The sequence below is a fragment of the Lathyrus oleraceus genome, chromosome 3 (genome assembly GCF_024323335.1).
Source record: "Lathyrus oleraceus cultivar Zhongwan6 chromosome 3, CAAS_Psat_ZW6_1.0, whole genome shotgun sequence".
Classification (NCBI taxonomy): Eukaryota; Viridiplantae; Streptophyta; class Magnoliopsida; order Fabales; family Fabaceae; genus Lathyrus; species Lathyrus oleraceus.
Window position 1 is genome coordinate 34,255,595 of NC_066581.1, and position 72,089 is coordinate 34,327,683.

General features: G+C 37.8%; 3 protein-coding genes across 3 annotated transcripts; 2 read left to right on the plus strand and 1 right to left on the minus strand.

Annotated features, from left to right (window-relative positions):
• The first annotated feature begins 23,982 nt into the window (after positions 1-23,982).
• Positions 23,983-24,605, plus strand: LOC127129506 (uncharacterized). Its single transcript, XM_051058674.1, has 3 exons — positions 23,983-24,110; positions 24,198-24,434; positions 24,557-24,605. Exons 1-3 carry the CDS (start codon positions 23,983-23,985, stop codon positions 24,603-24,605), a joined length of 414 nt encoding a protein of 137 aa, XP_050914631.1.
• Positions 24,606-25,963: 1,358 nt separating this feature from the next.
• Positions 25,964-42,036, minus strand: LOC127132313 (coiled-coil domain-containing protein SCD2). Its single transcript, XM_051061236.1, has 21 exons — positions 41,918-42,036; positions 41,505-41,819; positions 41,323-41,373; positions 41,196-41,249; positions 40,889-40,954; positions 40,404-40,801; positions 40,238-40,319; positions 37,466-37,507; positions 37,184-37,246; positions 36,660-36,713; positions 36,152-36,175; positions 35,784-35,852; positions 35,586-35,666; positions 35,444-35,504; positions 34,989-35,096; positions 34,695-34,810; positions 27,838-27,907; positions 27,448-27,489; positions 27,108-27,148; positions 26,907-27,033; positions 25,964-26,254 (listed from the first exon to the last, which is right to left on the minus strand). Exons 2-21 carry the CDS (start codon positions 41,817-41,819, stop codon positions 26,133-26,135), a joined length of 1,986 nt encoding a protein of 661 aa, XP_050917193.1. The 5' UTR covers positions 41,918-42,036; the 3' UTR covers positions 25,964-26,132.
• Positions 42,037-45,795: 3,759 nt separating this feature from the next.
• LOC127132314 (uncharacterized) lies at positions 45,796-48,606 on the plus strand. Its single transcript, XM_051061237.1, has 4 exons — positions 45,796-46,043; positions 46,404-46,521; positions 46,620-46,851; positions 48,219-48,606. The coding sequence occupies exons 1-4, from the start codon at positions 45,892-45,894 to the stop codon at positions 48,245-48,247; spliced, it is 531 nt and encodes a 176-aa protein (XP_050917194.1). The 5' UTR covers positions 45,796-45,891; the 3' UTR covers positions 48,248-48,606.
• The last annotated feature ends 23,483 nt before the right edge of the window (positions 48,607-72,089 follow it).

The following is a 72,089-nucleotide window of genomic DNA, read 5'->3' on the forward strand; positions in this document are numbered from 1 at the left end:
TGAATCATCTACATATGATCTCAAGAGGTGAACATCTAAGAAGTTTTGCATCCCTTAACCATCCCACCTTTTTTGTTCTAAACCTCCATTTGCATATTGACCCAAACTTGAAAACTATTGTGCAAACATTTTCATCTCTCTTCAAATTAGAAACCTAGGCCTTAAGCCTCTGATTTTTCAAAACTTCATTTTCACAATACTTCTTTTGAATTGAATTCTAATCATACTTTGACCCTCTTTTTGTGAATAAATCCTAATTGGTTAATTTCACTCATTCAATTGTTTTGTGGCTTTGTCCATTCTTGATAAGTTTTCATACATTAGCCATAGGTTTGATTTATCCTAGTTGGTTGATGTTAATCTCACCTTTTGTCCTTAGTGATTGAATTGTAAGTCTTCCTTGCTTATTATAGGGTTAACCCCTCACTAGCAAGTTGAAGCTTTTCTCACATGGTGGACTTGTTGTTTGCATAAGGTTGAGTTTTCTCCCGTGGATAACGAAAGACCTTAGGGCTTTTGTTTTAAAATCAATTCACTTATTTTTGGAAATCTTTTAGCCGAACTACGGCGTTTTGATCCTTACCTTCCATGGAAAGGTACGTAGGCAACGGGTTCATCCGTTCAAACACAAAAATAATAATTTGTATATTCTTTTCTCATCCCTTCAATCATGTTTGCACAATAAATATTTCATAAACAAATAACATTTCATACAACAAGTTGTAAAAAGGGCTCCCTAGGAGTACCTAGGACGTTTTGGGTGCCTAACACCTTCCCATTGCGTAATTAACCCCTTACCCAGATCTCTGATCTTTTCATTAGTTTTCTATGTGTAAAACTTCTTAGGCTTTTGTTCGCTTTTTAGCCATTCCTTTGGATAAATAAAAGTGCGGTGGCGACTTGATTCTTTGTATGCTTTGCTTTTGATTTAATCAATAAATCATAAAGTGACGAATACAACGCTACAGAAAAGTGGCGACTCTGCTGGGGAACTTCTCCCTGGTGGTTTTGCCTACTTTTCACCCTTGTTGTGTGATATTGTTTATTTGTTATATGACATATTTTTGTACAATTTGGGATTACTGTATTGATTGTAATGCTTGAATTGCTTGATATACAATTGTTGTTTGCTTGGTGATCTCTGTGAGATGAGTTCTATACCCGAACTCGAGTGCACCTTAGCATAGGAGAATGGCATAGTCTCGTCGACTTGTGTGGAGTATTCCTTAGCAAGTTGACTTGCGAGTCCATTCACTTGGTGGAGGTCATGTTGAATTAATAATGTCACACAAGTTAATTGTGGTTAGGCATTATTTTTTCAATCATGTGCCTTAGAAGCCAAGGACCTTAGTTTACCAAGCCCATCTTGGCCTATTTTTAGGACGTAGTGCGGAGGTCGTTCAGATGTAAGATCTGATGCGATTGTTACGCGATACTACACTCATAAGAGTCTCTCTTGAGAATATTTTTGGAATACGAGTATTCGTTCCTCCGATAATATTCGAAAGATGGGATGATGACTATGGGAACCTCTGGTAGAACATGTTCGGCAAGTTTAAACCCTAGTACACTCCCTTTGGGTGGTTCTTAACCGAGACTCCATGCTCGTGACTCTCAACAAACCCGTGATTCATGGTTGAGTCGTTCAGACATCCTTAATATCAATGGAACTTCGGTGTCGATAAGGTGAAAACCATAATCCACCAAAATGGATGATTGATATTAAGGATGATTGAGCCGGTTCATGTATTGTTAATACCAATGGAACTTGGGTGTTGATAAGGTGAAAACCATAATCCACCAAAATGGATGATTGATATTAAGGATACTATGAGCTTTCCCATGACCTTTGTCTGGTGTGCTTTGCTTGATCCTTGGGTGTGATTGTTACATTCATATATTCATGCATTCATCTGCATTCATCTGCATTCATGTCATCAGAAAAATCAGAAAAATTTCAAGGAACTTAAAGGGTTTATTTGCAAAATTTTCAGACATGGAAAGACCAAAAAGGCATACAAAGAAGTACATCTTTAGACAGCCCGATGTGAAAGAGTTAAGGAATCTGACATCCTATGTATTAGATCCCTTGGGTTTCAAAGCTCGCTATGGGAAGCTTCTGCCTCTGTTGACTACTCAGGTTGATGAAGGGTTGATGAGTACTTTGGCGCAGTTCTATGATCCTCTGTACCACTGCTTCTCTTTTTCGGACTTTCAGCTGTTGCCTACGCTTGAGGACTATGCTCATCTTGTGGGTATTCCTATTCTGGATCAGGTGTCGTTCAATGGCTTAGAGAGTATTCCGACTTCTCGAGAGATCGCAGACTTGTTGCACATAGATGAATCCCTGATTAAAGCTCATATGACCACCAAAGGTGGAATTCAGGGTCTTCCTTCTGATTTCCTCATTGCTCAAGCTACCGTATATGGGAAGGCCATGAGTGAGGATGCCTTTGAGGCTTTATTTGTGCTGCTCATCTATGGATTGGTATTGTTCCCCAACATCGACAAATTTGTGGATGTGAACGCCATTAGGATCTTCTCTGTTCTTAATCCCGTTCCTACTCTGTTGGGTGATGCCTATTTCTCTTTGCATCTGAGGAATGCAAAGGGTGGAGGAGCTATTGTGTGCTGTTTGCCTCTGTTGTATAAGTGGTTTATTTCTCACTTACCGCAGACGGTTGCTTTCAAGGAGAACAAGGGATGTCTACGGTGGTCTACGAGACTTATGTCTCTCACTAATGATGATATCTCTTGGTATGATCGCGTGTATGATACAGTTCAGATCATTGATTATTGTGGTGAATTCCCTAATGTGCCTCTTCTTGGTACATGTGGTGGGATCAGCTACAACCCTATCTTAGCACGTCGTCAGCTTGGGTTCCCCTTAAAGGATAAACCTCATAACATTCTGTTAGAAGGTGTGTTCTTTCAGGAGGGTAAAGATCCCCAAGGCCTGAAAGCCAGGATGGTCCGCGCTTGGCGCAAGATTCACAAGAAGGGTAGAAGTGAGTTGGGTCCGAAGAATTGCATTGCTTTGGAGTCGTATACTTCTTGGGTTAGACAGAGAGCTTCTGAGTATCTTATGCCATATGATTATCCGAGACCTACACCTTTGGATGTGGCTGGGCCTTCAATCCTCCCCTAACCAAGGCGTAGAGGAGTTGAGAGAAGAAGACCTTTCACGTGCCTGGATCCGTGAAAGAGAGGAGTTGCTCCAACAACTTAAGGAGAAGGACGCTCTGATCGAGTTTCTCGAGCATCAGGTGATAGATGATCCGAATGATACCTGGACTTCTCTGCTTCCTCAGTCTTCCAAGTTCTGGAAGAGGAAGTATGACCGACTTGCTAAGGAGAAAGCGGATATGGAAGCAGCATATGAGAGAGAGATCAAGAAGTTGTGTGTATCTCGTCTTCCAGCATCTCGAGCTTCTAGGGATCCATAGGATGTTTATTTTCCTTTTCCCTTTGTAATAATCAACAATGTTGTACTTCTTTGTCTCGAATATATTTGATGAGATATTTTTCCATATGCGATTAAATGCTTTAAATTTCAAAAATTGCAAATAATACCCTAAAAGTTCCTTGAAATAAAAACAAAGCATATGCACGAGTATTGCATGCATCATTTTGCATAAGCAGGTGTTGTTCTGGTCTTCTTGCCTGTGGCCTAATTCTGTGCTCTTCATTTATTTTGAAGACAAGCTGACTCATCGATACTACACCCGAGCTAATTCTGCAAGAGTGATGGATCAACTTGAACAAGAGAACCGAGAGCTGAAGGAAGAGGTCGCCAAATTGAGCGCTCTGATGGAGCAATTCTTGGCTGCCCAGAATCAACCATCTCCACCGCCTGCAACTCCTCCCCAGAGGACTATTATATCTGAAGTGGTTTCTTCAACTGTGCCAGCTGCCAGTGCCCACTTCATGCCAGCCATGCCAGACGGGTTTCCGTGGGGTATGCCTCCAGGTTTCATGCCTGATATTCCAGCTCCAACATTTGCTTCCATGCTGGCATCTAGCCCGGTCCTTGATATGCCTCCTCCTGTCGTACATACCACTCCTAGGGTAGACGACACCATCTATCATTCTGAGTCGTCTGAGGACCCAGATGTTAATGAGAAGATGGAAGCTATGAATGACCAATTCCTTGAGCTCCGCAAGGAATTGAAGACCCTCCGAGGGAAAGATTTGTTCGGAAAATCTGCTGCTGAATTATGCTTGGTTCCCGGTGTTAAAATACCCGTCAAATTCAAAGTCCCTGACTTTGAGAAGTATAAGGGGAACACCTGCCCTCTCAGCCACCTGGTTATGTATGCCAGGAAAATGTCTACTCAGACTGATAATGATCAACTGCTGATTCATTATTTTCAGGATAGTTTGTCTGGTGCAGCTCTTCGTTGGTATATGAGCCTTGATAGTGCAAACATTCGTTCCTTCAACGATCTTGGCGAAGCCTTCGTCAAGCAATATAAGTACAATGTGGATATGGCTCCTGACCGTAATCAACTCAGAGCTATGTCCCAGAAGGACAAAGAGACATTTAAGGAGTACGCCCAGAGGTGGCGAGAGCTGGCAGCTCAGATTACTCCTCCGCTGGAAGAGAAGGAGATGACTAAGATCTTTCTGAAGACTCTTAGTTCATTTTATTATGAGCGGATGGTTGCGAGTGCTCTCTCTGATTTCACCGAGATGGTGAACATGGGGATGCGTTTGGAGGAAGGAGTCAGGGAAGGACGTTTGACTAAGGATGAAGGCTCTTCTAAACGATATGGGGCGTTTAAGTAGAAAGATGGGGAGGCACATGCTGTGTAATCCCATGCTAAACCCAGAAGACCCTCTGCCAAGAGGAAGCCTGTGCGTCATGCCAGCAGTCAGCATCAGGTGGCTCATATAACACCTGTCTTCAGAGACAACAATCAGCACAATCAGCAACAACCTCAGTATCAACAGCAACATCGTCCACAACAACAGGCTTACCAGCCCCGTGGCAACAGTAATCAGGCTAATTTGAATTATGATAGGAAGAAGATCACTTTTGATCCTATTCCTATGTCATATGCTGAGCTATATCCCTCTTTAATAGAGCGGAAACTGATTACCCCGAGGGATCCTCCGGTTGTGCCTGCTAATCCGCAGTGGTGGTACAAGCCTGACCAACATTGTGTTTATCATTCCGGTGCTCCGGGTCACAATATAGAGAACTGCTATCCATTGAAGATTAAGGTCCAAAACCTTATGCGATGCGGCATTCTGAGCTTTGAGGACTCAGGCCCCAATGTTACGAAGAACCCATTGCCCGAGCATGGGAAGTCGGTTAACATGGTCCAGGGTTGCCCTGGCAAAGTCAAATATGTAAGCCATATTCGACAGTCATTGGTCGAGTTGCATCGTCTGCTGTGTGATTACAGTCATATGGAGCACGACCATGACAAATGCCGCATCTACTCCGTCAACAGACTGGGTTGTCGCCAAGTGCGCAGAGAGCTTCAAGAGCTGTTGGATGAGGGGACCATTGAGATTCTTCAAAACAGAAATGTTGATGAAGACGAACCAGAAGTAAATGTGATTTCTCCCGTGTTCAAGCTATCTGAGCCTGTTGTCATCCGTTATGATGGTAGCAAGCCGAAGGTCTCTCCTTCTTTGGTGATTAAACCTGCAGGCCCTGTGCCTTATTCTTCGGATAGAGCGATTCCCTTCTGGTATAATCCAGTTGCTGTTGAAGATGGGAAAGAAGTGTCATTGCCTTCAACCTCTGTGGTAAATATTGCCGATGTGAGCGGGTTGACCCGTAGTGGTCGTGTGTTTTCTGCACCCCCGAAGCCTCACGTTGTTTCTGATTGTGCTGAGCGTCCGGTTGGGACTGCGGTGAATGTTCCGAATCCGGCACCTGTTGCCAAACCCTCCTCTGTACAAAAGACTCCTACTTCTTCTGTTGGCCCAAGTGGCGCTATGAATGAAGACTGTGATGAGATGCTGAGGCTCATCAAGAAGAGTAAGTACAACGTTGTAGACCAGCTTCTACAAACGCCGTCCAAGATCTCCGTACTATCCTTGCTGCTGAATTCAAAACCCCATAGGGAGGCTCTGCAGAAAGTGTTGGATCTGGCTTATGTTGATCACGACGTCACTATTGAACAGTTTGATAGTATTGTTGCAAACATTACTGCTTGCAACATTTTGAGTTTTTGTGACGCTGATCTCCCTGAGGAGGGAAGAGACCATAACATGGCTTTACATATTTCCATGAATTGCAAGACAGACGCCATGTCCAACGTGCTAGTGGACATTGGGTCATCCTTTAATGTATTGCCAAAAACCACTCTTTCGAAATTGTCATATTAGGGGCCTCCCATGAGGCAGAGTGGTGTTGTTGTGAAAGCTTTTGATGGGTCGCGTAAGACCGTGATTGGGGAAGTTGATCTCCCAATCAAGATTGGACCAAGTGATTTCCAAGTTACCTTTCAGGTTATGGATATCCACCCATCTTATAGCTGTCTCCTTGGTAGACCATGGATTCACGAGGCTGGCGTCGTGACGTCCACCCTACACCAGAAACTGAAATTCGTTAAGAATAAGAAACTGGTCGTGGTAGGGGGAGAAAAGGCTCTCCTGGTTAGCCACCTGTCTTCTTTCTCATATATTGATGTTGAGGATGAAGTTGGAACGCCTTTCCAAGCTTTGTCTATTGCTGAGCCAATTGAGAAGAAGTCTCCTTCATTTGCTTCCTATCGTGATGCGAAACTGGCCATTGAATGTGGTGCAGTTGCTGGTTTAGGGAAGATGATTGAGCTTGAAGATAATAAATCCCGGGCTGGCATTGGCTATTCTTTTGGGGCATTCAACGAGCAAGGGTTGTTCAAGAGCGGAGGTTTCATCCATGTTGATCAAGCTGAGGAAGCTGCTGCTATTCTGGAAAAGGATGCAGAGGATTTGAGCAACTTTGTCATCCCTGGTGGTGTCTGCCACAATTGGGTCGATGTGGATGTTCCTACGGTCATTCATAAGTCAGCATAATTTGTTCACTTTGTTCAAAACCCTTCTCCCATGCCAAAAGGAGAAGTGATGACATTGTTGACAGCATTTATACAATGATATTTCATTCAATTAATGCATTGTTAAACATTTATTTTTCCATTTGTTTTCACTTTTTGCTTTTACATGAAATCAGTGATCACAAAAAACCCTATAAACAAGAATAAAAGCAATCTTTTCATCTGTATAATGATTTGTTTGTTTAAATTCTAAAGCTTTTCATTAACCAAAATCATTATGCAGGTTGATTCTAAAACCCATTGAACATAATGATCCGGCGCCATCTCCCAATTTTGAATTCCCTGTATTTGAAGCAGAGGAAGATGATGTTGAAGGGATTCCTGATGAGATTACCCGTCTCCTAGAGCACGAGAAGAAGATCATTCAGCCGCACCTTGAAGATCTAGAAACAGTCAACTTGGGGTCTGAAGATTGTGTTCGTATGGTGAAGATTGGGGCACTCCTTGAAGAGTCTGTCAAGAAGGGGTTGATCAGTTTGCTACGAGAATATTCAGATATCTTTGCTTGGTCATATGAAGACATGCCGGGTCTAGATATAGATATTGTGCAACATTTCCTGCCTCTGAAGCCTGAGTGTGTGCCAGTGAAGCAGAAGCTCAGAAGAACTCAGCCAGATATGGCAGTGAAGATCAAAGAGGAAGTTCAGAAGCAAATTGATGCGGGGTTTCTGGTGACTTCTACATATCCTCTATGGGTGGCCAATATTGTGCCTGTGCCTAAGAAAGACGGAAAAGTCCGTATGTGTGTTGATTACAGAGATTTGAATAAGGCTAGTCCTAAAGATGATTTCCCTCTACCACACATTGATATGTTGGTAGACAATACAACTAAATTCAAAGTCTTTTCCTTTATGGACGAATTTTACGGATATAATCAAATCAAGATGGCACCCGAGGATATGGAGAAGACAACATTCATCACACCTTGGGGAACATTCTGTTATCGAGTGATGCCCTTCGGTTTGAAGAACGCCGGAGCCACGTATCAAAGAGCTATGACTACTTTGTTTCATGATATGATGCACAAGGAGATTGAGGTCTATGTCGATGATATGATTGCTAAGTCCCGAACGGAAGTTGAACATGTTGAGCATTTGTTGAAGCTTTTTCAGCGTCTGAGGAAGTTTAGACTCCGTCTGAATCCGAACAAATGTACATTTGGAGTCCGTTCCGGCAAGTTGTTGGGTTTTGTTGTCAGCGAGAGAGGTATTGAGGTTGATCCTGCAAAGGTCAAAGCAATACAAGAGATGCCTGCGCCCAAAACTGAAAAGCAAGTCCGAGGTTTTCTTGGCCGCTTGAATTACATTTCCAGATTTATATCCCACATGACTGCCATATGTGCGCCGATATTCAAGCTCCTCCGGAAAGATCAATCTCATGATTGGACCGAGGATTGCCAGAAAGCTTTCGACAGTATCAAGGAATATCTGTCTGAACCTCCGATCTTGTCTCCGCCTGTAGAAGGAAGACCTCTGATCATGTATTTAACCGTTCTTGAAGACTCGATGGGTTGTGTACTCGGTCAACAAGATGAATCAGGGAAGAAAGAATCTGCTATCTACTACCTCAGTAAGAAGTTTACTGACTGTGAGTCTCGATACTCTATGCTTGAGAAGACGTGTCGTGCTTTGGCTTGGGTTGCTAAGCGTTTGCGCCAGTACATGATAAATCATACAACTTGGTTGATATCCAGAATGGATCCAATCAAGTATATTTTCGAGAAGCCTGCTTTAACTGGGAGGATTGCCCGTTGGCAGATGTTGTTATCTGAGTATGATATCGAGTATCGAGCTCAGAAAGCTATCAAAGGTAGTATCTTGGCAGACCATTTAGCGCACCAGCCGATTGAAGATCATCAGTCTGTTCCATACGACTTCCCAGATGAGGAGATTCTGTATTTGAAAATGAAAGATTGTGATGAGCCTACACTTGATGAAGGTCCGGAACCTGGTTCCAGATGGACGATGGTGTTTGATGGCGCTGTAAATTAGTATGGAAATGGAATTGGGGCAGTGATTATTACTCCTCATGGCACACATATTCCGTTTACAGCAAGGCTAACTTTCAAATGCACGAATAATATGGCTAAGTATGAGGCCTGTATTATGGGATTGGAAGAATGTATTGATTTGAGGATCAAGCACCTCGATGTGTATGGTGATTCGGCCTTAGTTGTCAATCAGATCAAGGGTGAGTGGGAGACGAATCAGCCAGGTCTCATCCCGTACAGAGATTATGCGAGGAGGATTTCAACGTTCTTTACTGAAGTTGATTTTCATCATATTCCTCAAGAGGATAATCGGATGGCAGATGCGCTTGCTACGCTTGCTTCAATGATTGTAGTCAAGTATTGGAATGAAGTTCCCAACATCACCGTGATGCGCTTGGATAGACCAGCTCACGTGTTTGCAGTTGAAGAAGTGAATGATGACAAGCCTTGGTATTTTGATATCAAGAATTTCCTCCAGAACCAGGTCTACCCGCCTGGGGCATCTGTGAAAGATAGGAAAACTTTGAGAAGGTTGTCAGGTAGTTTCTACCTCAGTGGTGAAGTACTATACAAGAGAAATTTTGACATGGTGTTGCTCAGATGCGTGGATAGACACGAAGCAAACCTATTGATGACTGAGGTCCATGAGGGTTCATTTGGTACTCATTCCAATGGACACGCCATGGCTAGAAAGATGCTGAGAGCAGGCTACTACTGGCTGACAATGGAGTTTGACTGCTGCAAATATGTGAAGAAATGCCACAAGTGTCAGATTTACGCGGGATAAGATTTATATTCCTCCGACACTTCTGAATGTGATTTCATCACCATGGCCTTTCTCTATGTGGGGAATCGACATGATCGGCATGATTGAACCGAAAGCGTCCAACGGACACAGGTTTATTCTCGTAGCAATTGATTACTTCACCAAATGGGTTGAAGCCGCTTCATATGCGAATGTGACCAGGCAGGTGGTCGTGAAGTTTATCAAGAATCAGCTTATTTGCCGTTATGGTGTGCCAGATAAGATCATTATTGATAATGGATCTAATCTGAATAATAAGATGATGGAAGAGTTGTGCGCTGAGTTCAAGATTGCACACCATAACTCCTCTCCTTACAGACCTAAGATGAATGGGGTTGTTGAAGCTGCTAACAAGAATATCAAGAAGATTATCCAGAAGATGACAGTCATGTACAAAGATTGGCATGAGATGCTGTCATTTGCTTTGCATGGATATCGTACATCTGTCTGCACTTCAACAGGGGCAACCCCTTTCTCTCTTGTTTACGGCATGGAGGCTGTGCTCCCAGTAGAGGTAGAGATCTCATCAATGAGAGTCTTGATGGAAGCCAAGTTGAATGATGCTGAATGGATTCAGAGTCGTTACGACCAGCTGAATTTGATTGAAGAGAAGCGATTGACTGCCATGTGCCATGGTCAGTTATATCAGCAGAGAATGAAGAAAGCATTCGATAAGAAGGTCAAGCCTCGTGTGTTCCGAGAAGGTGACCTCGTGCTCAAGAAAGTCTTGTCTTTCGCGCCCGATTCCAGGGGCAAGTGGACTCCAAACTATGAGGGTCCATATGTTGTTAAGAGAGCCTTTTCAGGCGGTGCTTTGATGCTTACAACAATGGATGGGGAGGATTTCACTCGTCCTGTGAATTCAGATGCAGTCAAGAAATACTTTGCCTAAAAAAAAGAGTATATAAAAGAAAAACAGAATAGCTCGCTAAGTTGAAACCCCAAAAGGGCGGCTTAGGCAAAAATGAGCGTCTCGGTGGAGAACCCGCAAGGGCGATCCAGGAAAAAGTTAGAGACATTAAAAGAATATTTGCATCCCGCTAGATTGAGTACCTCACCCTGGGGCAATCTAGGCAAAAATTAGGGATTTGGCAAGTAACTGCATCCCGACAAGACTCTTTGTTCTACAGCTGTCTTTTCGTCAGAGATTCTTGATTCGTCGTTAACTGAAGCTTCGAATACATCGAGATTCAAATTGGTAGAGAAAGGATCATTATGTTCAATGTAGCCCTCTTCCAATATATATCACTGATTTCAAATTTGTACAGATCTATGGAGTCTCGCCATTTGCAGGCTACCATTCCATCAAATAAATTTGAGCTTTTATCCAATTGTTTGCACTCTTATTTGTTTCAATTCAACAAAGGTTTTGCATGTTTTAAACAAACAAATTTTTTCAAATTGTTGTTTTAAACAGAGTGAACATTCACAATGATGAAAGGATACTCAAGAATTTCTCAGTGCTCTCCCAAGGGTGGCATGATTTCCAACAGGGTAAGACATTTGTTCATATTCCTGGCATGGTTGTATCCTCTTTATCCAGATTGTTGTTAGGGTTGTTCCCCAAGCAGAGCTTCTGTTGAGATTTTGTTCCCTGAGCAGAGTGTTTGTTGAGAACTTCACAATCCTCTCCAACAATATTCTCTCCCCAGCATGGGTGTTTTCCTTCTGGAAGATTTGGTAGTTGGTGGGTTGACATCCCGGTACTTCGGCTATTTCCTCAGTATAGTCGCCAGCGGAGTGGTTGATATGATATACTTGATCTATGCTATTTCTCCCCATCAGAGCATTTGGTGAGGTTTTCACCTCTTATCCCTTCAGCAGAGCAGTGATTGTTTCCTCCTCATCAGTTATTGTTTTCGTCTTGGAAGGTTCAACATTTGGTGTTTGATCACCAGTTCTCCTTCTTATCCTCAGATAATTAGCCAGTGGATTCGTGTTACGGTGGATTGCGTCTATGATGTTTCCTGCAGAAGTTTCGTGATTTCCCTGCAGTATATTCAACAGAGTTGGTATCCTCAACAGAGTTACTTTTGTGGCAGTTTCTGCCTGTTGTGGACTTCTGTTCCCTAGATGGGTTGGTTGGTGATCTATCATCCTTAGACTTGGTGATTTCCTGATGCTTTTGATCCCCAGTAGAGTGGCTTGTGTGCAGAATCTACTTGTGTGATCTATTTTTCCCTCAGCGGGTTTATCCCCAATGGAGTGGCTGACAGTATCCCCAGTAGAGTTGCTTGTGCGACTAGATTCTACTTGTGTGTTTTGTTTTCTTCAGCAGTTCTTGCTTGTGCAGTGAACTCTTGTTTCCCAGTTGATACTGAGGATCCCCTGCAAAAATCTCGAGATTTCTCCATTTCCCCAACAGATTTGTTTTTGTGGCAGTTTCTGCTTGTTGAGAACTTCGGTTCCCCAGTTGGGTTGATTGATGATCCATCACTCAGAGATTTTGTGATTTCTTTGATATCTCTGATCTTCTGTTTTTTTTCAACAGATCTTCGCTTTTTAGCAGGAAGATCTCCAGCAGATTGGCTTTCCAGTTGGATTTCTTTGGATTTTCCTCTGGAAGTGTAGTACCGGGCGTTTGATTCTTGGGCCTGTTTGTGTTAGATATGTCTGTTTTGTCAGCATTCATCAAACATAAATTACGCATATTCATGCATACTTTCAACATTCAGATATTCATGATTGCATTTTTGCCATATATCTTTTGCTTGTTGTCTCCTGCTATTGGTGATCTAGACCTCTCCAGTAGATCTTCCCAAGCAGATGTCGGGTGTCTAATCTCTCAATATAGAGTCAGCCCCATAAGCAGAAAGTGTTTGTTTGTCCTTCCGCAGTTCCCCACTGAGATATATCCTCGTGGATGACGGTTTTTTCCGTTTCCTCCCAACACATATATTGGGATGGGTCTTCCTATTGAGTTATATCCTCATTAGGACGAGTCTTGATTCAGTTTGCCTTTTGGTTTGATCCTGAATTGGCATTTTTTTTCAACTGTCTCTTGTGCTTCCCTGTGGAATAAATGAATGAATTGCCCAGTAATCGGCAATAATTCTTTTTATCCCCAGCGGAGTTTGGGCCTCTACCCAGTAACCGGTAGTTGTAAGTCCTACGTTCCTTTCCCTCTTGGCGGAATTTGTGGTTATATACCTTTTATTCCTCGGCAAGAGTCGTTGGTTTTCTACCCAGTATTCGGTAGTCGTAAATCCTATTATTTTTTCCTGCTCCTCAGCAGTTGGTGGTTTGTTATAAACCCTATTTTGTTTCCCGTGCGGAGTTGTGATTCTTTCATTCCCCACGCAGAGAATTGTTGGTTTTCTACCACGTATTCGGTAGTTATAAATCCTACTTTTATCCCCTAGCAGAGGTAACCTTTGTGGTTCATTCTGGTTGATGGTGGATTTTGTGGTCTTCTACCCAGTATTCGGTAGTCGTAAATCCTATGTTGTTGTTGTCTCCTTAGCGGAGTCTGTGCTTTCTTGTGGATAATTGTCGTATGCTAGCAATCTTATCCTTCGCCAGGGTTTGTGGTCTTCTACCCCGTGTTCGGTAGTTGTAAATCCTAATTTCTCCCCTTTGCAGAGTTAACCTTGTTGTTTATCCTAACCGATGATGGTTACTCTTTGTGGTTATTCTCATCCAGTTTTCGATGTTGATATTTCCGCTTTCTCCTGGGTAATTGCCGTATGCTAGCAATTTTATCCCCAGCAGATCTTTCCTTGTGGATAATTGTCGGATGCTAGCAATTTTATCCTCAGTGGGTCCTTTCACCGTATGCCAGTGATTTGTTCCCCGAATCATTGATGTTTATCAATGCATCCCTAGTGAGTCATCTTTCATTTACCCTTTTGTCGGTAATGTTTGTTGCTCCCTTTGATTGGTCATCTTTATATACCTAGTTTTGGTATCCCGATGCCTTTCTTTTCGGTCGATTTATCCTTTATTAACCCAGTAACCGATTGTGGATAATCTTCCATGCGAGTATGTTTTCCATGTTCTGACGGTAATGGATAATATATCTCATGCACTCTTCAGTCGAAGCCTGTTGTGTTTCCCCAGTTGAGTAAGATTCGTGTTCCTTTGTGGAATCGAATGTTCTTTGTTCTCTCTTTTTGAGCGTATCTTCCAGTAACTGGTGATATGTCTCTTGGATAATTGCCGGATGCTTGCAATTTATCCCCTGTGAGTTATCTTTCGTTTACCCTGTTGTTGTTGGTATCGATTGTCTCTCTTTTCGGTCGGTCACCTATTATATACCCAGTAGCCGGTATCCCTGGTGTTCCTTCCATGCGAGTATATTATCTACGTTCTGACGGTAATAGATAATATATCTCATGCGAGTGTACTATCCACGTTCTGACGGTAATGGATATTATATCTCATGCGCTCTTGGGTTTTTTTCCAGCTGAGTAAGATTCGTTTTCCCGTTGCGGACTCGAATGTCCATCCTGTAAGTCGATTTGCTTTTTTCAAGCCCTCCTTTTGGATGATGAGTGTTTTGGCATATATACCAATTCACGCTTTGGTCGGCCACCTATTATATACCCAGTAACCGGTATCCCTGGTGTTCCTTCCTTTCTGCTCCCTATTATGACCTTGGTCCCCTGTGGAGTCAGATTTTCCTGAGTTGATGTACCTTTTTCAGGTCTTTCTCAGATGTTTGGTTGATTGATATCTCTCACCCTTATACCGGTCTTAGATATTCATTCTTCCTGAGCTTGTTATTCTCTCACCCTTATACCGGTGTTTAGATCACATGTCTCTTTGAGTTTGTTACCTAGTAACCGGTAACACCTCATCTTGCAGTTTTTCTCCAGGAGAGTCTCTTTGTTAGACATTCCCCATTGGAGTTTCCGTTGTGATTTTGCCCTTTTGCTGTATTGGCGTTTTCCCCAATATATGCAGTTTTCCCCGGCAGGGAGGTTCTGTGTGAATCCTTTTCCCCAGTCCGAGTTCGGATTTTCATCCGAGGTATCCTTCATGGATAGTTTGAGTCAGCTTGAGTCTTTCCAATGGATGTGTTTTCCTTTGGAATTCTTCTTTTCCCCAGTTTGAGTCCTTTACTCCCCATTGAGGTCTATAATCCAGTCGTGTTCTGTTCGCGCCGCGTCAGTTTCCTCTAATTCAGAGTCGTGTCCTACTCACGCATTCTTTTTCTTATCCCCATGAGAGTCCTGTTAGAGTCTCTGTTCCTGGTGAGTGTATTACTCCGATGGATCGTCTTTTCTTTGTGGACCCATATTCACCACAGAGTTTGTTTCTTTTACATGCATACATTTGCATCATGAGGTCTCTTAGGGACCAAAATTTGTCTCATTACTGTTATTTAAGCCCATTCTACCGCGTCGAGATGAAGACTTTAACCTTCACTTCTCCGGCTAAAATGACCTTAAATAGGGGCATCTGTAAGACCCCAATTTTGTTCCTAAGATCCCTCATGGCATCATATCATATCATTTCATTGCCTCAAGGATCATTGGACACCTTGCTTCCTTCCCTATGGGTGGGTTATCTTTTTGAGAGTGATTCTTGATCACCAAGCATGTTTGCATTGGTATATCATTGCTTTTCTTTTCTAATCACTAACCAAAAGTACAAAAATATGTCACCTAACCTTTGTCTTGCAGATGAAGCAATAACAGGTCAAGGCAATCAAAGTCATTCATTGAGCAATAGATGGTGGTCATCTTTGAGATTTGGACCCCACAATCATTCACAAGAGTTCATATGAGCTATGGTGTTATTTTGAAGCAAAATCCCAAGTGGTAGAGGCTTGAATTTCATCAGAACATTGTCAAGTCATCTGAAGGCCTAAAAAGTCAACTGCAAAGTCAATTGTGGATTTGGAGGTGGGAAGTGATTAGAAATACTTCATTCATGTTCAAACAAGTCTCATTTAACATTTCAAACACTCACATTGAAGAATTTGAGGTCAGGTCAAGAATTTCCAAAAATAGAAAGTGACCTATAATTTGAACTTTCCAAAAATGGAAATATTTTGGACCAACTTCAACTCAATATTACATCATTAAGAAAGATTCAAATGAAATTTTGTTGAACATGAAAGTTGTAGATCTTTCTCTCCCATTTCCAAAATGTCCAAGATCATGAGCATATGATGTGTGGTTAAGGAGATATGATCCAATCATGGCAAAGTGTGCATGGGACTTCAAATGAGCATAACTTTTCAACCAAAGCTCCAAAATGAGTGGTTCTTTTTGAATTATTCTCCTCTTGACCTCTAATTTCCAAATCATGCATCACATTACATGAATTGTCATCACATGATCATTTGTTAATCCATGGTTTTTTTGGAGGGAAATTACAAAATTCAAAATTGGTGCATTGTTTGAACTTTTTGCCATTACCATTGGTTTTAAAATTTGATTTTAAGTGAAAATGAATGAAATTCGTGCACTGTTCACACATGCATTCCATGCATGAGGTGAAAAACCATTTTTGCACTTACACCTTCAAACTTGCTAATCACCTTTGGCTTTGGCTTAAACATGATTTGAGCATGATTAGTAGGACCTATATAAGGTTAATCCCAACTGTTTTCACCATTAACATTCATTTTTCAGATATAGATCCAAAATTCTCAAAACTTTTCTCTCAATTTTTTTTGCAATTTCTTCAAACAAAAGCACTTTCTCTTGGTTGATTCATGCTCCTAAGGCATTGTTGAGCAAGATTGGAACAGAGAGAAACCGTGTCATATTGAAGCATACTCGAAGCTTGAAGCATCCATGGTGATTTCAAAATTTGCTGGATTCATGTGTAGTTAAGCTTCAATTTCATCATCAATCAACTCCATAAGCATTGTAAAGAAGATTTGGAGCATTGGCTGAGCTTGTAGCGCGAGATTCCAACTTTTGTACTTCAAGAGGTCACAAATCGAATCTCTTAATTTTAAAATCCATTGCTATGTTGTTGTAGATCTCTTTGTGCTGGTAATTCTGAGCTTTGAATCGTGAATTTTGGTGTAATAATGACTGAGTTAGGTTGAATTAAAGTTTCATGCATGAAATTTCCTTTGCTCGATTCTCTCTTAACATGTGGAATTAGGTTTAGTTCTTATGTGATCTTTAATCTATGTTGAAAGACCTACGTGATGATGTGCTTGTTTTGATTTTCTGAGAAATTTTTCTGGAATGCATGAAGAACACGTACACTGTTCATCTTCTTCATGAGGAAGAAGATGAAGTTCACCATAGGCCACGGTTTTGATCTTTTGGAAACAGATTCACTGGTTTGCATATGTTAGCTTAGGGCTCGTTTCTGATTGGTTCATGCATTGCCTTGTTCGCACATTGATTGGTCCATATTGCTTTGACCGCACACACTCAGCATTGACCTGGCCACGTACTTAAGTGAAACGGTGCATTTTGCACCTTGGCGCGTTTCACATTTGAATTCGTACTGAATTCGATTCCCAGCGCCAGCAACAATTTAAATGCTTCACACTTTTTCCTTTTCCCTCCATAATCATGCTATGTGCTTCATGTTTTTTTTAATTTTTCTTCCAACTTTAAAAATTCATAACAATTTGAAAATTTATCCAAAAATACCTGTTTTTTGCATAGTGATCCTTGAGATGTCTATTTTCTAATGATCATAATTTCCAAAGTTGTGCTTGGCTGGATTTTATTTGGTGCTAGGTTATGTGAGCATGTATCCATATTTGACCTTGCCTTGCTTATCATGTTGTGAAATGCTTGTTTCTTATCCAATGAATGTGAAATTTTGCATGATGAAACTAGACACATTGCTTGACATTTTGGTTTTGGTTTGACATTTTTCTCAATTACCAATTCTGTTTCATGCATGTACTCAGTTGGTGTGACAATTTGTGTCACACCTTTGCTTGTTCAACTTGTACCATGTGATTGCCATGCCAAATGATCTTTGATGCTTCTGATTTTTTGTATGTTGATCATGTTAGATGTCTTGATTGTGCATGAATTTTTCCAGATTTATTTGAATCATTTCTGTTTTGATTTGAATTTTTCATTCATGTTGATCACATATGAGCTTTGAAATTGCCTTGAACTTCTTTTGATCATGAAATGCTTTTGGTGATTGATTTTGATATGAGACCTTTTGGAATGTGTCAATATGAGATTGAAGTTACTTTGTGTTAAATTTCAGCTCCTGTTTTGAATTTTTTCTCTATCTTTGACCCTAGGCTTTGACCTAGTGGTTTGTGGCTTACATTTGAGTTTTGATTTCAGGTTTAAGCATCCAACTGCCATGGTTAATGATGCTTCATCACTTTAATATTGATGTTTGCTTTTGATTAATAACCTTTGTGTGTTTTGTAGGTTGATGTTGACTCATTTGAGTTTGACTTTTGGCTTACACATTTTGTACATTGGGATTGTTTGTTGCTTATTGACTGTTGTTTGATTGTCTGAGTATTGTACTGATTTGTTTAGTGTTTCCACAGGTACTTAAGTTGCTTTAAGTTCATTTTGAACTTTGCTTTGCTTGGTTGCTTAACCACTTAGGTATAACTCCTCTTCTTCATGTAGTCTGGAAGACCTACTGTTATTGGTAGGCACCTGTCTGAAGTCCTCCTTAAGAGGCAATGCTTGTGTTTGTTTAAGTTTGTGCCAAGAAGGAAAAGTCCTCTTAGGAGGCAATTGGCAGATAAAAGAGATGTGTAATCCATCTCCTGCTACTCAGTGTGTCATTCACCTTGCTCACACAATATGTTGATGCATTGTGAATAATAACCCAAGATCTTATAGAGTCAATCATTTGTGGAGAAGAGTTCCAACTTTCTGAACTCCCACACTTTCCATTATTTAAAGCTCTCCCTGACCAGGGATAAGAGCTATGAGGCACACCCCTCATCTCCATTTCATCTGCTTCACCCTAACCCTCAATGTTAGGGTTAAGAGCACAAAATACCCCATTCCAGTTGGTTGTAAAGCCTAACCTTGATTGAGCCTAATTGATTGTATATAGTGTGTGCTAATTGACTTGTTTGTCTGCTTACTTGATTCATCTGTGCATATTTGCTTGAGTCTGCCTTTGTGCATTTATCATCATTAATTGTATATCATTTCATGAGCATTGTTCATATCTTTGTGACACTTTGTTTGTCCATTGAGGAGTCAATTGTAAGTCCATTTATTGGCAGTTGTTTCCTATGATCTGGAAGGAGTTGGGACTAAGACCATTGATTGGCATCCTATTTCCTTGGAGTCAAGTGTAAGACCATTTATTGGCAACTTGTTTCCTCTTGCTTATTGCATTTGTTGTTTGTTTCTTGTGAGGAGTCAATTGTAAGTCCATCTATTGACATTTGTTTCCTATGATCATTCCTTGGAGACTAGTATAAGTCCATTGATTGGCATCTGGTATCCATATTTTGTTTTAGGAGATTGGAATAAGTCCATTGATTGGCATCTGGTATCCTTGTTTCTTTGCCTTTGTGAGATTGGTATAAGTCCATTGATTGACATCCGGTATCCATTTTGTTTTGTGAGATTGGAATAAGTCCATTGATTGGCATCCAGTATCCATGTGCTTTGTGCATATGTTATTTGCATTATTGCCTATTCCAAAGGAATCACTTGAATCATCCACATATGATCTCAAGAGGTGAACATCTAAGAAGTTTTGCATCCCTTAACCATCCCACCTTTTTTTGTTCTAAACCTCCATTTGCATATTGACCCAAACTTGAAAACTATTGTGCAAACATTTTCATCTCTCTTCAAATTAGAAACCTAGGCCTTAAGCCTCTGATTTTTCAAAACTTCATTTTCACAATACTTCTTTTGAATTGAATTCTAATCATACTTTGACCCTCTTTTTGTGAATAAATCCTAATTGGTTAATTTCACTCATTCAATTGTTTTGTGGCTTTGTCCATTCTTGATAAGTTTTCATACATTAGCCATAGGTTTGATTTATCCTAGTTGGTTGATGTTAATCTCACCTTTTGTCCTTAGTGATTGAATTGTAAGTCTTCCTTGCTTATTATAGGGTTAACCCCTCACTAGCAAGTTGAAGCTTTTCTCACATGGTGGACTTGTTGTTTGCATAAGGTTGAGTTTTCTCCCGTGGATAACGAAAGACCTTAGGGCTTTTGTTTTAAAATCAATTCACTTATTTTTGGAAATCTTTTAGCCGAACTACGGCGTTTTGATCCTTACCTTCCATGGAAAGGTACGTAGGCAACGGGTTCATCCGTTCAAACACAAAAATAATAATTTGTATATTCTTTTCTCATCCCTTCAATCATGTTTGCACAATAAATATTTCATAAACAAATAACATTTCATACAACAAGTTGTGAAAAGGGCTCCCTAGGAGTACCTAGGACGTTTTGGGTGCCTAACACCTTCCCATTGCGTAATTAACCCCTTACCCAGATCTCTGATCTTTTCATTAGTTTTCTATGTGTAAAACTTCTTAGGCTTTTGTTCGCTTTTTAGCCATTCCTTTGGATAAATAAAAGTGCGGTGGCGACTCGATTCTTTGTATGCTTTGCTTTTGATTTAATCAATAAATCATAAAGTGACGAATACACCGCTACACACTTCATGCCAAAGTGCCACCAAATTTTGACACATCAATAGTAAATTTTTCGCCGCGTTTGGATTTCGCGAATAACATTAATCTTTGTTATCTCGCACAAACCGGTTTGAGCACACTGTTTCAATTCAATTATTTTATATTCAATATTATCACTTGTATCCATTTAAAATTAATTAATTAAAGTTTTGATTTAATTAAGATAATTTTGTTAGCTAATTTTAATTAACTTAATTATTCGATTGCGATTAAGTCTTAATTGAATAATTTTGATAATTGATTTTAATTACTTTAATTAGATGACTTAATTGAATTTTAAACAATTAATCCTCGGACCGACACATTCCACTATCATCCTCCATTACATAAAACAAATTCAATTTCATTCAATTTCATCACCAATACAAAACTATTCTAAACCACTAAAATCACACAATTCTTAATTTAACATCAAGCCCATTTTCAAACACCTTTGTAAGTCGATTGCTTTAGGCATCGCCATCAACCTCACATAGCTTACTCTTGGGCTTTCTTACAATGATACCTATTCGGTTATTAATTAATCGATTAGATAATTGATTCACTAAAATACAATTTATTCACAAACATCAATTTAAAACTTCGATCCAACATCGAGTATTTTTATTAAAATTAAATTAAAACACCTAATTGCAATTGAGTACCTTTTCATTTGGAAATGAAAAGGGGGATGGTTTTGAGTTTTCAATTCCTCTCCTCGATTATTTGAATACGAGTTCTCTTACTCGGTTAGTCAAATGGTCGTCACTTCTATCCGTTTAAGCACAATCAAACCGAATCATTTTTGTAATAAGAAATGAAAAGGGAGATGACTTTGAGTTTTCAACTTCTCTCCTCAACTGTTTGAATACGAGTTCTCTTACTCGGTTAGTCAAATAATTTTCATCTCTCTTAAAGACTTTCCTAACTCGTTTAAATCAAACTATTTCATAATAACGAAATGAAAAAGGAGATGACTTTGAGTTTTCAACTTCTCTCCCCAATCGTTTGAATACGAATTCTCTTACTCGATCAGTCAAACAATTGTCATTTTTCACAAACATACAACTTAATCAAATCATTTTCACAAAAATTATACGAAAAGGGAGATGGTTTTGAGTTTTCAATTCCTCTTCTCAAATGCTTGGATATGAGTTGTCTTACTCATCCATTCAAGTACTTGTCGGTTATCTAAAATACATCGACCATACATCAACCTTATTTTCATAAATATTCAGATGAAACAGAAAGCGGTCTAGAGTCTTCTATTCCTTTTTCCGATTATTAGGATACGAGTTGTCTTACTCGATTATCCGAGTATTCGTCATCCATTCAAAACACATTAATTATCATTAAAATCCTTTTACAATTAAGGATGAAAAAGAAGGTGGTCTAGAGTCTTCTATTCCCTTTCCCGATTATTAGGATACGAGTTGTCTTACTCGATTATCCGAGTATTCATCATCCATTTAAAACACCTTAACTATTATCAAACCTTTCCTATAATTAAAGATGAAAAAGAAAGTGGTCTAGAGTCTTCTATTCCCTTTCCCGACTGTTAGGATACGAGTTGTCTTACTCGACTATCCGTGTAATCGTCATCCAATCAAAAACATCATAACCAATCAAACAAAATATCCAACATATTAATCCAACTTGTCACCCCCGTGTGACTGAAACTCTTTTCAGAAAGAACACTGTTAATCCTTTCCAATGCGCACAACAAACTAATGCTTAAGCCTCCGCCGAGAGTAGACAAGCCAACGTTTAGCCTTTAGGATGCGATCTAAACAGTCGTTCATTAAAAGACACCAACCAACCGTAGTTCCCCGAACTACGAATGCTCTGATTTCCTTATTACACCATAAGGATACGTAGGCAGGAGATTGTTGTATCTTCGCGAGCACACTAATAAAAACCCTCCCCTTTCCCTTTCTGAGGTTCTCATCCATTTCTATTTTCAATATTTTGTAACCCAAAAATAACAAACAAACATAAATTAACACTCGAAACACAAATTAGAACTAAAAGGTTCCCGTTGAGTACAACGGACGTAAGGGGTGCTAATACCTTCCCCTTACGTAATCCACTCCCGAACCCGAATATGGTTGCGACGACCATCATTCCATTTCCTAAAGGTTTTATCGATATTTTCCTATCCCTTCATTGGGATAAATAAAGTTCGGTGGCGACTCTGTTCGAACACTAAATATTTTCCGCGACCATCGCGAGGAATCGTATTTTTCGAGATGCGACACCAGCTAATCAGATCTTCAATCATACAAAGATTGCCATTAATTGTGCAATCATAAAACACCAGACATTCACACTGAATGTTCTGTGTACAGGATGTCATGACATCGGGTCTGACATCCTGGAAAAATCTTGCATAATCCAATAATTCCTTTTATAACTTCCAGCAGGTACAACCATATCAGATGCCATGACCTTGTGTATGTCATCTGAAACAATCATGCATGAACATGTCTTTCATTTAAGCTCCAGCAGGTACAACCAATATCAGAAGCCATGGCATTGTATGTGGCATTCTGAAATAATCCTGCATGAACATGTTCTTGAACTCCAGCAGGTACATAGGATATCTCATGTTAAGACATCACACATAACATCTTGTGAACACTCTTTGTTTTACCAAAATTTGTGCCAACACTTAGAATCAACAATAATTGATCAGTCAAGTGGAAATTCTGGAGATGCATTTTCAAAAGTTTGGGGCGGGGTTTTAAAAATTACTGTCATCTTTGCATGTCAGATATTCCCGGAGATGCATCTCCAGAATAATTTGATAAAGATAGAGTTGCATGATCACATAATCATACTTATTTTCATTACAAACCCTCACTAAAAACCCTTCCATTCTCAATCCCCATTTTCACTCCAAATCTCAAATCTTGTGGTTCATCATATCAAAGGGATAAAAAGAAGTTGGAATTCCATGTAAAGATCATTTATTTCAAGCCTTATTGCACACATTAATCTTGTTTCAGAAATGTATCTCCAGAACGAGTATGGACTTTTCAGGAAATGCATTTCCGGTATTAGTATGTGTTCATTTATTCATCTATGTTTACAATAGTATCGCTTATTTACTGTTTTGTGGTCATTGTTTTCATTAGATATGGTGCACCCCAATGTGTTTCTCAAATAAGTTGTGTCTCCGAATGTCAAATGTGTTGTTGTGAAGGCGATAAATATTGACAACCAATTTAATAATGAGCAAGAGTTTGAATCTCGTGATCAGATGCTTCAATGGATTCATATGGAGGCCTCCAAACTGGGATTTATTGTGGTTATCAGAAGATCCAATAATGGTTCAGATAGAAGATGCGTTTTTGTGCAATGGCGTGCGAAAGAAGCAAGAAATATAGACATTCTCTCTAGATTTTAAACGAGACGACATCGGTTCAAGAAAATGTGAGTGTCCCTTTAAAGTGTGTGTTTATATGTTGGCAAATAATAACTGAAGATTTATTGTGATGTGTGGTTTGTATAACCGTGATTTGTGTGAAAAGCTAGTCGGTCATGCAATTGTGTGTCGACTCATGTCGGAAGAGAAGGAATGTGTTGCTGACATGACTTTGAATTCGGTTCAACCGAAAAATATACTTGTAACTTTGAAACGTAAAAGACCCGAAAATATCTCAAATATCAAGCAAGTGAACAATATTCGGTACCGAATTAACAAGACACTTAAGGGGGATAGAAATGAAATGTAACAACTTTTGAAACTGTTGGATGATAACAATTATGTGTCTAGGTACCGGATGTACGAGGATGGAGTTACCGTTAGAGATATACTTTGGACTCATCCTGATTCCATAAAGTTGTTTAACACATTTCCTATTATGCTCATACTTGACTCAACGTACAAGACCAACAAGTATAGACTTCCATTATTGGAGATGGTTGGTGTTACCCAAACTAAGAAGATCTATTCTGTCGGATTTGCATTTCTAGATAGCGAAAAAAGGAGAATGTTAGTTGGGCCTCAGAGGTGTGTCGGACAATGTTGTAGAACCAAGATGGAATACTTAAAATGATTGTTACCGACCGTGATACCGCTTTGATGAGTTTGGTTGCAAATATATTTCTTATTTCTTATGCATTACTTTATAGGTATCACATAACAAAGGATGCAAGAGTTCGACAAATTGAGCAACATTGAAAGAGAATCAAATGCACAAAAGTCAAAAGGGGTACCATCCATAGATTTAGCTTATGACAAATGTTTTGATTCGTTTTAATTTCCTGTTTACCCAAACAAATAAATGTATGTAATTGTGTCTCAATATTAATGAAGTGTAACTTTTTGATATTTTAATAAAAAATTATCTTTCTCATAACATTTATTCATTTATAAAAAAAATGTCTTCAATTAAGTTATGTTTTCAAAGGTTGTCTTTTCTGCCTCTTCAGGAGAGGTTCCAGAGATGTATCTTCGGAACAAGATAATAGGGTGCAGAATCGGAGATATATCTCAGGAATCAACATGTCAGATTTTGAATGTTTCACATTTGTCTACGGCTTCTATAAATTAAGGTGTTCTTGTTGTTTATTTCGTACAAACTGAAAATGTCTCAAGTGTCACAAATAAACATCAATTAGTATGTCGCAAATGTCTCCTTCTCCAACGCGACTCCCGGGCGAAAGTTTAAGCTCAACGAGTACACATCTCTTGCATATACTAAATACGAAATCCATAATCTCTTACCTTACGGAGACAATCGAATAATTATGAAGCTCGAGTACCGTTCATCGTCGATTGACAACGGAGGGAAGATTGAGTTCAGCAACTTTGAGCTCAAGACGAATGCAGATGTAAGGGTTATGTGGAATATATTTTTCCGTTTCGAAACAAAAGTTCCGCTCGAGTTGGAAGCGACGATTTCAAGATCGATCGAAGATATTGTGAAAATGTTGAAGCATTCAGCTGAATATTGAAGTGTAATGTTGCATTTTATGTTAAAGTCATCTATGTAATGCTTATTTTATTTTATGAATTTTAATTTATTTTGTCAAATTATATATTTTTGGTGTCTGCTTCTGCTACTATTGTTTAAACGCTTCAAAAATGTATCTACGGATATCTACCGGAGATGTATCTCCGATATTAAAAAAAACTCAATTTATAGGAAGTCAATCAGAATGATCTACGTTGAGTGTGTATTTGATGCGTCCAGAGATACATCTCCGAAAACTGGAGAGCAGTTTAATATTTTTGCGTAGTATGTAAGTAACATATATGATGCATTAAGAAATTCTCTTTATCAAGAGAATTTTCAAATTTTCTTAGGATGCTTCTCCACCACTTAGGATGAGAGAAACAATCTCCTCCAACAATCCCATCTCAAACTCGCGAGTTCAACCAAGCCATGCACTCCAGAAATATTGACTGTATTGTGCATGAAACCATGGACGCTCGGAAAATTGTTCCATCCTACGAGCCAGCCAGCCAGCGATCTTGACTTAAAATGTGTGTAAAAACTAAAAACCAAAATGTAATATATTTGTGGGGACTGAACATGTTTAAACCATATTATTAACATAATTTTTACATTATCATAACAACAGAGAATATTGTTTCTACAAATTATAATACTCTGAAAGTATTGCATATTCATCCAACTCAATGTGAGGGATAGCTTGGACAACAAGAAACTGAAAGTAAAAAAACCTATTTAGCTGTCAATTATCAAAAGTCGGATCGACTGGGCACTTTGGAATTGTCAATATCTTGTTCCAATTCTTTGCGAGATTCATCCCACAACTGTGCTTCAATTCCCAATTTCCTTACTTCTGCAAGTCCGCGTTCAACTGCAAAAGTGATATGTTAGAATAGCAAATCCTACAGATTTAGGGTGTGTTTGATTTAGTTTTTAAAAACAGTTTTTTTGTTTTCAAAATTTATAAAATTAAAAATTTGTTTGATTACAATGTTCTAGAAAACTGTTTTTAAAAACTCTTTCATTTTTATTGTTTTTAAAAGTGAAAAACAAAAACAGGTTTAACATGTTTTTCATTTTTAATTTTGGATTTCTGAATTTCTGTTTTCATTTGAGTTATCATTTTTTATTTTCTCATTTTTAAAACTGTTTTTAAAAATAATTTATCAAACAAATATTTCTATTTTCTCATTTTTAAAACAGTTTTGAAAAGTCATGTTACCAAATAAATTTTTTAATAGTTCTCTTCTTAAAAATACTTTTCTAAAATAATTTTATAAAACATATTTTAAAAAGTGAAAAGCAAAACTGATTCAAACGGGCCCTTAGTTTTTTTTTGTTATGCAAGTTACCGAGTACAAATTGTGTTTAAATACTGCAATCCATGATTACAATAGATGAGTCGGTCTCAATTTTCACCCAAAAAAGATGAATATGGTGTAACCTATTCTGTAATAGTTCTTGAGACTTGCAAGTTGCAATGTAGTAATTACAAGGGATAGAGAGAATGGAATTGACTGTACCATCAACTGCATCTTGTGAGGAAGGGGTCTTAGAGTTATGACTGATCCAATACTGTAAACGCTCATCTGCAATTTCAGGTTCTATTTCGTGTCGTTTTGCTCTTCTCCAAATATAAGTAAGCCATGCCTAAGGATATAAAAATAGGACGTGACTGAGGGGCACCGTAACGAAACACAATGAATTTCATTGTTTGCACATACCTGCTTAAAAGATACATCTTCAGCCTCCTCCTTGCTCAATTCTGAAAGTAAAAATTTGTTTTTGAAAGAGTTATAACATGTTAATATTACTTTTTTAATGATAGTTTAGGTCCCACAGCAGTGTAAATGTGAATCAAGTTGCAGACATGATAGTTGTTAGGACCATACACAAGGTCGCGTATGAAATTGAATTGTCAAATTGTGTTCCCTCGACGCACAAAGCTTAAGGGCAACAAACTTGTCTTCTCATAATAGACAAATTGCAAAGCAGAGCTTAATACATGTTTACTAATGGACATAAATATTATTACAAATGCAAAGGGTGACATGGAAAACTTACGAAACGCATCACACTGTCCTTCATGCGGTAGCTTTAAGTCATCTATATCCAAAAAATCAAGAGTCAGGCTCCATATATATAGAAATATTTGACAGAACATAACTCACTTAGTATCGATGGATTGTTTTTGTATGATCACAGGTCACAACTAATAATTCAAATCACTTAGGCTCACAACAAACAACAAAAATGCACCAGTTAACTATTTTAATAATAAAAAATACTGATTTTTCTTTTTATCTTTAAAAAATTTAAATTTGTGGTTGTGATCACACATGTATTACTCAATATCGATTTTAAAAAATCTGATCACACATGAATACAATATATGAGATGACAACTACATTGGCAGATAAAAATTTAACAAATATGCATTATAGAAATTTGCACCTGAAAAACCAGCTTTCAGTACACTCGGTCGCCTATGTTGAGCCAATGCGACTGCCAATGCTTCTTCTACCTTCAAAACAATTACAACAAAGAAATGCAGCCATAAGAAACCCCCTTTGTTTTCCTTGATAACTATCAATTGCCATTGAATAAATCAAAACACTGCACAAGGCTTTTATTTTCTTTATTTCCATAATGAGAAGTTTTAAGAAAATACAACACACAATTATACTTTTTTTTAAAAACTTTTTCTTTATCATTGGATCAAGCTACATGGCCCTATTGGAAGAAAGATAGCTCAAATCATTCAATGTGGTCAGTTTAATAATGTGAATTTCACTGGATAACAGACGTGATTTTAACACAATATGAGGTGAAGTTCAACTAGACAAGAGTGTAGCTGAAGCAGAGACGGCTAATTGACGGCTGGATGATTAGGAGTTTGTTGCTTCTGTTGCTGAGTAATCGAGTTGGTTATTTCTCTTTTTTTGTGTTACTATATAAATAGCTCCATTGAGCTCAAGTTTCATTTGTTATGTAATTTGAGCTAAATGGAGCTATTTAAAAAGGGACGGACGGAGTATTCTGCAATGGAATATTATTATTTCTTAGTGAGTTGCAAGTGTCCACATAATCAGAAAGGATAAAACATGAAGAATCTGAATGAAAAGGTATAGAAGCTTTGAGCAAGTCAACCCTTGCCAAACACCTTCTTCCCTTTGATCAAAAAGGCCTTTTTGATAAAGAATATTTTCTTGTAACAAAGAACTGGCACAAACTATTAAGATAAAAAGATTTAAGAGGATATCTAGGTCTTAAATTCACGTTGCCAATTGGTGTTACTGAAACTTCGGAATTACTTGGTTAGAGTACAAATCTATGAGACAACCTAGTGTATAAATCCAAAAGGTTTAGGGAATGACAAATGTGAGGGGTATGATGCATATATTAGTTGTAACTGCTTAGACGGTTATATATAGTTAGTTTGGGTTGTTATAACTGTTTTTGACAGTTATAAATAGTTAGAAACTAACCATTCCATGTATGCTATTATTGAATAAATGAAATTCTCCCTTCCTATCTCTACTCTCTATTCTCTCTCTCTACATTCTCCATCTTTTCCCTATCATTGGTATCTAGAGCCTGTCGACCTCGGCCACACCATTCATGGCAGAAGCGACGCGACTGCAGAACGCCATTCGTGAGGCGGAGGAACGCATCATGGCGACAGTGGAGCCATGTATCACGAGGCAAATTCGTGAATTGGAGAATCGTTTCGAAACTCAATTCACCAATGTGCAAGAAGCCATGCGCGGAATTGGATTGCAGATGTCGGAGTTAACGGCGGCGCGTCGCCATGGCGGCGCCGGCGACAGTGCAACTCGACCAGCAACGCGATTAACGCGTCTGGATTTTCCAAAATTCACTCGAGACGATGTGGAATCTTGGATCGCGAAATGTGAACGTTTTTTTTTCGTTGGATGGAACGCAAGAAGGGGACAAGGTCTCGGTTGCGAGTATCGCTCTTGATGATAACTCTTTTCGTTGGTTCCAAAGTCTAGAACAGGGATCGAATGGCCGATTGACATGGCCGAATTTCACCGAGGCATTGAAGATGCGATTTAGCCTCGAGTTCGATTCACCTATGGAAGAACTCAAGAAATTGGTGCAAACTGGTTCGCTGGAAGCATATCAGGAATCGTTCGACAATCTGATGGGTAGAACAGCGTTGACAGAATCTCAAAAGCTCCAGTGCTATTTGGGAGGCCTTCAACAGGAATTGTGTAATGGTGTGAAGATGTTCGCCCCGCGTACGGTGTTGGAAGCTACTCGTATTGCAAAGTTGCAAGAACGAAGCTTGGATTTGTTGCAGAAACGGTTGGTGCCGGCAAATCGAACCCAAAGTTCTTGGAGTGAGAAGAAGAATACAGTTTCTAACACCTTTGACAAGAAAGTGATGCCTCAGGAGAAGAAAGGGATTGTCGAAGGTTCTCAGAAGAGCATTTTGGGAAAGCCGGCATATACGTTTCAGAAGAAACTTTCCCCTAAAGAAATGGATGAACATAGGGCTCAAAACTTGTGTTTTTTCTGTCATGACAAATTCTTTCCTGGACATGATTGTCCCCAGAGGAAAAAAATGCAAGTTTTCCTTATGGAGGTTGGGGAGGAAAATCAATTAGACTCAATTGAAGTTGATTCTGTTTCTGGGGAAGTGTCTAATGAGCCTATTCAAAGTGTTGATCCTACTGTTTCTCTTAATGCCATTCAGGGAGACTCTTCTCATCCTATGATGAGATTGATTGGCTGGCTGGGCAAAAAGAGAGTTCATGTACTCATAGACACTGGCAGCACTCATAATTTCATTAGCCAGAAATTATGTAAGGAGGGGCTTAATATTCTACAACCGATGCATCCCTTGCGGATAACTGTAGCTGATGGCGGGCTTATACATGGTGCAGGACGGTGTGAAGGCATCAGGTTAAAGCTTCAAGGGTATGACTTTCTTACTGACGCTATTGCTATACCATTGTCTAGTTGTGATGTTATATTGGGCATGCAATGGTTAAGGCAATGGGGTGTCATACAATGGGATTTCACCAATATGGCTATGGAATTCTCTATGAATGGTATGAATGTGAAGTTGCAGGCTGTTAAAGAAAATAAAAGTAAGGTGGTTTCTGCTTCTAAATTACATCAATTAGTGGTGGAAGATAGCTTCTGTTACATGCTACAGCTACTACCTTGTTCAGCAGAGGCAGTGTGTTGTTCTGTGACCACTAAGGAGCTAGAGGATCCGGTGATGACGGCGCATAGAGAATCTGTTTTACAGGAGTTCCAGGAGGTCTTTGAAACACCTACTGAGCTGCCACCCTTTAGGGGTATTCATGATCATCAAATTGTGCTAAAGGAGGGTTCTAACCCAGTTAGTTTAAGACCTTATAGATATCCACCAGCTCAGAAGGATATCATTGATGGTATGGTTAGGGAGCTCTTGGATTCCGGAGTAATTCAACCAAGTTCTTCCCCTTTTGCTTCTCCAGTTGTGTTAGTCAAAAAGAAAGATGGGAGTTGGCGAATGTGTGTGGATTATAGGAGGTTGAATGAAATGACGGTGAAGGCTAAATTTCCAATTCCCTTGGTGGAGGATTTATTGGATGAATTAGGTGGTGCAGTGGTGTTTTCGAAACTGGATCTTAGGGCTGGATATCACCAAATAAGGATGAAAAGTGAGGACGTACCTAAGACAGCTTTTCAAACGCATGGGGGGCAGTATGAATATGTGGTGATGCCTTTTGGATTGTCCAACGCACCAGCTACTTTTCAGGGCACAATGAACACTATTTTTTCGGGATTATTGAGGAAGTGTGTTCTTATTTTCTTTGATGATATATTAGTGTACAGCCCATCTTTGGAGGCACATGTGGATCATCTCCGACAAGTGTTTCAGATCCTCAAAGCTCACACTTTCTATGTTAAGAAAAGTAAGTGTGCATTCCTCACTACACGGATCGAATACTTAGGTCATTTCATTACACCTATAGGAGTCACTACTGATCCAATTAAAGTTCAAGCTGTGAGAGCTTGGCCGACACCTCAAACAGTTAAGCAATTGAGGGGATTTTTGGGATTGACGGGTTACTACAGGCGGTTCATTAAAGGTTACAGTATTATTGCCTCTCCTCTTACTGATTTACTCAAGCGGGATTCTTTCCATTGGCCCGAAGAGGCACACACCGCCTTCACTACATTGAAAGATGCTTTGAGTAATTCCCCGGTGTTGGCCATCCCTGATATGCAAAAGCCATTTGTGGTTGAAACAGATGCTTCAAGCACTGGAATTGGTGCTGTGCTAATGCAGGACAGGCACCCTGTGGCTTTTATTAGTAAGGTTTTATCTCCTAAAAATAGGCTTTTGTCAGTTTATGACAGAGAATTATTGGCATTGGTTCATGCAGTCTCTAAGTGGCACCAATACCTCTCCCTGAACACATTTACTATCCTTACTGACCAGCACAGTTTGAAGTACTTATTGGAGCAACGTCTATCTACTCCAGCCCAATATAGATGGGTCACTAAGCTCATGGGTCTTTCTTATGAAATTCTGTATAAGAAGGGTAAGGATAATGTGGCTGCAGATGCATTATCTGCCTCTCACGGTGAAGTTTTACAACTGACTGTTTCTTCTATTTCTTCTGAGTTATGGGATTCTCTTCTTAAGAGCTATGAGCATGATTCCGCTTTACAGGGCCTCAAGCTGCAGGTTCTCTCTAATCCAGCCTTGCATCCCCATTTTTCTGTTTTGGACAATTTGCTGTATAGAAAACAGAAGTTGGTCATTCCTAATGATGGACAAGTGCGGCTAGTGATTCTACAATGGCTTCATTCTTCACATCAAGGAGGCCACTCAGGCATCAGGGCTTCTATAGCAAGGATAAAGAGCATGTTTTATTGGAAAGGCCTTGCCAAGGATGTCACAAAGTTCATCCAGCAATGTGAGACTTGCCTTCGATGCAAGTATGAACCGAGAGCTGTTGCGGGTTTACTTCAGCCCCTGCCAGTCCCAGAGGGAGTGTGGCAAAGTATAGCCATGGACTTCATTGAAAAGCTTCCTAAATCTCATGGTAAAGACACGATTTGGGTAGTTATCGATAGGCTGAGCAAATATGCCCATTTTATCCCTATTGCTCACCCTTTTACTGCATCCAAATTAGCTGAAATTTTCATTGCTGAAATCTACAAGTTACATGGTGCACCCGCCAACATCGTGAGTGACAGAGATCCCTTATTTACGAGTAAATTTTGGGGTTCTTTTCTTGGTCAGTTAGGCATTTCACAGAGCTTAACGACAGCTTATCATCCTCAATCGGACGGTCAAAGCGAAGTCTTGAACCGTTGCTTAGAACATTACTTGCGGGCTATGACATGGCAGCGGCCTAAGGAATGGGTCAATTGGTTACCGTTGGCTGAGTGGTGGTACAATACCACTTACCATTCCGCTATTCAAGCTACCCCTTATGAGATTGTGTATGGCCAAGCACCACCACTGCATCTTCCTTATTGCCCTCAAAGTACCAAGGTCGAGGCGGTCGATCGAAGCTTCATTGTAAGGGAAGAAATGATCCAGAAATTACAGGGTAATTTGGTCCGGGCTCAAGCACGTATGAAGCGGCAAGCTGATAAACATCGCAGTGATCGGGAATTTAAGGAAGGAGATTGGGTTTTCCTAAAGTTACAGCCCTATAGACAAGCTTCTGCTCAATATCGTGCTTCCGAAAAGCTTTCTCCTCGGTTTTATGGTCCTTATCAGGTGCTGCATAGGGTGGGAAAAGTTGCATACACCTTGATTCTTCCATCTACTTCGCGGATTCATCCTACGTTCCATGTATCTCTTTTGAAACCGTGTCCTGATGAGAACATTCCCGTGGTTGCACTTCCTGAGGAGTGGGGCAGTTTGGATGATCCTAAGGAACCATTTAAGATTTTGAAGAGGCGCTCCATTCAGAGGCACAATAGGGCGGTTACTGAGGTTTTGATTCAGTGGAAAGGAGAGGCTATGGAAGAGGCTACTTGGGAGTTGCTATACAAACTCAAACTCCAGTTTCCTTATTTTGATGTTACAGCTGTTCCTTGAGGACAAGGAAGATTTTAAGGGGCGGGATATGATGCATATATTAGTTGTAACTGCTTAGACAGTTATATATAGTTAGTTTGGGTTGTTATAACTGTTTTTGACAGTTATAAATAGTTAGAAACTAACCATTCCATGTATGCTATTATTGAATAAATGAAATTCTCCCTTCCTATCTCTACTCTCTATTCTCTCTCTCTACATTCTCCATCTTTTCCCTATCAGGGTAGCTCCTGAATCAATGATCCAGGTGCTATGCTTAGTCATGGAAATAAACCAATACCAATGTTGGCCGTTTGATCAGTAACTTGCAATCCAGCCTGCACCGCTTGAGCTAGTCAATATGTAATCAACTGTTGGATGATGCAAGACAAAATTTGGTGAAAGTATTGATTTGTTATTAGTAACTTGATTCACTATTTGTGAAGATTGTGAGACTTTCCCCGTTTTGTAACCGGGTCATGAAACTAAACAATTCTCCTTTGTTCACTCAAGAATGCCACAATGGTCTGTCTTCGTGTTTCATAGGATGTTTCTGCTTTGAACCTTGAGCGGATTCCAAAATCCAAAGCATAAATAAGCAAATTGTGACTCATATTCCGTTGTTGTTCCCAATCATTTTTGCTTGTCTTGAACAAAAAGAGAAAACATGATAAATGGTGGAAAGAGGATCCATGAAAAGACCTAACCTCTAATTTGATTAAACCTTTCATAGTCCCATAAGGAAGATGAAAACATATTCATTACGACAATAATACCCAAGATCTTGAGCCCTGTTGTTAGGAGTCTCACGTTGAGTAGTCTCAACCAAATATTGAGGCTTGTAAGGGGCTGAGAAATGAGAAAAGCACATGGCTCTATCAGAAGGATGTAGGTAGAAAGGATGACAATGATCTTTCATGATCTACAAAACAAAGAAAATGGACAGAAGCATGATCCAGCTGTGCAGAAGAGCCCCTCAAGCAAGAACTGCAATCTATTAAGCTCACACTTCTGATACCATACTGAACTATTAATGGAAGAGAAAGTAGTGTGCTCATTGATATCATTCAATCTAAAATGAAAAACTGATTATAGTAGTGTTTATCCCTCAATATATATACACCTAAATATACCTTAATCAGAAACTTAATATAACCGCCATCTATTTAATATAACTAGCCCATGATAACATTAGCGTAGTAAAGGACATGTGTGCATATTTTTAAAATAAAGATATAACAAACACCTTTAGAGAAGCCAATTCCCGCAAACCTTGCTCAACAAAAAGCATGTTCTCGATATTTCCCTCTCCAGAAAGTTCATTCAGGTCACGTTGATCTTCTGTATCCTCTAAATCGAGGTCTGTGGCGTGGTGCATAAATTGAGGAAAGTTAATATCACTCGAAATTATACTTATTCATAAACTGATTAATATTTAATACAAAATTAACAAACCGATTAATCAAAACCACATAAACCAGAACCGGTTTAACTAAAACAAGAGTACAGAAAAATTTCCAGCATAGTATATAAAAATTACCTGTTTCTTCTTTAGCTTTCTCTCCTGCAGCCAATACAACATCAACAGGATTAACGGCGAAAGTAGACCAGTACTTGCATTTTGTTTCAGCAATCTCGGCATGAATACCTGCCATATATTTCATTGCCATTAACATTAAATGGAACATGAAAATTTCTCCATTTTATTGTTCATTGCCATTACACTTTCTTTTTTTATTTGTTAAAAACAAATTAGTATCACAAATTTATGTGGTTTTGCGTAAATTTTGATCAAGAGAAAAAGTGTGTTAATAAAAGTACGTTCAATGACTGTGTGCTGCTAGCATTATTCATGTAGGGAAAATCAAATAAGTTGCACTTGAGATTTATCAAAAATATTAAATAAAGATCTGTTAATTCAGTTTTTTTTAACTAAACTAAGAAAATCATAGAACTCATGTTATTATATTTTAAAAACTAATCAAATGACCTTACCATGTTGAAGGCATAAATTCCAATACCGAGCTAGCCAACACCTCTTCAAAACAACCTCTTCCTGAGAGACATAAAGGAAAAACGCATAACTAATGAAGAATGTTAAAATGAATACATTGTTATTATCAACATTAAATCCAACCATTTCTTCCGGCGTGAGTATCATTCGTTGAGTCATAAGTTGAAGCTTCTGCAATGCAGATGCTGTTTCCTCCATAGCATTCTGATAAAAAAATGATATATTTAAATTAAATTTATGAGCATAATATTTATTTGCATCGAAATTGGCAGAAGAAATTGAAACAAAACCATAGAACGTACAAGGTAAAATGCTGGATACCTCAGCATCTGTCTGAAGTGTTATATTGCCATGAAAACCTCCATGTTTTGAAGCATTTTTCAGAGCAGCCTGAAAAGGAAAATGATGTTAGCCACTCTACCTCCTAATGGCTGGGAAAGGTAATTTAGATTTTTAACATGTATTCAAATGATTTCTATACAAAGTGAATTATTAATTCTTGGAATTTTAAACACCATTACTATACAACTATAATTGTTTCTTTGATAAATTGATATGGCAGTAATAGATACATACATGAATGCATAACTACAAGCAACAAAAATCTACAATAGTCCTAGAAGTATGGTTATATAATGGTGAATGCATAAAGAATAGGATAGCATTAGTGAAAAGAAAAGTGCACAAACCTCTCTTTGTTGAAGGGCTGCCTCCTTTCTGAAAAATAAAAAGTACAATACATGTTAGAAAAAAGAAAAATGTTTAGGAAAACTGAATGTATGGGATTACTTGTGGTTCTGTTTAAGTTCACATTGCTATCTAGTGTTATACTAAAACACAAAACACACACGCATGCTCAGCTTGACTATGGTTGTTCTTGTTAATATTAGCTAATACTTGTACCGCAGTTGATCACCTTCTTCAAAAAAAAAACACTTAGATCAAATTGTGGATGGATTTCATTCAAAATTTCAACATATTCATATTGAAATTACATGGTTCAAATTTCAATGGAAACAAGTATTAGAAAACAGGAAAGTACAGAGGATTTATGAAATTACAAGTGGACACAATGTTCACATTTGAAACCATGTCTAAATGGTATGCTAGATGGATTTTATCCAATCAAACCACAAATTTTGAAGTGTCATCTTCCTGATGGGTTTTATGTCATATCAATTCATCTAAGTGCTAAACTTGCCTGCTTAATAGGCGAGCCTCCAAGGTTACCCCTTCTCCAAGATTAGCAACCTGTAAACAAAATACAAAGAAAGTTGGTATAATTGGTGCTTAATGTTCATGTATCATGAAATGCATGATATTGTTTTGTCAAACTCATAAATTAAATGCACTGTTTTTATTAAGAATGTGTTGAATTTTATTCAATATAGTTGGCGATGTATAAAAAGTCAAATTCATTATATGATGTAGCATAACGACCTTAGATGTCAATGTAAATTGTTTATATGTATTCAAATCAAATATACACCAATAATGCATTTTGGCCTTGGCTGACATGAATATCACATTTATGATGTTGCACTACTCCTTTTTTGTGTATGGTGGTTACTATTGCATACTTAAGTTTCTCATCATGGAGTTAAAAAGAAGTTCCTGATCATTAAACCATTTGTAGTGTGTTTTACTTGTGCATTAGACCAGTAAATAAAGAAACGTTGTCAAAGAAAGACAAATATTAGCTGCTCCCTGAAATGTATTACCTGTTGCTCTAGTTGCCTAACTCTCGATTCAGCTTCCTCGCATCTCTCCTCTGCAAGTCGAAGCTGTGAGGATACACATGTTAATATGGCATGCCCAAAAAGTGTGTATGCAAAACATAATCACCTCTAAGAATGAAGAAAAAATTAACGTTACAGTCAACAATGTTTCAACCCAAATATATACGAGATTCGTTCTTCTACATTGTCATGTTACAATTATAAGAACAGCGGCTAAAATCTCAAGTGTCTATAAGGAATAAGGATAACAAATTTATCTATCACCTTTTCATGTAAATTGTCCCTTTCTTCTTGTAGCATATCAAGCTGCATTGAAATTTACTTCTCATTAGTAGATTCCTAAAAAGAGATAACAGTCGCATATGAACAAGGCAGTTGAAGATTAAGAAACGTAAAGATTAAGAAACGTAAATTGTCCCTTTCTTCTTGAGAAAGAATTAGAATTACATGTCTATTTGCTATATTACTAGTAACATTGAGATAACAAGATTTCAAATATACGAGTGTAAGTACAAATGTATAATAGTAATGAGAATTAAATATTATTTTATTCCCTTCAATTATAATGTTTTTTGGTTTTAATCCTAGATGTTTTTCTTTTAAGGTTTTGTTAGGAGTCCAAGAATTGGATTCCAAAGAAAGAACACTCTTTATTAAAAAATAAGAAATAACATGAGAGCAAGCTCTCGTCAAAGGTTTCCTCTTCACAATAGAGTTGCTACTCTATTCACAATTGATTACAATACTTAATACTACCTCCGTTTTTTATTATATGTCACTTTGGAAAAATATTTTGTACCACAATATAAGTCGTTTTATAATACCAATGAATCATTAATGTTATTTTTCCTATTATACCCTTAAATATTTATTATTCTCCCTCCTTTCAATTATATTAATTTGTCTTTCCAATACCATTAATGAAGGATAATTTTGTAAAATCCTTCATAATTTATCTTTTTCATACCATAATTATTAGATTTCTTAATACGTGTGAAAAGTCAAAAACGACTTATAATAAAAAACGGAGGGAGTAATGATTAGCTCTACATTGTATTATCCTATTTATACAAATAACCCTATAACAACCTCGACTAACTAACTCCTAACAGCCCTTAACTACTTTAACTACTCTAACTAACCACTATTCTATATTCTAACAGTACACCCCTCTTTAAAAGAACCTTGTCCTCAAGGTTGACATCTACTATATTCTTCTTGTAAGTGTAATACTTTGATAACATGCATTGGTTTCCCTTTTCTCTTCAACACACTCATATATATTCTTGTCACTTGGATCCCACAATTGTAGAGAATAAGTACCTGCAGCATAGTGCAGTATATCCTTATTTAGGATGATGCCACCTGAATCCCACTGATGGAAATACAAAGATCCATTCACCATTTTCTTCTCTGCTGCCATGGTTAACTTGTCAATTATTTTGCACACTATTATATGCCCCACTCCCGACAGAAATAAAGCCTGGTATGCAAGTGTTTCCTCGACACCTACTTACTCATCCTCATCTGAAAGAACAACTGTCCATTCCGAATCATAATCCTCATTTTCTTCTTGATCTTGATTTAGAGTTTTACCCAAATCACAAAGAAACTTTTCCAATCTTCTATCTTTCTCCTTTCTAAGAGTAGTCTCTTCTCTTTGAATATGCGCGTAACAGGAGATTTCGTCAATGTCGACCTGGTAGGTATTGCTTTTGGATTTACTCTTGTGGTTTAGGCTCAAGAAAATCCCTTGCTGGTGGATTGGAGTCCAAAGGTTGTGGCGAAGGGGGTCGTTTGAACCCAATGTTCGCTAACAACTGCAAATTCTAATCTTGATGTTTTCGTAAGGAAAATTGGTTGTTCGACTGGCCCTTGCACATGGGCTATTTGCCAGTCGTTTCTAAGAGAAATGATCCGCTAAGATCTTGGATCTCTTAAGGAAATGACTACGGCAGTGGAATTGGATTGCTTATGAGTTACAATTTTTCCCCTTCTGACTCTACCACTGGCAAAGACTGAAAATGACACAGCCAACCTTCTCGTCACTCTTCTTCATATTACCAAGAATCTGATCCCTGTATATTTCTTGCTATTTCTCTCGTATCTCCACCACCAGTTAACTCATTTCTTCTAGGAGGTTTTTCTCTCCCTTTGTACTTTTTGCTTCAAGGTTGAAAATCCTTCTACAACTCAGTTATCATTGCTTGCTATGATCTCAAGATTAGATTTGAAGAGAATGACACCCAGTTTGAATTTGGGTCCTCTTGACACTAAGAACTGAACGAGCGTATGGCTTCTCCCTCCATGCTCATGAAAGCCCATTGCAACTAATCGTCCTCGTGAGTTTCTTGAACGTCAAAAATCTTTTCAGCCCTTGCAAGCCATCCAATGGAGTCTTTCCCTCTAAAAGTTGGCAAATTCACCATTTGTGATGGCTCCATCTCCAACAACAATGGCACTCCTAGAAGATCCGGCATGTCGGACCAATTGTTAGGAACCCATGAATTGGACTCCAAAGAAAAAACATTCTTTATTAAAAAATAGGAAATAACATAAACTCAAACTCTCCTCAAGGGTTTCCTTTTCACAATAGAGTTGATACTCTAATCACAATTGATTACAATATTCAATAACTATTAACTACCAAATCTACATTATATTCTCATATTTATACAAATACTCCTATAACAACTTCAGCTAACTAATAAACTAACCAACTTATATAACAACCCTTAATTACTTTAACTACTCTAACTAACCAGTATTCTAGATCCTAACAAATCCATCCCCGCTAATTCAAAAATTGTTAGTTTTAGTCTCTAATGTCATATGTGGCTCGATGAACCGACTATAAGGACTCGATGAACCGATGATAAGAACTAAAAGCAAATGTTCTTGAAGTTGCAAAGACTAAATCCAAACAAAACAAAAATCCTACATGGACTTAAAACCATGAAACACTACAATGGCGGGAACTACAATCATATTTAAACCTAAAAACTACTAAGATTGCATTAATTACATCAACCATACCTCATCCTCAAGCTCAGTAGTTTGACGTGGCGGCTGATTGACATTTTCTCTTACTTTCATACTGCCCAAATCAAGTGACAATCTACATGTTCATTAGATATGCATAGCATTACAAATAAGCATAAAAATCACAAAGCAAATAAATAACAACATTTTCGGATTATACCTTCTGTCTCTTTTAGTAATATCAGGAAGAGACTCCGACGGATGAATACTAAGAGAAGCAGCCGGCCTGAGTGTGATAGGTACACTCGCCGGAACCAACGGAACCACCTTAGAAAGTCCACTAGGCCGCCCGGAGTTCGCTCGAGCAGAAGGCGGTTGATCATTGTTCGCATTACTCGATTGCGATGACCTAGAAAAAGCTAAACTGCGTGCAGAAGGAGACATATCGAGAGCTCGATTCCCCGTTGTTGAACGAGCGGAGGGTGGTTGTTGTTGGTCCCCTTGATTGACATTATGTGTGGCGATTCGTGGCGGAGTTTGGTCGGCGCCGGAGAATGACGATCGGACGCTTGATACGGTTCGTAAAGATTGGGGTTGGTCTTGAACGGAGCGAATTGACTAACAGAAACAAAATCGAAATTGTGTAAATTTGTTATAATTAAGCGAATTTGAGTTAAAGTGAGAATGAAGAATGTGATTAATTACCCCTGGCGGTGGTGCTGGAGAACGTGATCTTGCAGACGGTGGTTGATCTTGAGACGAGCGAAATGACTGATAACAAAACAGAGGTTTCAAATTTTCAAATCAAACAATCTTTTATTCCATATGATGTGAATGTTCTTAAAGAGTTAGAGCTTGTATTTTAGGTTTGGTTATTTTAGTGTATGTTTTACTCTATGGGTGTTTATTTGAATATGCATCTTCCATACAACATCTAACCGAAAGTAACTCTTTGTCATGTTCAAGAACCAAACGCACTTTTAATTATTAAATACTCAAAAATAAATCATACCATTGGAGACCGTGATCTTGCAGAAGGAGCTTGTTCCTGAGAAGAACGAACTGTCTAATCGAAACAACACGAAAATGAGGTTTCAATTTTTCATACAATTTGCAAAATACTGTGAAGCAAAAATTACCATTGGCGATCTTGCTCGTGGTGGAGGTTGATCTTGAGTACTCCTAACTGGCTAATATTCAAACAACAACATTCAATAATAACAACATCAATGTGAATAGAAAGAAAAACTAGGCCAGTATCATTGTATCGCGAAAACTTTTACGTGACTGTGATGGTTTTCTAAAACACTGAATTAGTTACCATGGGAGAACGAGGTCGAATTGGTCTTCTACCAGCGAGTCCAATGCCTCCGGTGCCACTGATTGAAGTGTAGTCAAGAGCAATATCGTCGTCTTCTTCTTCCTCTTCGCCGATTGGTTGATGCGACATAACATGTGCAAGTCTCTGAGCGGCAGCTTTTGTGGAGGTGTTTTGTGCTCTCTTCGACATGGCAACACCGCCGGTGGAGCCTGCACGAACATGACGGTGTATCGGCGACATTATCACCGGCGAAGACGGTGATGCCGGCGCCCCGGTTGTACTTTGCTGTCTGTCGTACATTCTCCGGCGATCCATCTACGTAACAGAAACAAAAAAGGTTAAGAAATGTGATCGCGTTTGCATGGTGATGTTGTTTAACCTTGTTATTACGTTATAGTTAAAATTAGAATTACCTGAGAATTGATGAAAATCTGATGGAAATGGTAAGGAGATTGGAGTGGTGGATCTTTCTATTCGTTCATTGACAGAACAAAATTGCATGGGAGGTATGACGTGGAACGTTTCTATTTTGTAACAGTCTCCGAACATCATGTAACTAATACAGCCATTAGTTAACACAAATCGTTTCTTTCTTATTGGGTAAAATTCATTGACTATCCAGTCATTAAAGTATATAAATTCACTAATATAGTCTCAACATATTGAAAGTAAAGATTAATTTAACAAGTTTACCGTATGGATTATTTTCTAAATTTTATAGATTGTGATATATATTCTTTCCGATTATTAGATTGGACTTTATTACATTTATTATTATAGTATTATTCTTTGCATAATATTTTTATTAAATTATAATTATTTTCAATAATACTTTTGTAAGTATTAGATATTTATAAATAATTATAATTTTAAATAATTTTCTTAAATAATTTTTTTTGTCTAGTCTTAAGTATAACTATTAAAATAATTATTATTTTATGTGTCATAATTATTATTTACTAAAATTTGGTTTTAAAAACATGAATGTATCTCTTATATACAAAATATTTTGAATAATTTAATCATAAAATAAGCCGAACTAACTTTTTACTGTGTATTGGATCGACAAATTAATATTTTTAATGTTTTGTTCATTTAATTTTTTTCAAATATTTTAAATAAAGAGTATGATGACACTCTATCATTGCATACTTTTTGTCGAAGAAATTGAGTCATAAATTTCATTTTTAATGTTTTGTTCATTGCATGCTTCTTTTAAATATTTTTAATGTTTTGTTCATTTTGTCTCCGGATCCGGTCCACTAAGGAAAGGAACAAGAGACTCATAAACTTCATCAAAGTGTTCTTTCTTTCCATACAATCGTGTGTATGATTATTTATGAGCCCTCAACTCTTGGATAAGTTGATGGCGGCCAAGTGTATGATTATCTTCTCCTTTACTGAGTAAAGCCGAAATAGCTTGATATCCATAATTATCACCCCCACTACATTGACGATCTGGTCGATATATTTGTCCATAAAAATCGTCATCTCGTCGTTGAATGAAATTTTTGGCGGAGGCTGCGTCGGAAGTGGTTTGCTAATGTGAGCTCCTTTGACAACACTTTTTTTTTAGATTTTGGAGATGGTGAATCGGGAAAAACTTTGTCACACATGTTCAAAATATGAAGGAGATTGTGTAGTCGAATTTTCATTCAGTGTAGGTTTCACTTTCTTCTGAGCACCTTTTCTTTTTACTAGTTGAAAGGACAATTTCATGTTAGTGGTTTCCGGATAGGAATCTTCCTCAATTGTTCTTTGATGTGGAGTTTCATGTTGTCATCATCTTTTAAAAATCTCTCTTGTATCATTTCTCATTCGATCAAAATAGAGATATTCGATTTACCATCATTCATGACACCATCACCATCAAACCTAAATCTCTTACAATGAGTGCAAACCTCCTCCATTTTTATTGAGTCACCAAGTTTCACTTTTTTAGCAATAACATAAGAACATGGGAGACCATATGTTTTCATAATTGTGCATCCACACTTTGCGTTATCAAAGCCTATATTATCAGCTCGTTTAGCCTCGTGAAAAATATAGTTCAAACCCGCCCGAGAAATGTTACTGACCAACTGAGAATATGAAATGTTGTGTTTAAATCTATGTTCCAAAACTGTGATGCTCCGACCAAATGATGTTTTTATCTCATTATGTTGGTTTTAAATCATGTGGTTCATAGAGTCTCAATCTCTACACAAATCACCCTTACTATTTCCCAACCAATTTTTCAAAGTAGCATGGACAAACTCAACTCTGTTAATTATTGTATTTCTAAGGTGTCTAACACTATTAGTCCATGCACAAACAAATTTCTCCTTCATCTGGTCAAGAATTATGCTTTCAACATATTTCAACAAATCTCGATACTTTTCACACACTTTTTTGAAATGCATAACATAATCGGCATATAGTTCATTTGTGGAAGAATTTATCATACGATTTCATGCATCCATTATTTTTTCCACAACCACACCTGCCTTCACCATTTTTCCATCTTCAGACTCTATCTGTTTCGTCCCTACCACGGGTTTAACCCGACTTCTCACATTCTTTGTTATGTGATACCTACAAAGTAATGCAATGAAATAAGGAAATACCTTTGCAACCGAATTCATCAATGCAGTATCGCGGTCGGTAACAATCGCTCTAGGAATCTTACCTCGACCCTTCAACAATGCCTGACACACCTCTAAGGCCCAAATAAAGTTGTCTTTTTTTCACACTCAAGAAATGAAAACCCAACAGAATATGTCTTCTCAGTTGAGGTAACACCAATCATCTCCAATAATGAAAGTCTATACTTGTTGACCTTGTAGGTTGAATCAAATATGAGCACCGTAGGAAACGTGTTGAACAACTTTATGGAATCATGATGAGTCCAAAATATATCTCTAACGGTAACTCCATCCTCGGGCGTTCGGTACCTAGACATGTAATTGTTATCATCCAACTGTTTCAAGAGTTGTTGCATCTCAGTTCTAACCCCTTAAGCACCTTGTTAGTCAGGTACCGAATATTATACACTTGCTTGATATTTAATATACTTTTGGGTCGTTTCCGTTTCAATGTTGCAAGTATATTTTTCGGTTGAACCATATTCGAGGTCATGTCAGCAACACATTCCTTCTCTTCAGGCATGAGCCGACACACACTAGGATGACCGACTACTTTTTCACAAAAATCATGGTTATGCAAACGACATATCACATTAAATCTCCAGTTTTTGTTTGCCAACATGTAACCACACAACTTGAACGAACACTCTTATTTTCTAAAACAAGGGTCATCTCTTTTAAAATTTCGGAGATGAGTTCGATATTTCTTGTTTCTTTCGCATGTCATTGTTATAAAAGCGCATATTCTATCCGAACCATTATGGGATCTTTCGATAACCACACCAAATCCAAGGTTAGAGGCCTTCATATAAATCCATTGATGCATTTGATCACGAGATTCAAATTCTTGCTTGTTTTTAAATTGGTTGCCAACATCTATGCCTTCACGACAACACCTTGGACATTCGGAGAAACAATTTGTTTTGGAAAAACATCGGAATGCACCATATATAATGAAAATAATTAAAACATAACAACATATAAGCGCTACTGTTGAAGATAAAACTGAAAATCAAACACAGACAACTTCCGAAGATGCATCTCCGAACAAGTTCATATTCATTCCGAAGATACATTTCCAGACACGGCGCTCTTTTTTTCAGAAGAAAAAAAAGCATGATTAATGTGAGCAATGCTGAGGGAAATGAATGATTTTTACTTGAAATTTTATCTTCTTTTGCTCTCTATGATGTGATGAATCAAAAGAATAGAGACTGAGAGTGAAAAAATAGATTGAGAATATAAGTTTTTTTGGTGAAGAGTTTGGTTGAAAATCAACTATGGCAACAATGATTGTGTGATCATGAAGCTGCTTCTTTTATCAAATATTTTCGAAGATGCATCTCCGAAAATATCTGACATGTAAAGATGATCAAAAATTTCAAAATCCCGCCCATAAATTCGAAGATGAATCTTCAGAATTTCCACTAAACATGTAAATAAATAACTTGTAGGACGCCTCTCAAAATGACTTTTGTTGAATATGTAAGAGATGCATATTCGAAAATAGTGAGATTTTTAAAAATCTGAGTGTTACACTAAAAAAAAGTGTATTAGTAAAACAAAGGGTGGTAATAGACACTTGTGAAGGGCTAAGCCCAGATAATTAAAATGGGCCTGTAATTGCATTTTGGCAACATGCGTGGATCTGAGAGAAGAATTATGCGAAGCACGATGATGAACAACGAGTTCGAGTCAGATTCAGAATCATACTGCAAACAAGTTGATTCAGTTTCAGAGCGAGAGAGAGATAAACAGCGAAAATGGTTAGGGAAGTTTCAGAGAGCTGCGTCGATAGCTTGATGACAGAAATGGTTGCGTGCTATTGCAATCGATTCTACGCCAACAAACCTGAACTCGCTGCCCGCAGGATCGAAGCCATTGGTTATCAGGTCGGTCAACAGCTCTCTGAAAGGTTGTTCCAAACCCTAATTCTATCCTCTAACTATCGCTTTCATCATCGAGATCTGTTATGAAAACACCTTTGTAACATTGATCATGCTTTGTTTTCGTAGTTATAATCAAACTTAGCCTAAATAGGATTACTCTATTTCTTGATATTGATGCGATTTTAGATCTAATTCTATGTTATTATGGATCTCTGAAGTGAATTATCTTGAAATTGTAATGAATTGATTAAAATTTGATGTGTGTGCTTCAGATATACGATTGATGTGTTTTTGTATCTAATTGTACGTTATTATGAACTCTGAAGTGAATTATCATGAAATTGTAATTGTAATGAATTGATTAGAATGTGATGTGTGTGATTCAGATATACAATGGAGCGGCCTCGGTTTGGTGATCATTTGGAAGCAATCAAGTTTATTTGCAAGGATTTTTGGTCTGAGGTATTTAAGAAGCAGATTGACAACTTGAAAACTAACCATAGGGTGAGTTTGAAAGATGAATACTGAGCGGGTTGAATTTATAGCTATTGGTATTTTTTTTAATTTGATTTTGATGGTAGTGTTATTTGGTTATGCTGCAGGGTACATTTGTGTTGCAAGATAATAAATTTCCCTGGCTTGCACGGATGTCGGTTGATCCATCTGCTGATAATGTTAGTTCAGTTGAGGATTATTCCGCGCCTACAGCTGAAAGTAAAGCAGCACAGGCTATGAGCATGCATCTGTATTTCCCGTGCGGGATCATTAGAGGAGCTCTTTCCAATTTGGGAATTCCCTGTGCAGTTTCTGCAGACATATCAAGCCTTCCAGCATGTACGTATCTCCCCCTCCTTCTCTCTCTTTTAGACAGAGATAAGAATTTTTTTTTTTAAGGGTAGATAAGAGTTCCATTCCATTTTACATGTTTTCCGGATGCACAATTTGCGTGTGAATAATTTGATCTGTTTGGAAAAGTTTAAATAGGTTCTGACTAGTTCATAGTTACATTGAGAAGTTCAAGAATGTGAGAGCATCATTACTTTTTTAAAGTTTCATTGTTAGATTTGGGATATAGTTTTCTTGATCAAATTTATGTTAGGTGAAGTTGTATGTCTGTGCTTTTTAATTATGCCCAAAATTGTATGCTTTTGCAAAATGTATCACCCAGCTCTTCACCATGAAAGGAAAGCCTAGTGCATAAAGGAATCCGCCCTTATGGGGTATGGTATGGAATAGATGTATTCAGCCTTAGCCCTATCTGTGGAGACCTTAGAGGCTCACAAGACTCTCTCTGTGCCCAGGAAACAGCTGTCTTTCTCACCCTCCAGCTATTAATAAACCTGAAATCGTTTTTTTGGGTAATGTTTTAGTTTATTAAAATTCTAATCAATGATAATCATGTCCACTAAGTTAGCTCCAGTGTTGTCGATTGCGGATGGAGGTCCATGGCGGAGAGCCTAAATCCCGCCATACCGGCCGCTTTGCGATGCCGTTATTGCGGATTATGGCGGAAAACCCGCAATAGCGGACAATATTTACCATTGTGGCAAGCCCAAAAACGGCCATGTATATCGGCCATAGCGGCCATGGCGCCGCAATTTGATAACATGGGTTAGCTCTCAAGTTATTTGTGATCCATGTTTCTTTCCTTTATGGAATATAATTATTTATAAAGTGCTGATGGTAAAGTGGAATACTATGATTCTACTAGCCCTGCATAGTTGCTTCAGTAAAAGAAGTTTAGATTTCACTTCTCTAGAAAATTTAATTTAACACTTTTGTTAATTTAACAACTCAAGCAACATTTTCCGTCTTCACACATAAGAGGGTCTAGACACTTATAAGTTGGTCTATGCTTTCCATGTTTCTATATATTAAACCATCTCATTATTCATGTGTGTGTTCAGTTTATCCTGAACATAACTCAACTATAGGCATGCATCTTGGGCTAGTAATATTATTCACATATGCAGTCTGTATCTGGAATGCACGTTGTTGCTGTCGTCATTATATTGTCGTTAAGTGTGTTTTGCTCTCTTTATTTATGACAGATTGTTATCATTGCAGCATGCAAAATCCTTCATTTTGCATCAAATATAGTTCTAAGCATTTGACCTGAAATTGTCAACCAATGCATGAAAGTTTCTCTTATTTCATTGTTTGCGTGTTTTTCAATCTTCTTTTTACCCATCATTGAACAGGTTCATTTGTTGTCCGTATAAAAGCTTGATAAATTTGTACTACTGCTGCGAGGGTAGCATTAACTTTGTTCAGAACAATTGTTTGGTGTCTGCAACTGTGCTCTTTTGCACCAAAATCGCCGGGTGGAGGAATGTTTCTTTATCATATTTAAACTATCAAATACTATTGACTTGGTTTGTATAGAAAGAGCTCTTGAGGAAGTGTTTTGATAAATGAGGACTTGGTTATTTTGGACACAGATTCGATGTAGATTAGGATAGCATTGCTTCATTCACATACTATGGTTTCTTATATGGAATGAATGCATGGTGGAAAGAAGATGGGGATTTCAGTCTTTATAATGTTATCCCCCTTATATGGAATGAATGCTACCATTATATTTGAAAACTTTTATTTTCTTTCCTCGATCACAAATTGGCTCGACCAGGTTTCTTTATACTTAAAGGACGGGCGTAAATTTATATATTAGAAATTGGAATTTAAATAAAAGACTTAATAGAATCATCATCCTATGCTGTTTCCATTAAGAATGGTAATTTGAGTCCTCGATACGTAAAATTATTCAAGGACTCACATATCTATTATATATAAATGTATGTATGCATCCATTGTTAAATATGTCAATTATATATAATATTTTTTCATTTAACAAAAATATTTTTTCCATTGTTAAATATGTCAATTATATATAATATGTCAATTATATATAACATCCGGTATCCATTGTTAGATATATCAATTATATATAACATCCGGTATCCATTATTAAATATTTTTTCCATTGTTAAATATGTCAATTATATATAAAATCCGGTATCCATAGTTAAATATGTCAATTATATATAATATTTTCTCCATTGTTAAAAGTCACATAGATATACCTTTTTTACTACGGTTTGTATTTCTGCACCACTTTTGTTCTCAAAATGGAATCAATTTTTTTAAGAAATCTTTTTATTTTTCTTCAAGCCCATAATTTGTCCTAAATCTATCAAATACATTGAACTCTAACAAATACTACTAAGTAATAAAATATATTGAACTCTAATAGATACTAATAAGTAATAAAATAAAATGATTTTGAAATTTTTTAACTATATTTTAAAAGTTTCAAATAATATAGTAAAATCAAAATTCCAAAAGTTTCCGATACAGAAATACTAATGTCTCAATTATTTGTCAGGTTCCATACTTTAAAATTGAGAAAAATTCAAATTCAAACATGAATTCAATTAATTCGGATTTTTTTTCCATTACACTCAAAGAAGATTGAAACGAGTATTAGCAGATATAGGTTGTGCTCCCTTGCCTAAATAGAGCAAGGCTAGCTAAACGAGTATTCGCAGATATAGCTTGTGCCCCTAACCTAAATAGAGCAAGGCTAGTTTAAGGAAAAAATTGACATCAATACCATGACATTGTATAGTATTATGCCAACATTAAACTCAATTGTATATTATGATAGAATTTTAAAATAGAGATAAAGTAACTTAAGCTAGGGCATTTTATAACGCATAGGTGTAATTTTGGTTCCGTTTGTTTCAATTTTAAAAAAAATAGATATTTAAGAAAAAATAGAGTTTATACAACTGTTTTTAAAAATATTATAAGTTTTTTATATTTGTTTTTTTAAAATTGAATGATTAATTTTGACATCTTATAAAATAAATATACATTATTGAATATCAAAACATAATCGAATTGTAAATTTTTAAAAAAATTATATCTCAAAAATAATTTTTATAAAAAATTATTTAAAATAACTTTATAATTAAATGAATTTTTAAAATTTTAATATTTTTTAATAAAATAATAAAATATTTAAAATAACATTTTAACAATAATTATTTCAACTAAATATTCATTTAAAGAATTTATAAATAGTTTCTTTGAAATTTTTATAACACAAAATTATGTTACACTATAAAAGTAATTTTAAAGAAACTAAAACAAAGGTGCTCTTTATAAATTGATTTAAGTTTGTGGTATAAATAAGAGTTTAATGGTAGTGCACTTTCATTGTAAAAAAGTATTACCCATATATTCAATCAAAATATTTTAAAATGTTAAATAATGTAAGTAATTTAAAATTTACGGACTGAATTGGCGGGATACATGGTTGTCATTGATTGATAATGTAAAAATAATTTATACTGTCAGTGCATCATCAATTTTCAACTTCATTCAACTGTTCTTTCAGACACATGGTAGAGTATTAGATATAGAGCGGAGTATTAGATTAGAGAGAATGACACGGTAGATTCAAATCAATTATAATAGTGCATTTATAGTGCTCGATAAAACACTTAGTATATCATGTTGTAAATAAATTATCAAATTATCAAATAACTAACTATATAAGTTTACAATGAGATTATAATGCATTTTTATTTGCTAGTAGTGTATAATATATATCTTATGCCTTCAAACTCTAAAACATGGTCAGTCACTTTTAGCTTGTGAAACACCTTTAACTTATTTCTAAGTTGTATAAATTTTGAGGAAGATATGGGTTTAGTGAGAACATCTTCCCGCTCATTTGTTCTAGAGCATGAACTATATCGAATTGTGTGGCAATAACTTTCTCTCACACCAAAAATAAGTCAATTTCCACTTGCTTAGACCTTATATGTAAGATAAGGTTGTGGGCCAATAACATAATTGACCGATTACCATATAGCATTAGAGATGGTTGAAGTGGAATACACGTGTCTTGAATGAGATTTTGAATTTCTATAAATTCAGCTAATACATGTGTCAAGATGCTATGTTCACACTCAGTGATGGATCAAGTTATAACAGGTTATTTTTTGGACCACCGTGAGATCAAGTTAGGGCCAAAGTAAATTGCAACTCTCCTTATATGAGTATTTGTCATAATGATCAGTTGGCTAGTCAACATCACAAAAGGCCTTCAAAAGAATGGGCAGAGTGATAGAAGTGGGATGAAAAAGTAAGCCATTACCAATGGTTCCTCTTGACTGCAATCCAATGAGCCTCTATAAGACTAGACATAAATTGATCTTGTAAGGTAGATAAATTTGAACACTCACATCACACTGTTTACTATGGATTTTAGTAAACAAGAATAAGTTTGATTTAACTTAAGGAATTAAACTCGAAAAGAATCCAAGGACATATTGTGCAAATTTTGAGTTTGAGACATGGAGATTTAAAGTCGAAAATAAAGGATTTGAAAGTAGAATTCGAGAAAAATAATAAATAACTTGAAAGTAAATACATTAATTCATAAAATGAAACACATGTGCATACATTCTTAGAGAACTATTTTCTCGCTAACACTTTGATATTTTGAGTTTCAGAATTTGTATATAATTGTGGACCCCTAAAAACACAAGTAAATGCTACTTATATATTAATCCTAACATACTTGTCTGCAACGGTTGACACATCAAATCATGTCACGTCTTTAATTCCATGCTATCTTTCTCTCGACAAACTTTAATATGTCTTTAAATAACTGTCTGATCTTATCCATTCGCTTCATTCTACCGTGATGACATCATGTGTAAAAACTTAAAATTTTACTAAGTTTAAAAACTAATAAATCTCTGGTTTCTAACTGCTTGGAAATTTCGACCAAAGCTAGCAACATAATCTGACAAAAATCAGTTTGTCTAAAAACACACACTTGGTCTCGTGGTCGAATGACCATTTTGACTTTAGAAGAAACCAAATCTTTAGTCTTCAAAAACTTCCAAATTCTTAAAATCAAGGTTCGTATCGAAAATTCAAGGTAACAATTCCCCCCCCCCCCCCCCCCCCCCCCCCCCCACCCAAAAAAAAACCATGTTTCGACTTTCCTCTTAATCTAAAGGAGAAAAATGGCATTTTTATATTATTTTTGACAATGTTCAAACCTTTTTGTTGACATCAGCGTCATCATTACAACTTTAATGTAGATTGTCATTTCCCACGGATTTCTTCAAAAATTCATCATTACTTATATTTTCTAGGAGGTCATGGGTTGCACGATTTCAATAACTCCCACCAACTCTCCCACTTCCTGAGAATGAAACGTTTCAGTTGTACATGCATTCTCCACGTGTCACATACTTGAGGGAAACTAATTATGTAAATACTCATTTCACAATTGTTTCGATCTTTTCACTCTTCTTCAGTCATAACATTTCACACAGAAAAAGCCCATCTCTTCTGCAACAAGGTTTTTTCAAAATTTAACAATGGAAGCTTTCACTTCATCCCTCAAAATAGATACTGGAAAAATCCTTTGGCGTTTATGATTCCAGCATCAGAAGATGACAAGGGAAGAGATTTTGTACTTAAACCACCGTTGGCCAAAGAGAAAATCACAATTTGGGCTAAGTAGCTACTCATCCATTCCTCCATTTCTGATAAACTTCTGGCGTTCTTAGGTATGTTTTCGACGGCTAAGTCACATCCTAGGAAAGTGATAAACTTTTTCCCTTGTTACCATGTCGATATGCCTTCTGCATTCGAAGAACACTCCCTCGACTTATCCTTCATGAAAATACCCATGCGTGTCTTCCGATCGCTGCCCCCATCTCAAAATAAGGAATATATAGCTTGACTAGACATGGTCCAAAATAGTAGGAAAAAACAATGGGAAGAAATAGGTATCTTCAATGTAATCTTATTGTCTATAACCGACCCTATGTATAAACTTGCCATGTTGCTTGTGTCAATCTTCTTTTGGAAGGTTCGACCAACACATTTTAATTTCCTTGTGAAATTCTTACATTGACATTGTTCGACGTATCAGCCGTTACGGGACTTCGACCCACAAATGAAACCTTCACCCCCACAATGGAAACTACAAATGAGTTCGTCTTTGAACATCCTAACTTTAAAAACTACATCATCGACCATCATCAAAAAAATACTGCAAAAGTCTCCGACCAAGAACATATATCCTTTCTAACTCTTTAGTTGTCTTATTTTTTCTTTTGTTCCAGTTCTTTACAAATAGCCAAAAATATATGTTCCCTTAGCAATCCAACTCCATGAAGCTCGAAAAATATCTCTTGGTAAGTTACTCTTAGCCAACTTATATCAATCAGTAGGTAGTGTTTCTTATAAATTTAAACACCTCCCCGAAATCAACAAAAAGTACCTTATCTCTGACCCCTTATGGCTTTTACAACTTTGGTTGAATGCCATATTCGAACCAAAGTTATAGATAACCACGTAGAGAGCTTTGATGGAAGAGAATGATTGTAGGAGCATCGAAGGCACTAGACTTTCCCTAACCACTCCCTATGATACTCCTTCAGAAATAACCTTCATGAAGTATATTAACTTGTTCCTCGAATCAACAACCTTCCTTTCAACCATGGCCCCCTTTGTAAATAGGTGAGTTGGCCCGACCTAGTTTCGAAACAGGTTTCCTGGCGTGACTCCATTTGCTGCTACAATGTCGAACTCTTTTTGGGCATCACTTCTAACCCATTACATTCCTCTCCAGTCATATTAAAATGGGAGCATATGGCTTTGGATTCATTGGTTACCAACCCAATATAGTATCAAGGCATTTTGGTTTCAGCCATATGTTGCCAAAGTCTCTTTATACTTGGGAGGACGACATTTTTTGGTAGGAGAGGAAATTTTTTACTCGGGAGTACATAGACTGCATGACGTTCGTTCTTCAACAATCTCTTGAGCTTCCTACCTTCCAATTCCAACCTTCCTTTTACTCCACAGTTGATTTTGATAATTAAGTAGCCGAAGCGATCAAAATCAAAAGGAAAGAAAGTTTAAAATCACACGGATGAGTTGAAATAACATACAAATTACAAATACACAATGAAACAATAATCGAATTGTAAAACAACAAAACACAATAAATACTCAAAACACATAAATGAAACCAAATAATACCATGTGCTTTCAGTATCCCCTTTTTTCATGTTTGGCAAAACTATGAGATTATTGTTGATGAAATAATCCAAAGAAAAAATTGGAATTTGTTGAAACATTAGTCAATCTGATGACTATCACACGATACTTTCTTTGAGTCGTAAAAGTTGTAAAGTCTCCCTACATTAAACACTTAATGCATGTAAATATCGGCAATAATTAAGCTACTTATCCCCCCTTTGTCAAATATCAAAAATGAGAGAACCAGACAAAACCATACAAACAGAATCCAAGCTAACACAAAAGGCAAAAACTTAATGTCACACTTAGTGAAACATGAACACAACCACACACATCTCATATAAGAATTAACACAAATATACAACATTAAAGAGATAACAAGATAAAATAAAAACTAAGTGAATATCAGAAATACCAAAACAACATGATTTAACATTATACAATTCACATGGTACTCAAAAGATGTTCTAATAAGCAAAGATCAAAAGATCACAAAATCATAGTTCAAACCAAAATAGACATGATAATAATAAACTACATATGTTAAATGTCCATGATATGAAATGTTACAAAACATCACACAAGATCATTTAGAAAGAAATCAGAGGATGGTGGAGGCGATGCAATAGCAACAACAATGTCTTTCAGGATAGGAATACTTATTGCAGTAGTGTCGTGATGGAAAATTAAGTTGTTACTGTAACACCCCGATAAAAATAAGATAATTATGTAAATTAAGTTAATAGTATATTTATTAATTTAATTAAACAATTGGATTATTATTATTGGATTATTATTATTATTATTATTGGAATAAAAGTTGGAATTAGAAAAGGTCCCATTTGGTAAAAAGAGGTTTTCACGTGAAAACAGAGAAACGACTCAAAAAGTGGAAAAGGGAAAAAGGGCAAAGAGCCAGAGAACAAGGGTTGAAGAGAGGAAGAGCTCGAAGCTAAAGGATTGCCGGATTAACTCAGGTAAGGGGGGTTTATCATCGTTTAATGGGTATTATGGGATAACATGTAATGGGTAGTGATAAACCATTGATTTGACTCTGATTAGAATGATGTATGCTGAAATTGTGAAATATTGGATGAACGCAATTTGGATCATAATTGAAGGAAATTCGTAGGAATTAGATATAATAATGTTAGAATTTGTGAAATTGAATAGGGTATGAATTGTGTTAGATGATATGACCGAATACTGTGTAAAATTGGACTGTGGCAGGTGGAATTGGAGAGATTTCGTAGCAGAGAAAACCATAGCAGATCTGGAAATCTGGTTTCTGGTCATACGCGTATGGCACTAGGCAATACGCGTATGAGATGGTCTGGTACGCGTATGGCATTAGGCAATACGCGTATGGATGAGGAAGATGATGTTTTGAACGTGGTTTGGTCTCTGTTGGTACGCGTATGGGGAAGTGATACGCGTAGCATACGCGTATGAGATGGAGTTACGCGTATGGGATTTGGTCAGGAGATGGGCCATACGCGTATGGGACTAGGCAATACGCGTATGGGCAGATTTGTGATTTTTCTGGGCTGTTGTTATGCAGTTTTTGGTTGTTCAGCTGCGTAATGTAATCTAGCTGATGTGTGATATAGTAGGGATCATTTCCCGTTGTTTTGAGCAGTGTAGGTATTAGTAGAGTGTGCTAATACTGTGATTATTAATTGGCATGACATGATATGATTTTGTGATAATATGCTGATGATGTATGATTGTATGCATAATGCTGTGAATGTATGTATTATGTGGAATGGACTGTTTTATGGCTTAGAGTGTGAGCATATGTCCATTGTGGATTGTTGTTAATGTTTGTATGCTAGGTGAGTTAGCGTGTATATTATGGCCTTTATGGTGGTAGCTACTTCCCATGGTGAGGAATTAGTGAGTGAATTATTGTGGATTGTTGTTGATGTTTGCATGCTAGGTGATTAGCGTGCATAGCATAGCCCTTGGGATGGTAGCTAATTCCCATGGTGAGGAATTAGTGAGTGAGTCACTAGGTCTCAAATGAGTGGGACTAGTGAGCTTGGTAGCCGTATCTGGATTTGATCGGTGAGGTTGAACTATATGTTCACGAATAGTCGGTACCGCATGCATGGAGTCTCATTGCATAATGTATGTAGGTATGGCATATAATATGAATGGATGTATTCCAATATTATACGTGTTGTTTTGGTGATTGTGTTGAGTATGATTTTGGAATTGATATTGCCGTTACTGATTTTGTGATCTGATTAGGGTGATTGAATGTGTTAACTTACTTAACATTACATGATAATTTATAATGCTTATTATATCGATTGAGGAACTCACCCTTACACTATGTTTCAGGTAACGAGCAGGGATTGAGTAGAAGCTAGTCCTTGGAGTCTAGTGTAGTTCCTTAGTGGGTCATGCTCTGGTAGATGTAACATCGGGACGGGATGTTTTACTTGTTTTTCATTTGATGATTGTTGAACAAGTTTACATGTAATGTGTTACATGTTTAGCATTGTTGTTAGACTTATCCGCTGCGAATTATGCAAATGTTTTATTTTGATTAAATAAATGAGCATGACAGTATATTTTGGAAAACGGTGTGAAGTGTCAAGTGTGGCACCCTTTTATTGCATATCTACTCTGATTTATGTTTTGATGTTTTAATTTAAATATGGGGTATTTTAGAAGGGTGTTACATTAGTGGTATCAGAGCATAGTCGGTCGAGTCGAGTCGTAATTATTCTGTTTCCCTGTACGTGATAGGTGTTGTGTAACCCTATCAGTACTTATTGTTTTAGCTTGTTGGGTTTTCAGAATAGAGATGGCTGGAAGAGGTAGAGACGATGCTGCGATTGCTGAGGCTCTGGGTATGCTAGCTGGAGTACTTGGAGGAAATCCGAATGTTGTGGGAATGGGAGCTGCTCGTCAACTGAGTGAGTTCCAGAAGAACAATCCTCCAATGTTCAAGGGAGCATACGATCCAGATGGTGCTCAGAAGTGGTTGAAGGAGATCGAGAGGATCTTCCGAGTGACTGAGTGTGCCGATAACCAGAAGGTCAGGTTCGGTACACATATGCTGTCAGAGGAAGCAGATGATTGGTGGGTTGCTACCCGCACTGAGTTGGAAGCTGCTGGGAGTGCTGAGATCACTTGGGCGGTGTTCAGAGAGAGATTCCTGAGGAAGTACTTTCCAGAGGATGTCAGAGGAAAGAAAGAGATAGAGTTCTTAGAATTGAAGCAGGGTAACCGGTCTGTTACTGAGTATGCTGCTAAGTTCACAGAGCTGTCGAAGTATTACACTCCCTATAACGAGGCTACTGGGGAATTTTCAAAATGTGTGAAGTTTGAGAACGGGTTACGTCCAGAGATCAAGCAGGCTATTGGGTATCAACGGATTAGAGTGTTTTCTGACCTGGTGGACTGTTGCAGGATTTTTGAACAGGATACCAAGGCTAGAGCAGAGAGCTATCAGCAGAGGGTTGATAGGAAAGGCAAGAATCAGAATGATCGTGGGAAACCGTATGCAGCTGGCAAAGGTTTCCAGAGACAGAGTGGGATGAAGAGGCCTAGTGGGGGAGACTCCAGTGCCCCTGCTAAGTGTTTCAGATGTGGTCAGGCTGGACATTGTATCCATGAGCGTACCAGTGCTGAGAAGAAGTGTTTCAAGTGTGGCAAAGGTGGTCATTTGGCTGCAGAGTGCCGGTTGAAGACTGTGACTTGCTTCAACTGTGGAGAGGTGGGTCATATCAGTCCACAGTGTTCTAAGCCGAAGAAAGAGAACCAGTCGGGAGGCAAGGTTTTTGCTTTATCGGGTTCTGAGATTTCTGCAGATGATCGTTTGATCCGAGGTACGTGTTATATTAATGGCTTTCCTTTTGTAGCTATTATTGACACAGGTGCGACTCATTCCTTTATATCCTTGGATTGTGCTGTGAAACTTAAGTTAGAGATATCTGAGATGCATGGAAGTATGGTGATTGATACTCCTGCGAAGGGTTCAGTGACTACTACTTCAGTTTGTTTAAATTGTCCTTTGAGTATTTTTGGTAGAGACTTTGGGATGGACCTAGTGTGTCTTCCACTAGTGCAGATTGATGTTATCCTGGGTATGAACTGGTTGGTGTTTAACCGAGTTTATATCAACTGTTTTGATAAAACTGTGATCTTTCCTGAGAGTGAGGAAGGAAAGAGTTTGTTTCTATCAGCAAGGCAGGTGAATGAGGCAGTAGCAGATGGGGCAGAGTTGTTTATGCTGTTAGCGACTTTGGAGGCTAAAGATAAATTGGTGATTTGCGATCTAGCCGTGGTGTGTGATTTTCCTGATGTGTTTCCTGAAGAAGTGAATGAATTACCGCCAGAGCGTGAAGTTGAGTTCTCGATTGATTTGGTACCTGGTACTAGACCGATATCGATGGCTCTGTACCGTATGTCTGCTGTTGAGTTAACTGAATTGAAGAGTCAGCTGGAAGATCTGTTGGATAAGAAATTCATTCGTCCGAGTGTGTCATCGTGGGGTGCACCAGTGTTATTGGTTAAGAAGAAAGAAGGTACTATGAGGTTGTGTGTGGACTACAGGCAACTGAACAAAGTGACGATCAAGAATCGGTATCCTTTGCCGAGGATTGATGATCTGATGGATCAGTTGGTTGGTGCGAGTGTGTTCAGCAAAATAGACTTGAGATCTGGGTATCATCAGATACGTGTGAAAACTGAGGATATTCAGAAGACTGCTTTCAGAACAAGGTATGGACATTATGAGTATTCTGTAATGCCTTTTGGTGTGACTAATGCGCCTGGGTATTTATGGAGTATATGAATAGGATTTTCCATCCGTATCTAGACAAGTTTGCTGTGGTGTTTATTGACGATATTTTGGTGTATTCGAAATCTGAAGAAGAGCATGCTGAACATTTGAGAGTGGTTTTAGGAGTTCTTCGAGAAAAGAAGTTGTTTGCTAAACTGTCTAAGTGTGAATTTTGGTTAGAAGAGGTTAGTTTTCTTGGTCATGTGGTTTCAAGAGGTGGTGTTGCAGTTGATCCTTCTAAGATAGAAGCGGTATCTAAGTGGGAAGCTCCGAAGTCAGTTTCTGAGATAAGGAGTTTTCTTGGACTTGCAGGTTATTATAGGAAATTTATTGAGGGATTTTCTAAGTTGGCGTTACCGTTGACGATGTTGACTAGAAAGGGGCAAGCGTTTGTTTGGGACTCAAAATGTGAAGAAGGTTTCCAAGAGTTAAAGAGAAGGTTAACTACTGCTCCTATTCTGATATTACCAAGTCCATCGGAACCATTTGAGGTTTACTGTGATGCTTCATTGTTGGGTTTGGGTGGTGTTTTGATGCAGAATAAGCAGGTTGTAGCTTATGCTTCGAGACAACTGAAGGTTCATGAGAGGAACTATCCGACACACGATTTAGAGTTGGCAGCTGTGGTATTTGTTCTGAAGTTATGGAGGCATTACTTGTATGGGTCAAGATTTGAGGTTTTTAGTGACCATAAAAGTTTAAAGTATTTGTTTGATCAGAAAGAGCTGAATATGAGACAGAGGAGATGGTTAGAGTTTCTGAAGGATTATGACTTTGGTTTGAATTACCATCCGGGTAAAGCAAACGTAGTGGCTGATGCATTGAGTCGGAAATCATTGCATATGTCTATGTTAATGGTTAAGGAATTGGATTTAATTGAGCAGTTTAGAGACTTGAGTTTGGTGTGTGAGAGTACGCACAATAGTGTTAAATTGGGAATGTTGAAGTTGACGAGTGGTATTCTGGATGAGATTAGAGAGGGTCAGAAATCCGATGTGCTTTTGATTGATAAGTTGACCCTAGTGAATCAAGGTCAAGGTGGTGAATTCAGAGTTGATGAGAATGGTGTCTTGAGATTTGGTAATCGGGTGTGTATTCCGGATGTTACCGAACTTAAGAAGAGTATTCTTGAGGAAGGACATCGTAGTGGCCTGAGTATTCATCCTGGGGCTACGAAGATGTATCATGATTTGAAAAAGTTATTTTGGTGGCCGAGAATGAAAAGAGAAATTGCGAGTTTTGTTTATTCTTGTTTGACTTGTCAGAAGTCAAAGATTGAGCATCAGAAGCCGTCTGGGCTAATGCAACCGTTGGTTATTCCAGAGTGGAAGTGGGATAGTATCAGTATGGATTTTGTTTCTGGTTTACCGAGGACAAATAAGAATTTTGAAGCTATTTTAGGTGATTGTTGACAGATTGACAAAATCGGCTCATTTCATTCCGATCAGAATGGATTATCCGTTAGAGAGATTAGTTGAGTTGTATATTGAGAAAATTGTAAGTTTGCATGGTATTCCGTCGAGTATTGTTTCGGACAGAGATCCTAGATTTACATCGAAGTTCTGGGAAGGTTTGCAGAGGGCTTTGGGAACTAAGCTGAGATTGAGTTCTGCATATCATCCGCAGACTGATGGTCAGACTGAGAGGACGATTCAGTCACTGGAGGATCTTTTGAGGGCTTGTGTTTTGGAAAAGGGAGGTGCTTGGGATTGTTATTTACCTTTGATTGAGTTTACCTACAACAATAGTTTTCATTCGAGCATTGGTATGGCACCGTTTGAAGCTTTGTATGGTAGGAGATGTCGGACACCTTTATGTTGGTATGAGTCCGGTGAGAGTGCTGTGGTTGGACCGGAGATTGTTCAACAAACTACGGAAAAGATTAAGATGATTCAGGAGAAGATGAGGATTGCTCAGAGTCGTCAGAAGAGTTATCACGACAAGAGGAGGAAGTCACTTGAGTTTCAAGAGGGAGACCATGTGTTTCTTCGTGTTACTCCGATAACAGGGGTTGGTCGAGCTTTGAAGTCGAAGAAGTTGACACCTCGATTTATTGGTCCTTATCAGATTTTGGAGAGGATAGGGGAGGTAGCCTATCGTATCGCTTTACCGCCGTCACTTGCGAATTTGCATGAGGTTTTTCATGTGTCTCAGTTGAGGAGGTACATTCCTGACCCGTCGCATATTGTCCAAGTAGATGATGTACAGATGAGAGATAACCTGACTGTTGAAACATCACCTATGAGGATCGAGGATCGAGAGTTGAAGCAGTTACGGGATAAATAGATTGCTTTAGTAAAGGTAGCTTGGGGAGGACCAGCAGGTGGCAATGTGACTTGGGAACTTGAGAGTCAGATGAAGGAGTCTTATCCGGAGTTATTCGCTTGAGGTATGTTTTCGAGGACGAAAACTCTTTTAGTGGGGGAGAGTTGTAACACCCCGATAAAAATAAGATAATTATGTAAATTAAGTTAATAGTATATTTATTAATTTAATTAAACAATTGGATTATTATTATTGGATTATTATTATTATTATTATTGGAATAAAAGTTGGAATTAGAAAAGGTCCCATTTGGTAAAAAGAGGTTTTCACGTGAAAACAGAGAAACGACTCAAAAAGTGGAAAAGGGAAAAAGGGCAAAGAGCCAGAGAACAAGGGTTGAAGAGAGGAAGAGCTCGAAGCTAAAGGATTGCCGGATTAACTCAGGTAAGGGGGGTTTATCATCGTTTAATGGGTATTATGGGATAACATGTAATGGGTAGTGATAAACCATTGATTTGACTCTGATTAGAATGATGTATGCTGAAATTGTGAAATATTGGATGAACGAAATTTGGATCATAATTGAAGGAAATTCGTAGGAATTAGATATAATAATGTTAGAATTTGTGAAATTGAATAGGGTATGAATTGTGTTAGATGATATGACCGAATACTGTGTAAAATTGGACTGTGGCAGGTGGAATTGGAGAGATTTCGTAGCAGAGAAAACCATAGCAGATCTGGAAATCTGGTTTCTGGTCGTACGCGTATGGCACTAGGCAATACACGTATGAGATGGTCTGGTACGCGTATGGCATTAGGCAATACGCGTATGGATGAGGAAGATGATGTTTTGAACGTGGTTTGGTCTCTGTTGGTACGCGTATGGGGAAGTGATACGCGTAGCATACGCGTATGAGATGGAGTTACGCGTATGGGATTTGGTCAGGAGATGGGCCATACGCGTATGGGACTAGGCAATACGCGTATGGGCAGATTTGTGATTTTTCTGGGCTGTTGTTATGCAGTTTTTGGTTGTTCAGCTGCGTAATGTAATCTAGCTGATGTGTGATATAGTAGGGATCATTTCCCGTTGTTTTGAGCAGTGTAGGTATTAGTAGAGTGTGCTAATACTGTGATTATTAATTGGCATGACATGATATGATTTTGTGATAATATGCTGATGATGTATGATTGTATGCATAATGCTGTGAATGTATGTATTATGTGGAATGGACTGTTTTATGGCTTAGAGTGTGAGCATATGTCCATTGTGGATTGTTGTTAATGTTGTATGCTAGGTGAGTTAGCGTGTATATTATGGCCTTTATGGTGGTAGCTACTTCCCATGGTGAGGAATTAGTGAGTGAATTATTGTGGATTGTTGTTGATGTTTGCATGCTAGGTGATTAGCGTGCATAGCATAGCCCTTGGGATGGTAGCTAATTCCCATGGTGAGGAATTAGTGAGTGAGTCACTAGGTCTCAAATGAGTGGGACTAGTGAGCTTGGTAGCCGTATCTGGATTTGATCGGTGAGGTTGAACTATATGTTCACGAATAGTCGGTACCGCATGCATGGAGTCTCATTGCATAATGTATGTAGGTATGGCATATAATATGAATGGATGTATTCCAATATTATACGTGTTGTTTTGGTGATTGTGTTGAGTATGATTTTGGAATTGATATTGCCGTTACTGATTTTGTGATCTGATTAGGGTGATTGAATGTGTTAACTTACTTAACATTACATGATAATTTATAATGCTTATTATATCGATTGAGGAACTCACCCTTACACTATGTTTCAGGTAACGAGCAGGGATTGAGTAGAAGCTAGTCCTTGGAGTCTAGTGTAGTTCCTTAGTGGGTCATGCTCTGGTAGATGTAACATCGGGACGGGATGTTTTACTTGTTTTTCATTTGATGATTGTTGAACAAGTTTACATGTAATGTGTTACATGTTTAGCATTGTTGTTAGACTTATCCGCTGCGAATTATGCAAATGTTTTATTTTGATTAAAATAAATGAGCATGACAGTATATTTTTGGAAAACGGTGTGAAGTGTCAAGTGTGACACCCTTTTATTGCATATCTACTCTGATTTATGTTTTGATGTTTTAATTTAAATATGGGGTATTTTAGAAGGGTGTTACATTAGTGGTATCAGAGCATAGTCGGTCGAGTCGAGTCGTAATTATTCTGTTTCCCTGTACGTGATAGGTGTTGTGTAACCCTATCAGTACTTATTGTTTTAGCTTGTTGGGTTTTCAGAATAGAGATGGCTGGAAGAGGTAGAGACGATGCTGCGATTGCTGAGGCTCTGGGTATGCTAGCTGGAGTACTTGGAGGAAATCCGAATGTTGTGGGAATGGGAGCTGCTCGTCAACTGAGTGAGTTCCAGAAGAACAATCCTCCAATGTTCAAGGGAGCATACGATCCAGATGGTGCTCAGAAGTGGTTGAAGGAGATCGAGAGGATCTTCCGAGTGACTGAGTGTGCCGATAACCAGAAGGTCAGGTTCGGTACGCATATGCTGTCAGAGGAAGCAGATGATTGGTGGGTTGCTACCCGCACTGAGTTGGAAGCTGCTGGGAGTGCTGAGATCACTTGGGCGGTGTTCAGAGAGAGATTCCTGAGGAAGTACTTTCCAGAGGATGTCAGAGGAAAGAAAGAGATAGAGTTCTTAGAATTGAAGCAGGGTAACCGGTCTGTTACTGAGTATGCTGCTAAGTTCACAGAGCTGTCGAAGTATTACACTCCCTATAACGAGGCTACTGGGGAATTTTCAAAATGTGTGAAGTTTGAGAACGGGTTACGTCCAGAGATCAAGCAGGCTATTGGGTATCAACGGATTAGAGTGTTTTCTGACCTGGTGGACTGTTGCAGGATTTTTGAACAGGATACCAAGGCTAGAGCAGAGAGCTATCAGCAGAGGGTTGATAGGAAAGGCAAGAATCAGAATGATCGTGGGAAACCGTATGCAGCTGGCAAAGGTTTCCAGAGACAGAGTGGGATGAAGAGGCCTAGTGGGGGAGACTCCAGTGCCCCTGCTAAGTGTTTCAGATGTGGTCAGGCTGGACATTGTATCCATGAGCGTACCAGTGCTGAGAAGAAGTGTTTCAAGTGTGGCAAAGGTGGTCATTTGGCTGCAGAGTGCCGGTTGAAGACTGTGACTTGCTTCAACTGTGGAGAGGTGGGTCATATCAGTCCACAGTGTTCTAAGCCGAAGAAAGAGAACCAGTCGGGAGGCAAGGTTTTTGCTTTATCGGGTTCTGAGATTTCTGCAGATGATCGTTTGATCCGAGGTACGTGTTATATTAATGGCTTTCCTTTTGTAGCTATTATTGACACAGGTGCGACTCATTCCTTTATATCCTTGGATTGTGCTGTGAAACTTAAGTTAGAGATATCTGAGATGCATGGAAGTATGGTGATTGATACTCCTGCGAAGGGTTCAGTGACTACTACTTCAGTTTGTTTAAATTGTCCTTTGAGTATTTTTGGTAGAGACTTTGGGATGGACCTAGTGTGTCTTCCACTAGTGCAGATTGATGTTATCCTGGGTATGAACTGGTTGGTGTTTAACCGAGTTTATATCAACTGTTTTGATAAAACTGTGATCTTTCCTGAGAGTGAGGAAGGAAAGAGTTTGTTTCTATCAGCAAGGCAGGTGAATGAGGCAGTAGCAGATGGGGCAGAGTTGTTTATGCTGTTAGCGACTTTGGAGGCTAAAGATAAATTGGTGATTTGCGATCTAGCCGTGGTGTGTGATTTTCCTGATGTGTTTCCTGAAGAAGTGAATGAATTACCGCCAGAGCGTGAAGTTGAGTTCTCGATTGATTTGGTACCTGGTACTAGACCGATATCGATGGCTCTGTACCGTATGTCTGCTGTTGAGTTAACTGAATTGAAGAGTCAGCTGGAAGATCTGTTGGATAAGAAATTCATTCGTCCGAGCTTAAGAAGAGTATTCTTGAGGAAGGACATCGTAGTGGCCTGAGTATTCATCCTGGGGCTACGAAGATGTATCATGATTTGAAAAAGTTATTTTGGTGGCCGAGAATGAAAAGAGAAATTGCGAGTTTTGTTTATTCTTGTTTGACTTGTCAGAAGTCAAAGATTGAGCATCAGAAGCCGTCTGGGCTAATGCAACCGTTGGTTATTCCAGAGTGGAAGTGGGATAGTATCAGTATGGATTTTGTTTCTGGTTTACCGAGGACAAATAAGAATTTTGAAGCTATTTTAGGTGATTGTTGACAGATTGACAAAATCGGCTCATTTCATTCCGATCAGAATGGATTATCCGTTAGAGAGATTAGTTGAGTTGTATATTGAGAAAATTGTAAGTTTGCATGGTATTCCGTCGAGTATTGTTTCGGACAGAGATCCTAGATTTACATCGAAGTTCTGGGAAGGTTTGCAGAGGGCTTTGGGAACTAAGCTGAGATTGAGTTCTGCATATCATCCGCAGACTGATGGTCAGACTGAGAGGACGATTCAGTCACTGGAGGATCTTTTGAGGGCTTGTGTTTTGGAAAAGGGAGGTGCTTGGGATTGTTATTTACCTTTGATTGAGTTTACCTACAACAATAGTTTTCATTCGAGCATTGGTATGGCACCGTTTGAAGCTTTGTATGGTAGGAGATGTCGGACACCTTTATGTTGGTATGAGTCCGGTGAGAGTGCTGTGGTTGGACCGGAGATTGTTCAACAAACTACGGAAAAGATTAAGATGATTCAGGAGAAGATGAGGATTGCTCAGAGTCGTCAGAAGAGTTATCACGACAAGAGGAGGAAGTCACTTGAGTTTCAAGAGGGAGACCATGTGTTTCTTCGTGTTACTCCGATAACAGGGGTTGGTCGAGCTTTGAAGTCGAAGAAGTTGACACCTCGATTTATTGGTCCTTATCAGATTTTGGAGAGGATAGGGGAGGTAGCCTATCGTATCGCTTTACCGCCGTCACTTGCGAATTTGCATGAGGTTTTTCATGTGTCTCAGTTGAGGAGGTACATTCCTGACCCGTCGCATATTGTCCAAGTAGATGATGTACAGATGAGAGATAACCTGACTGTTGAAACATCACCTATGAGGATCGAGGATCGAGAGTTGAAGCAGTTACGGGATAAAGAGATTGCTTTAGTAAAGGTAGCTTGGGGAGGACCAGCAGGTGGCAATGTGACTTGGGAACTTGAGAGTCAGATGAAGGAGTCTTATCCGGAGTTATTCGCTTGAGGTATGTTTTCGAGGACGAAAACTCTTTTAGTGGGGGAGAGTTGTAACACCCCGATAAAAATAAGATAATTATGTAAATTAAGTTAATAGTATATTATTAATTTAATTAAACAATTGGATTATTATTATTGGATTATTATTATTATTATTATTGGAATAAAAGTTGGAATTAGAAAAGGTCCCATTTGGTAAAAAGAGGTTTTCACGTGAAAACAGAGAAACGACTCAAAAAGTGGAAAAGGGAAAAAGGGCAAAGAGCCAGAGAACAAGGGTTGAAGAGAGGAAGAGCTCGAAGCTAAAGGATTGCCGGATTAACTCAGGTAAGGGGGTTTTTCATCGTTTAATGGGTATTATGGGATAACATGTAATGGGTAGTGATAAACCATTGATTTGACTCTGATTAGAATGATGTATGCTGAAATTGTGAAATATTGGATGAACGAAATTTGGATCATAATTGAAGGAAATTCGTAGGAATTAGATATAATAATGTTAGAATTTGTGAAATTGAATAGGGTATGAATTGTGTTAGATGATATGACCGAATACTGTGTAAAATTGGACTGTGGCAGGTGGAATTGGAGAGATTTCGTAGCAGAGAAAACCATAGCAGATCTGGAAATCTGGTTTCTGGTCATACGCGTATGGCACTAGGCAATACACGTATGAGATGGTCTGGTACGCGTATGGCATTAGGCAATACGCGTATGGATGAGGAAGATGATGTTTTGAACGTGGTTTGGTCTCTGTTGGTACGCGTATGGGGAAGTGATACGCGTAGCATACGCGTATGAGATGGAGTTACGCGTATGGGATTTGGTCAGGAGATGGGCCATACGCGTATGGGACTAGGCAATACGCGTATGGGCAGATTTGTGATTTTTCTGGGCTGTTGTTATGCAGTTTTTGGTTGTTCAGCTGCGTAATGTAATCTAGCTGATGTGTGATATAGTAGGGATCATTTCCCGTTGTTTTGAGCAGTGTAGGTATTAGTAGAGTGTGCTAATACTGTGATTATTAATTGGCATGACATGATATGATTTTGTGATAATATGCTGATGATGTATGATTGTATGCATAATGCTGTGAATGTATGTATTATGTGGAATGGACTGTTTTATGGCTTAGAGTGTGAGCATATGTCCATTGTGGATTGTTGTTAATGTTGTATGCTAGGTGAGTTAGCGTGTATATTATGGCCTTTATGGTGGTAGCTACTTCCCATGGTGAGGAATTAGTGAGTGAATTATTGTGGATTGTTGTTGATGTTTGCATGCTAGGTGATTAGCGTGCATAGCATAGCCCTTGGGGTGGTAGCTAATTCCCATGGTGAGGAATTAGTGAGTGAGTCACTAGGTCTCAAATGAGTGGGACTAGTGAGCTTGGTAGCCGTATCTGGATTTGATCGGTGAGGTTGAACTATATGTTCACGAATAGTCGGTACCGCATGCATGGAGTCTCATTGCATAATGTATATAGGTATGGCGTATAATATGAATGGATGTATTCCAATATTATACGTGTTGTTTTGGTGATTGTGTTGAGTATGATTTTGGAATTGATATTGCCGTTACTGATTTTGTGATCTGATTAGGGTGATTGAATGTGTTAACTTACTTAACATTACATGATAATTTATAATGCTTATTATATCGATTGAGGAACTCACCCTTACACTATGTTTCAGGTAACGAGCAGTGATTGAGTAGAAGCTAGTCCTTGGAGTCTAGTGTAGTTCCTTAGTGGGTCATGCTCTGGTAGATGTAACATCGGGATGGGATGTTTTACTTATTTTTCATTTGATGATTGTTGAACAAGTTTACATGTAATGTGTTACATGTTTAGCATTGTTGTTAGACTTATCCGCTGCGAATTATGCAAATGTTTTATTTTGATTAAATAAATGAGCATGACAGTATATTTTGGAAAACGGTGTGAAGTGTCAAGTGTGACACCCTTTTATTGCATATCTACTCTGATTTATGTTTTGATGTTTTAATTTAAATATGGGGTATTTTAGAAGGGTGTTACAGTTACTACCAAGATAGTCAACAAAGCTCGTCAACACTTCAATCTGATTACCCATACGTCCTTTTGAAGCTTGGATCTCTTCCTTCATCTTCACTCTATTCTCTTCACCAATATGAACATGCGCATCAATGCGAGTCATGATGTGATCCTCTCTAATATGGTTATCTGCAAGAATCTTCTGAAGCACATCATCCAAAAGTTTCTTCTCATCGACAGACGTAGAAGCATCAACATTTCCACCAACGTTAGACGACCCAATTGTCTCAGTGACTTCCTTCTCAAGAATCTTATCATCATAAATTTGCTTGCCAGAATCTTATAAATAATAATAATCACCATTCAAGTCCTTATAGTACCTCACCTTTGCCACAACACCATAATCAAGAATTTTTGGAGACTCAATAAGATCTTCCTCCCTGCAATCAATACCATTAAGCTACAAAATCATTTGAACAAAGGAAGAAAAGTAGATGGGTCTCTTATGGTTATCCCTACAATAAATCATTATACCAATAATGAACCTAACCCAATTATTATTAGCCCTTTCAACATTGTGAATAATACACCACATCAGAAACAAGCCAATATCATCAACCTTGCTAGGGTTTCCTGGTTTCCTAGCCAAAATCTTCACTTCAATCTAGTGAATCAATCTCACGACAAACTTGATCTGATTGATTCTCAATATTGACATTTCCATATGTTCACAAACAGACTTAGAAATTTAAATAAAAAAAGAAACTTTATCATAGTTATTTTCTTTTGTATTTGACAGATTGGTAACTTCACTTTTCAATCCAAAATAAGTGGTGAAATCAGAGTAGTTGAATCTCACAACCTTGTTCTTGAACATGTTTTCTAAACCTTCAGTGGTGAGTTCTAGATTTCAATAAAATAACTTAAAATAATAAGGGTTGTACTTCCTATTTATTCTAATGAATGATAACAAATTGTTGTCAACGAATGATTTCAGAAACTTTGTTTTCAACTCATTTTCAGCAGAACTATTGATAAAATACTCAGGGTTTGCGGGTTTGTTAAGAAACTTATCTAGGTACTTTTACATACTATCCTCAAGTAACAAGTGAGCAACATTACCACAAAGTATAGACAGAGAAAATGAACCTGATGTAGATGAACACTTGGTCTTCTCACTTAAAACTTCATTTGTGGATGCCTGAATGCCTTGAACTTTCGTCCTTGACCTTTTTTGAATAGGGGTCGGGGCTATGAATCAATAACATGTTACTTGTTCTTTTGCTTGTCAAGCCTCCCATGGTATCCATTCTCATAAGATATAATGATGGAAAGGTGATGATGTGAAATGAGATGGTAGATGATGACGATGATGAGAAATGATACATGAAAGTGATTCTAAAAACTTGCTCAGGCTATGGTTTTGGATGATAAAAAATAAAATAAAAATGAAATGAAGTTTGAGACAATGAAAAAGTTAATACAAGTGAATTCATTGTGACCTTTTAGGTTTTGATTCAAATTAAGTTTACAATTTGATTCGAATCAAAATGAATAGATTTGAAACACACATAAAATGATTCAAATCACGAGCTAAGTGTAAAGTGTTTTATTAAAATAAAAAACAAACGTCTCAAGTCCTGGAAAAATGATCCCGATCACGGGTTTTGTTAAAAACCATTTATTCGAATCAAAATGCTAAAATTTTGAAAAATTTGAATGAGAATGAGACTTTCACATAGGTACCAAAAACACTTGAAATCCTTTTTAATGTTTATGAGGGAAAATATAATTTTATGTTATGAATGAGTGAAAAATAATTGAGCTTTTTATAATAAAAATGCTAAAATGAATTTTAATGCAAATGTGTTTTAATGTAAATGCACAAGTTGTTTTTAATGCATGGTAATGATGTGGATGCATTAATGTATGAACGATGCAGATGAATGCAATGAACAGACGACAGAAATGATAAACCGATGTGTTATGATTTATCAATTAATAAATGAATGCACAAACGTAACACATACATAAACATAACACATCACAAACATATACAAATCACACAACACACAAGGCAAAAGAATGAATACTCTATTTCATACGCAAAAGAAATAAAGGAGGGTTGAAGCGATCATACCAATTTCGACGATATAAGCTTAACTTGCGGATTACAAAACCAAATGGAAATCAACAACAAGAATAATCATATGCTTTAAACATGAACATTCAAATATGAATTCGATATAACTCCTCTTGAACTTCTAAATATTATCATCAAATTCTCCTTCATAAAGCTTCAGACGAACTTGAAACGACAATACTATGATTATTACTAGTTAACACAACTTGTCAATCTCGATTCACTGATTCAAATCTTGGGAGATTATTAAGAACTTCAAGTACATTCCTCGAATCTTTTGTAGTTAGTTGAAACATCAGAGAATCATTGCCAATAGTCACAACATTGCCTTCATATTCTTTTTACAACGATCTTGGAAGACTGGGTCATAGGACAATTCTTTTGTTTATAATTCCTTTCTCATAATACTTTCCAACACGTTGTAGTGTGAATGCATGACCATAAAATTAGGATCAATATGGAACAACCTTTAAGAAACAATGTCAAACATACTGCACATATCTCAGAAAAATTGTTAGTTTAATCCTATATGAATCGAAACTTAGAGAACATCTTAAGTATAATTAATGCGTTGAGGAAAATCCTAGTAAGGTTTTACTTTGAATTAATCAATGTAATATATTGCGATGAATAATCAAACATAATCAACTCAATGTAGTTTCATATGGATTAATTGAATTACATAAGATTCCATAACATTTGAGAAACTCGTATAGGATCGTAGAAACCATATACTTAACTTTTGGAGTTGCTATACTTTGATCAAAAGCGAGCTCTGGTACCAATTATTGGGTGAGAATATGGAAACAACAATGTATAAGGGGATGGGGGGGGGGGGGGGGGGGTTAATAGACCCAAAATCCTTTTATACAATTTGAAAAACTTTCTAGGTCTCATATAACATAATATAAGATTTTAAAAAGCGCGAAAGAAAAACACAAAAACAAGAGCTTAGAAGCATCTAAATGAATAAAGCCACATGAAATGGTACATAAAGTAACCATGAGATTGATTGCTTCTAGTGCAAATCACTTACATAAGTCGCTTTAAAGAAAGCGATTTAAAAACACTTTACTTAGATATTCTTAACAATGCATAATTGACTTCATGATGATTCCTTAAGATTGATACACCATATACCTAAGATTATACGTTAAATCACTATAAGCACAATCTACCCCATATGATATACAGTCACTGCAATCTTGCAAATATGCATCAACAAATATGGAGTGAATGAATGCTTAAAAGGATAGGAACGATAAAGATACACAAAGATATATAGTGTTTCAACATTCGTTCTCGCTATGCCTAAATGCACTCTTCAATGGATGATACCATCGGAACATAATCACAATCTTCTACTATGATGATAAAATTATTATAGCGTTTTGATTACAAAGAACTATCACACGATAATTCCTTCTGATGAAGCAGACACTAAACTGCTAAGATAATAAAAGACCCCTCAAGATCTTGATCCAATGACTTCACTAATTGATTTGATGTTTTCCTTCTCTTTGATGCTTTCTGCAAGTG

Excerpts from the sequence above, each read along its gene's own strand:
- LOC127132314 (XM_051061237.1), top strand. The coding sequence starts at position 45,892 with ATGGTTAGGGAAGTTTCAGAGAGCTGCGTCGATAGCTTGATGACAGAA. Across the intron at positions 46,044-46,403 it reads GGTCAACAGCTCTCTGAAAG|ATATACAATGGAGCGGCCTC; the intron begins GTTGTTCCAAAC and ends TGTGTGATTCAG. Across the intron at positions 46,852-48,218 it reads CATATCAAGCCTTCCAGCAT|GTTCATTTGTTGTCCGTATA; the intron begins GTACGTATCTCC and ends ATCATTGAACAG.
- LOC127129506 (XM_051058674.1), top strand. The coding sequence starts at position 23,983 with ATGTCGGAAGAGAAGGAATGTGTTGCTGACATGACTTTGAATTCGGTT. Across the intron at positions 24,111-24,197 it reads AAGCAAGTGAACAATATTCG|GTACCGGATGTACGAGGATG; the intron begins GTACCGAATTAA and ends TTATGTGTCTAG. Across the intron at positions 24,435-24,556 it reads ATGTTAGTTGGGCCTCAGAG|GTATCACATAACAAAGGATG; the intron begins GTGTGTCGGACA and ends ATTACTTTATAG.
- LOC127132313 (XM_051061236.1), bottom strand. The coding sequence starts at position 41,819 with ATGGATCGCCGGAGAATGTACGACAGACAGCAAAGTACAACCGGGGCG. Across the intron at positions 27,908-34,694 it reads GGGAATTGGCTTCTCTAAAG|GTAGAAGAAGCATTGGCAGT; the intron begins GTGTTTGTTATA and ends ATTGTTTTGAAG. Across the intron at positions 27,034-27,107 it reads AAGATGTATCTTTTAAGCAG|GCATGGCTTACTTATATTTG; the intron begins GTATGTGCAAAC and ends TTATATCCTTAG.